The sequence below is a fragment of the Henckelia pumila genome, chromosome 3 (genome assembly GCF_033568475.1).
Source record: "Henckelia pumila isolate YLH828 chromosome 3, ASM3356847v2, whole genome shotgun sequence".
NCBI lineage: Eukaryota > Viridiplantae > Streptophyta > Magnoliopsida > Lamiales > Gesneriaceae > Henckelia > Henckelia pumila.
The window spans coordinates 172,120,159-172,181,106 of NC_133122.1; the positions used below are offsets into that span (position 1 = coordinate 172,120,159).

Below are 60,948 nucleotides of genomic sequence, written 5' to 3' on the forward strand. Positions count from 1 at the left end.
TAGATACTGGCGAATCTCTTGCCTTCTTATTGAAGAATCTGTATATGTTTAACGTGCCTCTTTTAAATTGTTGAATCGTTCGAATTGGTGAATACTCCAGTAGTGTTGTTAACTTCTGTTAACCGGATCTTTTAGAAGAATTAGTTGAGACTAGGAATTTTTATCGTTGATTTCTTATCTTTTTGGAATGAGAATTGTACTGATCTTTCGAAGCTTTTGAGAATCGTATAGCAGATGTTTGTGCCGAGCAGTTGTTTTTTTTTCTTCGATGTCTGAATTCTTTTGGATCGAATGGTCTTCTTCGATTGTATGATTTGATGATGGAATTTATGCTGATCAGCGATCTTTTCTTATCGAGATTTTGGAGATGTATTCTTATTAAGTGGAATTGCGCTATAGTCTAGACATCGAGACAGTTGAAGACGCTCGAGACTCAATGTCTGAATCTGGACTTTGAGCTCGTAGCGATCTTATTGATTTGAAGACCTGTTCTTCTATTTGTCTTATGCGGAAATTCTCGTGATCTGTTCTAATTTTAAGAGTTGGAGTAATTATTTTAGCAGACGGAACTGATTTGAAAGCAGATAAGAGGATTAGATTGTATGAGATTTCTTACTGCGAATTTTATCTGAGGAATTGTATGCAGCAACCGATGTTTTGAGCTGTTCTTATTTTATCTACTATCTGATTTGATTGACCAATTGTTGGAATCTGCTACCGTTTTCCGTACAGAATGACTTTCATTCAAGATTAGAGGATTGAAATCTTGTCAGAGGTCGTCAGATGTCATGTTTGGCCGAAGTCGGTTAGTTTAGACAGAGATCCTTGATGCGCTCATTCTTTCGGCAAGGACTTCGATGAGATTTTGTTGCCTGATTTCAACTTTTTCAGTTCGATATCCTCAGAACGACGGACAGCCAGATTAAACGAGTCGAACTTTGGATGTTATTCCTTGAGTTGAAACCGGAGATCATTCGATTGTGACTGAGCTTAGGAGGATTTTCTGTAGAGAAGGAGTCGACTTTTGATTGACAGACTTGAAGGAGTAGTTTGGAAAACAGAGTTCGTGTTGGAACCGTGTCGATTTCGAGGACGAAATCTTTTCTTAGTGGGGGAGAATTGTAACGCCCCGATTTTATCTTAATCGACTTTATTTGAGATAATCGGAGATTTCAGAGTTCAAGAGCCGACATGATTTTGATCAGGGTCCTTTTTGCAAATTTCGGATTTTTCAGGGACTAAAGTGCAAATATTGAGATTGTTAGATATTTAAGCTTGAGTTGACTTACCTTTTCACTTCATCCCCTTCCCCAACATGCCTCCCCCCTCTCTAGACGCCATGGACGTCTCCTTGAGCTCCCAGATTTCACCCCGAGCACGATCCGTCCGTTAGAATTTATTTCTGAAGGCAGATTAGCGATCACGGCTGCGAGAGCTTCGTTCTATCGTAAGTATTTCTCCGATCGGATATGTTTTGTTTTTCGGAGGTTGTTAGAATAGATTTAGATTCTAGTATGTTGTTCTTGGCGGAGTTCTGATCGTTTATTATCTGTCAGTTTTGAATTAGAGCGACGTTCGGATTTGTTATGATTTTTGGAAGCCATTTTCGAAAACTTGGATTTTGAGATTGATGGGTTGCCTTGTTATTGTTGTTTTGGGCATTGATATGAGGTTATATCGTTATTGAACTGCTGTCTGCATTTCCGGTTTGATCAGATTATAGCCGTTATGCCGTCGGTTTGAGTTTTGGATTGTTTATCGGTTCGAATTGTTGAGCCAAGCCTTTGTTTGAGTTGTATGTTAATCTCGAGCCTTTATTACTTCTTGCACAGATTGATTTGAGGCCAGTGGAGTTGCGAGATTTCAGCTTTGTTCGACTTGGAGATTGTAGCCGGTATAGTATCGATTTCTTATTATCGATTGAAGTAGTTTGATTGAATCTTGATTGAGGAATCGTTGTTGTTTCCAGGTTTGGAGCATCGAAGTTGTTGAAAAGAGGTATAAGATGACTTAGATTGGAATGGAACGTGTGACTCGAATCCGACTCGATTCGAGTGTTCCGAAGAATCACATACTTGCATGTTATTTGATTATTTGAATTATTTGAGTTATGTTTTGAATTTCATTCATCTTGAACATGAATCCTTGATTTGAGTAGCGGGCAGGACGGCCCTTTTGATGATAGACGTTTTGGGGATTATATTGTGAGTGGCCTGGGTGTAGCCGTTTCACCTAGTGCTAGCATACTCCTTATAGTCGCACCAAAGTCTAGAGGATGGAGATACGTAGCACCACCTCGATCGGGAGAGTCGGTGAGTCGTTTATGTGATCTCGTCCTCGGGATTCCAAAAGCAAAAGCAGAAATGTTTTGATTATCCGACTTGATAATCCCAGATTTTAAAGACATGCATTGCATTTATGCATATGAATTGAGTTTTAGACATTCTTGTGGAATTTCATGGTTGTTTTATGAATATCTAGAAGATGATGCATTTCGTTTGAGATGTTTTTATGATATTGCATGTTTGTCTCTTTTACTGGGAATATTATTCTCACCGGATTATCCGGCTGTTGTCTTGTCTTTGTATGTGTGCTTGGCAACAGGTGGGGCAGGACCGAGTCAGAGATCGCATGGCTAGGTGGATGAGTTGATAGAGTGAGGCCTTGTTATTGTAGAAGTCGAATTTGAAATCGAACTTAGATTGTATTCGAACTCGATTTGTATTTTGGATTTTGGAACTTAGAATTGATGCATGTTCTACTCTTTCTTGTAATTGAATACTTCGTTGTTGGAAAAGTGTTAGTTGGATCATGTCGGAGCCTTTCCGGGTGTTAGATTGCACTTTTGGAGCCTTATTTTGAGCTAAAACAGCAGGCCATGCGCGCCCGCGCCTGGTGAGGAGCGCCCGCGCATTCTGATCCCTTTCTCGGAGGCCCGGGCAGGGCTGTATGCGCGCCCGCGCCTCGGGTGGCGCGCCCGCGCGTCACCCTGTGTAAAAAAAAAAAAAAAAAAACTTTGCTTTTAATCTTAGATCTTGTATGCGTAATTATTGTTTATTCTGAGATTAGATGATTAGAATCGAGGTCTCACAAAACTGATAACTGATAGACTGTTTGTTTATAAGATCATAATCGGATAATTTCACTAAGATTAGATTTCTGAAATGATTCAGATAAGCTCATAGAATTGGAGATAATATAAACATTGAAAATCTTCTATCTTTGACTTATGTGAAAGCTTTGTCCTTTTTCTTTATGGCTCTGGTTGTTCTGACCATGAATGCTCTTTTCCCTTGTTAATATCTACTCACTTTTCCCCTTTTTGTCAACACCGGGGACTCTTAGTTCTTATTTTCTTAAAATATGCAATACATATTCCAATTCCGCAGAAACATTATCTATTTTGACAGTTAAGTTCGCCTGAACTGAGTTTATTTTGGCAAAGAGGTCTTTAAGGACTGAACTTACTTTCTGGAAAAGAGTATCATGAAAGCTGGCCAGTTGTGAAGTGGAGGCAACATTCTTTCATAAACTTATCATTGAGATCTCAACTACAGCAACATTGAGACCTTGAGTTGTTTTGATGGATATTAATGTGGATGAGATAGTAGTTAATCTAGCTTTTATATTATCCATGAAGAAGTTTTCTGAAGCCTTGAGCACAACTAAGGAATTACTTGGGCCTGATTCTATAGTTTGAAATTTTGTTGGAGAATAGGCGGTGTGTAGACCCATCTCGGAATCACTAATTAAACAGAGCTTAAGAATAAAATTAACTTAAACACAAAAATAATAATAACAACGGAAACTTAAATTTTAAAACATAAAAATGCTACCGGCAGAACAACCGGTTTCCAAAATCTCATTTTAGTTACAACCCAATCAAAAATAATAGTACTGATAAATCCAATATTGAAAACCTGGCCAATCCTATCCACCCTGCTTCTCACTGTCTGCTAACGCTCAATCCATCCAACCTAAGTCCTGCCTCATCGAATGGGGTGTCCGGAACCAAAATAACCATGGACGTGAGCATAAAAGTCCCAGTATGAAAGCACAAGTATACAGGTACTATGAATGCATATGCAAGTGTAGGGTACCGGAAACCTATCCAAAAACTGCTCAGTCAAGGCTCCATGGTATGTAGCACGCTAGGCCGTCGCATCAGGAGGTGGCTCCCATACCATAAATCTTATGGGCTTATCACCGGATCCAAAACCATGGAATCCACCCACAAAAATATTGGGGCTGAGCAATCCCTCTACCGGTAATATCAATAAATTAACAAGATCGAAATGATAATACATGCAATATAATAATCAGGCATGAATGCACATAAACATGCAAACACAAAACATGTATACTCTACCAATATATCTCGGATAGTACGTTCTTACCTCTCATTAGTCAACTCCTATCAGTCCAAGTCCACTGGCCAAGACTATAATCATAATTCACTGCATCACTATTTATCCTCTAAAAGCCTTAACTAGACTAATAGCTAATCACTTAAAACTATTTTGAGTCTAGTGTTGTACCTGCGTCCGTCGTTAGCCTAATGATGACGAAAGTTCCAAAACTTGGACACTCCTCTGCTACTACTCCAGTAGCATCATGTCGCCCATTGGCTATAACACTAAAAAAGGCCTTAGAATCGAGCTAGAAGAGGAGAGGGAAAGTATTTGGTGCGGTTGGAAATGAGGCCCTCTAGCCTCTATTTATTGGCGGAGATCGGATGATCCGATACCCGAGTTTGGATCGTCCGATCGTCCTAACGATTCCCCTCCAAACAAGTGTCCTTTTGATTCCGAACTCAATCGGAGCCTCCTAACAGATCGGATCGTCCAATCTCGTGATTGGATAGTTCGTGTAGTATTCCAATTTCACAAGATTAAGTGGATAATCATGATTAAGGAATTGATTAAGGATTTATTTGTGATTAAAATAAGAAATTTAGAAAGTTCTACTCGGTGAGTTCGGAAGGTTTGAAACCACAATCGGAAGGTCCGAACTTAGGGAGTTCGGATGCTTGGATTTCACTTCGGATGGGGTGAGATCGGATCATCCGATCACAAGATTGGAGCGTCCAATCTCCATCAGTTAGGTGTCCGATGTTTTGTCAACTTGAGATTGAAACGTGGTTGAGATCGGAGCATCCAAAGATGTGTCTCAATGCATGCCATGGATTTTGACATCGAGGTTTGCATGCAGATATCGGATCGTCCGAAGAGGAGTTCGGATCGTCCGATCAGAGCTTCCGGGCACGTGTCCATGCATGCAGGATCGGATCGTCCGATCTCCGCTTATAAATAGGGCATCCGAGGCTCATTTCTAACTTGCCAATTCACACATCTATCTCTTGTTTCTTATTAGTTCTTAGGGTTTCCAGCCTTCCTTGGTGTGGGGTGGAGTTTTGGCGAGGTGTCCAGGAGTCGTAGCGGAGTTGCGCCCAAGTTCCGGGGCATTCGACAGCAAAGGGCTGACAACGGACGAAGGTATAACCCTAGATCCTATAAATATTTTTGGAATATCTATTAGCTTTGTTATGGATTTTTGATATTGTTTAGTGATATAATAATCTTGTGATTATAGGCTTGGACAGTAGAGCTGGTGTAGCTTTCCTGTTAGTTTTGATGTACGAAAGTACTGTTCGAGATACCCTGACTGAGTATGCATGTATTATGTGTTGCATTATTTATATGGCATGATTTTATTTGCATATATATTATGTCATGTTATTATGCTTCATGCATGATCATCTTGAGCTTGTATCCTTGTGATATCCTGTAGTAGAGTGCTCACCCTATCTTGTTAGTGGATGGTTGGAAACGTAGTCACGTGATCAGGTCACCTATATCCACAGTTGGGCATGTGAGCCACCTCCTGGTGCTACGGTGCAGAGTGCTACATACATAGGGTCCGAGTCTGTTAATCAGTTTTCTTGATCCTGAGTCTTGGTAACCCATACACTTGCATACATGCACATTTAATACTTGTATACACATACTTTAGTATTGAGCGTAGTTTTTTCACGTACATATTTTATGTGTTTATTGGACACCCCATTCGACGGGGCAGACCTTAGGTTGGATGGTGCAGGAGATGCTGGGAGATCTTTGGCGCTGTGATGTTGGACTATGGAGTTCTATCCTTGCAGGGTTGTTTGCTGTTCAGGTTTGTTAGTGCTTATAGAAAATAGTTCGATTTGGTTGTAATAAATTAAGTTTGCATATTTTTTCTCTTGAGATTGTATGACTTTATCAGTTTCCATAGTTTAACTCTGATTATGTTTTTATTAAGATTATTGCATGCTTAGTTCTGATTAGTAGGTGATTCCTAGAGCGGGTCACTACATTTATGGTATTAGAGCATGCTTAAGATAATTCTGGGATTTAGTTTTGGTTCTTTGGATTTTGATATGCATTGTATTTTTAGATGGCCGATAAAGACGAGGAGAGTCAGGGTATTGGGGTTGATGCTCCTAGACGTACCATTCACATCACCATCATCGAGAGGGTAGGCATCGTTTTGATCTCCATAGATTCGTGCAGATAGGACCGAAGCCTTTAGTGGGAGGCGAGACACCCGAGGCAGCAGAGGACTGGTGTAAGGCCCGTGATTATTTAATTTTAATCCAAAAATATTTAATTTGGAAATATTTAGAGTTTGGAATTAAATTCTACTATTCTTAAATGAATAAGGATTGAAATTGAATTAAATCACTTTTTCGGGGACTGAATTGCAATTATCCAAAAATTTAGGGACTAAAGTGCAAATAAGCTATATTTATCATCAAACACACTTGCTTTCTTACCATTTTAACATGTAATCAGCATAAGAAAATAGGGAAACGAACAGCAGCAAGCAAGACGCCATTTTTGTTCCGTTCAAGCTTCGATATCTTTTGATCCGACCGTCAGAATTTCGAAAGAAATATATATCTGCGATCTCCGCTCCGAGAGCTTCGTTTTGGTACAAATTTTATTGAGCTTTCTCATATTTTATTTTTATGTTGAAGATGGATTGTTATTATTCTTGGATATATGCATCTATGAGCTAGTATCGATTATGTATTCGAAGACGGATCGGTAAAAGACTGTCGTTCGGATTTGATATGATTTATTGAAGCAAATCCAAAAACCTTCCAACTCTGATTATGTTTTGGACGTGTATATATATGCTTGAAATGGTGGGAATTATGGTAGAACTGAATATTGGTTTGATGTTGATCTAGTTTGGATTGCCAGTTTTCAGCCGTTAGGCCGTCGGTTTCAGAATTGATTTCCTTTTGAACTTTTTTAACTAGCTATGTTGAGATTGATGTGGAATCTGATGTTTATGATTCCAAACACTTCATTTTATCTTTGTTATTGATGTATTCGAATTCGAAAATCCGAAATTAAATCGGCAAAGAGTTCAAGAAGGTTTGAAGCCCTTTTGCATTTGAAGTTTGAGTTGAAAGTTGAGCATCCTTTTGATATGAATTCATTGATGTATTTTCAGATTTGAAGTACTTTCAGACTTGACATTGAAAGGTATAGATGACAACATATCTAGATGGGATAGAACACTCAAGATATATATGATTCTCGAGTATTCCCTTGTCAATCACATACTTGTTTGATTATGTGCCTTATGTGATTAGATGATTTTGTTGCTTTTCTTGCTTATTTGATTAGATGTTCAAGATGTTTTACAGTCTTTAATGCATACAGTTTATGTTGCATTCATCTTGAACTCTAGCCTGAAAAGCACAGAGGGCTGAAAGGCCTAGAGTGCATATGACGTTTGGAGGGCTATAGTTGAGTGGCACGGAATCTAGATTTACTTCCAGAGCTGGATGACTCACTAAAGTTGCACCAAATTCATGGAAAATGAGATACTTTACGTCACCTCGATTGGCGAGTTGGTGATTGGTTAATATTTTATTCCCTGGGATCCCAAGAACTGAAATTCTATTGTTATCAGACTTGAAAGCCTACCTTTGAAACATGCATTGCATTCATGTTTACTATCTCGCAGGTTATGTTATTTATACTGGGAATTGTATTTCTCACCGGAGTTATCCGGCTATTGCTGTGTTTCGTATGTGTGCATGGAAATAGGTGGGGCAGGAGCTGGACAGAGAGGTCGTGAATAGATCGAGATAGCAAGATTAGCATGTGGTGATTTCGGGTTTGTGAAGTAGAGTTGATGTCAATCTTTGTATCTAGATCTTGTATATGTTTTGTACTATGAACACTTAAACATAAAGACTTGTATGTTTATCAAGAATAAGAATAATGTAAGATCTTGTGGGTTGTATATCAAGTTCCATGTTTAGTTGCTTGGTTAGCTCATGGATGTGCATGCTTTTTCTTAGATTTTTAAGCATGTATCATGTTTTAAAAGTTAGATGATGTTTGAGATTCAAAACAGGGGCAAAACCTTCATTTTTCAGATGTGTAGGAGTGGAATCCGAGGCCTAGGTGCGCCTGCTCAGCCCAAAAGGCGCGGCCATGCCTAACCAAGGCACCATGGGTGCCTTGGCCTGAGCCATGGCGCGCCCGCGCGCCCATGTAAAAAAAAAAATTTGGTTTGCTTCTTACCTTGTTGCCCGACCAAGATTAACATAGATTATATGTTAAGAATTGAGATTAGCACCCGAGGTCCTCAAAACAGATGGTATCAGTGCATAAGTTTTGGATTAAGATAGAAGTTGATGAGCGGGGTAGATTGAATCTGTCTGATTGCTTGATACTACATGAGATTGTCTGTTATCTATGATTAAGTGCCTTACATGCAAGCATGCTTTATGTTTACAAGAATTCTTTGATTGCATGATTATGTGCTTTCAATATAAATGCATGTTTTGCATGAGCTATTATTCCAGATTATCCTCGATCAGAACCTGAATTCTCATGAGAATGCATGAGAATTCTTATCAGAGAAAGATGAAATAAACTGAACAATATGATATTGTTTATGCACTAATCTATTTGACAATCAGATATGCCTCCCCGTAAAGCACCGGTGACTAGACAGACAGTGGCTATTCCTCAGCCAGAACAGCCAAATGTACCACAGCTAGTGGTTGACCCTCAGAATGCAAAGGGTAGTACATCTGTTGATCCTATGGATGCTACTGCAACTCTGATGGATACATTGTTAAAAAGGTTTCAGTTGTTCAAACCGCCACCGTTGAAAGGAACGGAGAATTCAGTTTATTTTGAGAACTGGCTTGAAGATATTGAACACTTGTTTGACTCTCTTGATTATTCAGATGATCATCATATCAGACTGGTAATACATCAACTCCATGAAGTGGCAAAAAGTTGGTGGATTACTACAAAGAATGCTCTAGAACATTGAGGTACGACTATCACCTGGATTTTCTTTAAAACTGAGTTCTAACAATGTTTCTTTCCAGTCTCCTACGGAAAATATAAGGGTGCTGAATTTGCAAATATAAGGCAAGGCAATTTGAACATTGAAGAATATGTGGCCAAATTTTCAAGTCTTTTGAAGTTTTCCCCACATATAGCAGCGACTGATGAAGCTATGGCGGATTAGTTTATTAATGGCCTCAATCCAGATGTGTTTACCTTGGTGAACAGTGGAAGACCCAGTAACTTTGCTGAAGCATTGAATAAAGCTAAGGGAGCAGAAGCAGGTTTATTGAGACAACACTAGTAGAAAATCTGGAATATACTTCGCCAGTTTTTACTTCGGCACTTAATATTACCGAAGTAATATATATCTATTTACTTCAAAAATAAAATTAATGAAGTAAAATTTATATTAGACTTCGTCAAATAAAAAACACGGGCTTCACTTAAAATTTTAAGTTACATTTTACTTCGAATTATGTATTTTATGAAGTAGAAAATGGCCAAATTAAATTTATAATATATAATTGGTGAAGTTGTAGGTAGAACCGATTCTTTTTTCCTCTGTTTATGTCTCCAAACCCATTCTCTCCTTCTCTTCCTTTAGGGTTCCTCTCTCAATCTCCATTCTCAATCTCCACTTTGAGGCCAGATCCAACCAGTCCAGCGCAGCTTCGGAGAGGTCGACCGTGTCAGGAAAGGTTTATGGTCCTCTTGCAAAGGATTGTATTGGTTTTTGTTGGAAATCTGTGGAGTATACCTCAGCATCGATTTCCAGATTTTGAAACAAAATGGTATTGAAGACACCGGTTATGGATACCATCACGTTGCTGCAATTTCTCATTCCACAGGAACAAGATGGTGGCACGGGGTCAGGCAATAGAAACTAGCCTCTTTTAGAAATGGGTACACCTGATGGTGCTCTTCGAAGGAGCAGTTTCATAATGGGGAAGAGTTTTCTCCCTAGGTAATATATCATAAAAATTTTGGTGCTAATATCCAACTTTTCTTGCATTTTGACAACTTATTTTGTTTTTGCCGTTATGTTCAAATATGTTAGGAAGCAGTATATAATCACGAAACAAAGGGAACAATGGACGGAAGAGGAGCATAAAAAGTTTCTTGAGGCACTGAAACTCTATGGTCAAGCGTGGAGGAGAATTGAAGGTGCTTTTCTGTTTGAAATGGTTCTATGTAAATGCATATTTTGGTGCTTCTCTTGTATTGGTGAATTTTGAAATTGTGTTTCATCATCTTTACAGAGCACGTGAGTACGAAAACTACGGTGCAGATTTGGAGCCATGCGCAAAAAATCTTCTGAAAGGTTTTACTGCACTTATACCAGTAGTAATATCTATGCACTTATATCTGTTTGCAGCCCTTGTTGGCAAGAATTAGCGTAATGTTGGGCTCAAAATTTCTTATATTTAAGCTTTATTCTATTCATTTTGTGTTGATATTAAATGCCTATGTGGTGTGATCCGGTCGCAAACGAAATTTTGAGCAAAGTTGATGATCTTTTTATTCAGTTTTTGTCGATTTTACGCAGGCATGTAGTGAGGCAAATGAGAACTGGATGGGCAGATGAACCAGAATTTGTGGCTCAATGCCCTATTAGGCCAGGAGGGAATTATACATACCAATTTACAATCCAAAGACAAGAAGGAACACTTTGGTGGCATGCACACAGTTCTTGGCATAGAGCTACAGTTTATGGAGCTTTGATAATTCGGCCCAAAGAAGGGGATTTGTATCCGTTCCCCAAGCCGACTAGAGAAACTCCCCTTCTTCTTGGCAAGAACATTTCTAGACTTTTTTTTTCTTTAATACAATATAAAAAACATGCATCCATTTGATAAAAAAGAGTTACCATTTATATGATATTGAGAGTGCATAGATACGTGAAATACATATACTAGGATTGTTGCTTGAAATCCAAATATTTTGTTCCAAATTTGATGCAGATACAACCATAGTTCCAATAAATACTGGGGAGACTAATCTTCTCAGGGCCATCAACTCTGCACTCAATCAGGAACTTTTCTTCCAAGTTGCATTAAAACCTTCATTATTGCTCCTTAGTGTAAAATTTTTTTATTGATTAAGAAGTTACCATTTAAGTTAGTAAAGTGTTGCACTTGGTGAGTGTAACGCCTCAATTTTATCTTAATCGACTTTATTTGAGATAATCGGAGATTCCAGAGTTCAAGAGCCAACTTGATTTTGATCAGGGTCCTTTTTGCAAATTTCGGATTTTTCAGGGACTAAAATGTAAATTTGGGATTTGTTAGATATTTATAAGCTTGTTGACTATTCTTTCTCCTTCCTCTTCACCCTCTCCACCGATTCCTCCATTGAAGATGATTCCCAAACTCCCAAGCTTTCCAGATTTCCTCCCGAGCTTGATCCGTCCGTTGGAATTTATTTCTGAAGGCAGATTAGCGATCACAGATGCGAGAGCTTCGTTCTATCGTAAGTTTTTCTATGATCAGGTTCATTCTAGTTTTTGGATGTTGTTAGAATCGTTCGAGATTCGAGTATGGTATCTCGGCAGAGTTCTGATCGTTTATTATCTGTCGGTTTTGAAATAGAGCGTCATTCGGATTTGTTGTGAATTTTGGAAGATTATTCGAAAAGTGAGTTTTGTGATTTGTTAGAATTGGTTGTTTTGATGGATTTTTGGTTGAATGGAGTCTATTGGATAGATATTATGCTGTCTGCGTTTCCGGTTTTATCAGATTATAGCCGTTATGCCGCCGGTTTGAATTTTGGGCTATAGTTTGGTTTGAATTGAATCAAACCGTTTTTAGTCAAGTTGGATTTTCGATATTGATCTCGAGCCTTTATTACTTCTTTTACAGATTCGTTTGCAGTCCGTTGAGTTTCGAGATTTCAAGAGTGTATCGCTTTGAAGATTGTAGCCGGTATAGTATCGACTTGCTTATTATCGTTGAATGTTAGAATGAATCTTGAATTAAGGAATCGTTGTTGTTTCCAGGTTTTGGAGCATCGACGTTGTTGAAAGAGGTATAAGATGACTTATACTGGAATGGAACGTGTGACTCGAATCCGACTTGATTCGAGTGTTCCGGAAAAATCACGTACTTGCATGTTATTTGATTATTTGAGTTATGTTTTGCATTGCATTCATATTGAGCTAAGAATCCTTGATTTGAGCAGCGGGCAGGACGGCTCTTTTATGATAGAAGTTTTGGGGATTATATTGTGAGTGTCCTGGGTGTAGCCGTTTCACCTAATGCTAGCATACTCCTTATAGTCGCACCAAAGTCTAGAGGATGGAGATATGTAGCACCACCTCGATTGGGAGAGTCGGTGAGTTGTTTGCGTGATCTCATCCTCGGGATCCCAAAAGCAAAAGCAGCAACTCTTTTGATTATCCGACTTGATAATCCCAGATTTAAAGACATGCATTGCATTTATGCATCTGAATTGAGTTTATATATGTTTTTGAACATGCATGGTTGTTAATTGAATATCTGGAAGTTGATGCATTTTGTTTGAGATGTTTTTATGATATGCATGTTTGTCTCTTTTACTGGGAATTATATTCTCACCGGATTATCCGGCTGTTGTCTTTGTTTGTATGTGTACTTGGAAACAGGTGTGGCAGGACCGAGTCAGAGATCGCATGGCTAGGTGGAAGAGTTGATAGAGTAAGGCCTTGTTGTTGTAGAAGTCGAATTGTAATCGAAAGTAGATTTTATTCGAATTCGTTTTGCATCAGTTATGGAACTTAGATTGATGCATGTTCTATTAGTTTGAGATTGTATAACTCTAGAACTACCTTTGTATGTTGGTTACATGTTGTTGGATTCGGATTTTAGCATGTTAGATTGAGTTGGATTGAGTTTGTAAGGAAAGGCATAACCTGTTCTGTATTTTTCTGGGCAGGGGGGGGGGGTGCGCTGGATCCTATGAAATGCTGGGATCGAGCGCAACCCCTGAAAATATTGAGGCAGAGACTTGCAGAAAATGGTGCGCTCGATTTTGGATTTTTTCCGGATCGAGCGCGGCACATGAATCTTTCTCGGCAGTGAGTTCAGGATTATGGTGCGCTCGATCCTGGAATTTTCTAGGATCGAGCGCAGCACTATTCATAAAAAAAAATAAATTTTTTTGTTATTTATTTAATGTCTTATCTTTTGGCCTTTGATTGATTTTCGATAGGACTAACTCTTGATTAGATGATTAGAATCAGAATCGAGGTTTCACATTAAGTGGTATCAGAGCGATAAGATTCTTGGACTGAATTTAGAAGTGAGCGGGGTAGATCGAGTCCGCATGAATTGATTCTCGCATGTGATTGAGTTATTTAAATTTATTTATTTAAATACCATGCGAGCATGCTTTATTGTTGAGAATTATTTGAGTTACATGATTTTGTGATTTGAATTATAAAGCATGAATTATTTGAGATATGAACTGTATTTCACCTGTATCCGGAATTCTGAGAGGTTGCAAGGGAACCGATTGCAGCAATTGAGATATCCTGTGTCATAACCTTTGATTATCAGATGGGTCCTCGATGAGTTATTAATAGGAACCCACCGCTAGTTACTCTTGCGACTGAGCAAGCTAGTACCGAGGTTGATCAGTTGGATGCTACAGCGACGCCGATGGAAACCTTGCTGAAGAGGTTTCAGTCGTTTAATCCTCCCTTGTTGTTGGGTACAGAAAATCCAGTTGATTGTGAGAGTTGGTTGGACGACATAGATCAGTTGTTCGATTCCCTTGACTATTCTGATGACCGCAGAACCAGGTTGGTCATTCATCAGCTACGTGGTGTGGCTAAGAACTGGTGGATCATGACGAAGAGATCCATTGAGAACCGAGGTACAGCTATTAACTGGAATCTGTTTAAGTCTGAATTCTATAAGAGGTTTTTCCCGGTGTCGTACCGAAAGGACAAGGGAGCAGATTTTGCCAATTTGAAGCAGGGGAATTTGAATATTGAGGAGTACGTAGCCAAGTTTGATAGTCTGTTGCGTTTTGCACCACTTATTGCCGGTGATGAGGAAGCTAAAGCCGACCATTTCATTAATGGCTTGAACCCTGACATCTTCACGCTGTAAACACTGCTAGGCCAGATAATTTTGCGGATGCCATGAATCACGCAAAAGGAGCTGAAGCAGGTTTGTGGAGACAGAGTGGAGGTCAGTTTGTGCCGCAGCAACAACAAGGACAGTTTCAGGCACAACCTTACCAATATCAGAACCAACCATCATATTACTAGAACCAGTCCTTTCAATTTCAGAATCAACCACCGAGTTCTGAAGGTGGTAGCAGTGGAGGTAATAAGAGGGATTACTATCATCCGAAAGGAAAGCAGTTTAAGAAGCACGGAACCAATTCTTCGAGCTCTAGTGGAGGCAGTATGGATCGGGACAGAGTTCGGGACAGTCAGGCATGTCTTGTGCCAACTGCGGAGGTCGTCACTCCAGTGATCAGTGTAGAGGTATTTTTGGAAGCTGTCATATTTGTAACCAGGCGGGGCATTTTGCGAGAACGTGTCCTCAGCGTGTTCCTCAGCAAGCTCAGAGTGGAATTTTCCCGAGACAGACAGCTCAGCCTCAGTAGCAAGCACCTACTGTCCACTCTTTCCAACCTCAGTAACAGAATGTGCAAGAAGGTAATCAGTATGCAAGCCAGCCTCCCAGACAGAAGGCACGAGTTTTTGCTTTGTCTGAGGATCCGCAGACTCAGGCTGCACCCGATAATGACAGATTAGGTAACGTTCGATATTGAGTTTCCTATTCTTATTGGACTGTTAGATACTGGCGAATCTCTTGCCTTCTTATTGAAGAATCTGTATATGTTTAACGTGCCTCTTTTAAATTGTTGAATCGTTCGAATTAATGAATACTCTAGTAGTGTTGTTAACTTCTGTTAACCGGATCTTTTAGAAGAATTAGTTGAGACTAGGAATTCTTATCGTTGATTTCTTATCTTTTTGGAATGAGAATTGTACTGATCTTTCAGAGCTTTTGAGAATTGTATAGCAGATGTTTGTGCCGAGCAGTTGTATGTTTTTGTTCGATGTCTGAATTCTTTTGGATCAAATGGTCTTCTTCGATTGTATGATTTGATGATGGAATTTATGCCGATCAGCGATATTTTCTTATCGAAATTTTGGGGATGTATTCTTATTAAGTGTAATTGCGCTATAGTCTAGACGTCGAGACAGTTGAAGACGCTCGAGACTCAATGTCTGAATCTGGACTTTGAGCTCGCAGCGATCTTATTGATTAGAAGATCTGTTTTCTATTGTCTTATGAGGAAATTCGCGTGATCTGTTCTAATCTTAAGAGTTGGAGTAATTATTTTAACATACGGAACTAATTTGAAAGCAGAGAAGAGGATTAGATTGTATTTGATTTCTTACTGCGAATTTTTATCTGAGGAATTATTTGCAGCAACCGATGTTTTGAGCTGTTCTTATTTTATCTACTATCTGATTTGATTGACCGATTGTTGGAATCTGCTACCGTATTCCGTACAGAATGACTTTCATTCAAGATTAGAGGATTGAGATCTTGTCAGAGGTCGTCAGATGTCATGTTTTGCCGAAGTCTGTCAGTTTAGACAGAGATCCTTGATGCACTCATGCTTTCGGCAAGGACTTCGATGAAATTTTGTTGTCTGATTTTAACTTTTTTAGTTCGATATCCTCTGAACGACGAATAGCCAGATTAGACGAGTTGAACTTTTGACGTTATGCCATGAGTTGTAGTGCTCAACTTAGCACTAGTTGGCAGAACTCCGGATTCTTGTGGAGACTTCGTACAACGACAGCTTTTTGGTGAATTCTTGAATGCACTTTTCAAGAGTTGTACGAGAAGAGAAGAAGATCCCCGTTGTTTGGAAGTGATTTTCTGTGTCACCTGTTTTGGAACCAGAGATGAAACGAATTGTGACTAAGCAGAGGAAGATTATTCTGACGAGAATGAGTCGACTTTGGAATGACGTACTTGAAGGAGTAAGTTGAGAGACACAGTTCGTGTTGGAATCGTGTTGATTTCGAGGATGAAATCTTTTCTTAGAGGGGGAGAATTGTAACGCCCCGATTTTATCTTAATCGACTTTATTTGAGATAATCGAAGATTCCAGAGTTCAAGAGCCGACTTGATTTTGATCAGGGTCCTTTTTGCAAATTTTGGATTTTTCAGGGACTAAAATGCAAATTTGGTATTTGTTAGATATTTATAAGCTTGTTGACTATTCTTTCTCCTTCCTCTTCACCCTCTCCACGATTCCTCCATTGAAGATGATTCTCAAACTCCCAAGCTTTCCAGATTTCCTCCCGAGCTCGATCCGTCCGTTGGAATTTATTTCTGAAGGCAGATTAGCGATCACAGCTGCGAGAGCTTCGTTCTATCGTAAGTTTTTCTACGATCAGGTTCATTCTAGTTTTTGGATGTTGTTAGAATCGTTCGAAATTCAAGTATGTTGATCTCGGCAGAGTTCTGATCGTTTATTATCTGTCGGTTTTGAAATAGAGCGTCGTTCGGATTTGTTGTGAATTTTGGAAGATTATTCGAAAAGTGAGTTTTGTGATTTGTTAGAATTGGTTGTTTTGATGGATTGTTGGTTGAATGGAGTCTATTGGATTGATATTATGCTGTCTGCATTTCCGGTTTTATCAGATTATAGCCGTTATGCCGCCGGTTTGAATTTTGGGCTATAGTTTGGTTTGAATTGAATCGAACCATTTTCAGTCGAGTTGGATTGTCGATATTGATCTCGAGCCTTTATTACTTCTTTTACAGATTCGTTTGCAGTCCGTTGAGTTTCGAGATTTCAAGAGTGTATCGCTTTGAAGATTGTAGCCGGTATAGTATCGACTTGCTTATTATCGTTGAATGTTAGAATGAATCTTGAATTAAGGAATCGTTGTTGTTTCCAGGTTTTGGAGCATCAACGTTGTTGAAAGAGGTATAAGATGACTTAGACTGGAATGGAACGTGTGACTCGAATCCGACTTGATTTGAGTGTTCCAAAAAAATCACGTACTTGCATGTTATTTGATTATTTGAGTTATTTGAGTTATGTTTTGCATTGCATTCATATTGAGCTAAGAATCCTTGATTTGAGCAGCGGGCAGGACGGCCCTTTTTATGATAGACGTTTTGGGGATTATATTGTGAGTGGCCTGGGTGTAGCCGTTTTACCTAGTGCTAGCATACTCCTTATAGTCGCACCAAAGTCTAGAGGATGGAGATACGTAGCACCACCTTGATCGGGAGAGTCGGTGAGTTGTTTACGTGATCTCGTCCTCGGGATCCCAAAAGCAAAAGCAGCAACTTTTTTGATTATCCGACTTGATAATCCCAGATTTAAAGACATGCATTGCATTTATGCATCTGAATTGAGTTTATATATGCTTTTGGAATTGCATGGTTGTTAATTGAATATCTGGAAGTTGATGCATTTCGTTTGAGATGTTTTTATGATATGCATGTTTGTCTCTTTTACTGGGAATTATATTCTCATCGGATTATCCGGCTGTTTTCTTTGTTTGTATGTGTACTTGGCAACAGGTGGGGCAGGACCGAGTCAGGGATCGCATGGCTAGGTGGAAGAGTTGATAGAGTGAAGCCTTGTTGTTGTAGAAGTCGAATTGTAATCGAAAGTAGATTTTATTCGAATTCATTTTGTATCGGTTATGGAACTTAGATTGATGCATGTTCTATTAGTTTGAGATTGTATAACTCTAGAACTACCTTTGTATGTTGATTACATGTTGTTGGATTCGGATTTGAGCATGTTAGATTGAGTTGGATTGAGTTTGTAAGGAAAGGCATACCCTGTTCTGTATTTTTTTGGGCCGGGGGGGGGGGGGGGGAGGGGGGTACGCTCGATCCTATGAAATGCTGGGATCGAGCGCAACCCTGAAAATATTGAGGCAGAGACTTGCAGAAAATGGTGCGCTCGATCCTGGATTTTTGCCGGATCGAGCGCGGCACATGAATCTTTCTTGGCAGTGAGTTCAGGATTATGGTGAGCTCGATCCTGGAATTTTCTAGGATCTAGCACAGCACTATTCATCAAAAAAAAAATTTGTTATTTATTTAATGTCCTATCTTTTGGCCTTTGATTGATTTTCGATAGGACTAACTCTTGATTAGATGATTAGAATCAGAATCGAGGTCTCACAGTAAGAATATTCTAGGATATTGACCAATACGTGATTTCTTTCTCTCAAATTGTTTGTAACTTGCTGCACAGGTATTGGCAAAAGCACTTGAAGGTCTTTCTTTTGAATCTGGTTCTGATTTGCATAAGGTTTTGAGAATATATACATGTACTTCACAGTTGAGTGCATTTCAAAAACTTGAAGCAATGTTTCCTATTTTGTTGAAGTTGTATGGGAGCATTGCTCTTTTTAATAGAGCTGACTTGCGCTCCAGGGGACTGTTATGCTATTTTTTCTCATTTTATATCACGCTTTTTCACAAAAACTTTGACAGATAAATAGTGGTGCCTCATTGACAAGTAATATGAATTTGACCTTAAAGATAAATAATGTGCTGAAAGTATTCTCAACTAATGAACAATGATTGGATGCTAGCTGAACCCATATCTCAAGGATGTAACTATTATTTTTAATCGTATATTAGAAGCAAATTGTGTGTTTGTCCAAAATCATAACATTTGAATTTTACATTGTCTAGATCTTTGATTTGCAGTTTTTAGTTGCAGAAAGTTTGACAAAAATATTGGAATGGATTGTATTTCATTTTCAAACCTTGGATTAAGGTAATAAGGGCAAATTTGAGTGAGTTTTTCTAATTTAAACTTGACCTAGAAATTAGGGAGGATTTCGTTTTGTTACATGTTCTATATTAGTATAATCTCAGATGCTATTGTTGAAACCTTATACTCTAAAGGTTACCAAGATAATTTACACTTAGTATTCATACAAACAACCAGAGTTAATGAAAAATATTGAGGTTTTCACATCATACATCAGTCTCTGATTACCAAATGGCTAGGATGTTGATTTGTTATTCCTTCCTTCCAACCTCTTTGACTAGCCCTCAGTACCCACTTAGTAGTCAATGGTTTCTGTGATAATAAAGCTGCTTCAGCCTTTTCTCTTGCCTCTTCATATGTTTCCATTCCATAAGTGAACTTGTCTGCCTCTTTCTTGTTTTGAGATGTCATTTTCTTAGCGTTGAGTAGTGCCATATCCGCATGCTGATGTTTTTTAAAGTTTCAGCTTTTCGCAGCTTCAATTCCTCAGACAGTAGCTCCACGATGTTCTTCTATGTGTCCTTACTTCTGGATCGCGTTTTGAGAAATTAAAGTGAAAAATAAAGTAAGGTGCTTAAGATAAAAATCTTCTGCATATTTTTTATTCGTACTGTTTCGACCATTTTGTATTAGCTTTGAGTTGAGGCGATTTTTTATTCGTACTGTTCTGGTTGTACCTCCTTTTTACAATGTTGGTATGTTCCTAATCTTAATTTCACAGAGCTATTCAATTTATCTTGTAAGAGGTTAATATGTCTGAGAAGTTTACTTTTTTTCCCAATTTAGCGAGGTCTGTCAACTGAAATATGTTTTGGATCCATGAAAAATTTCTAGGATGTCAGTTTTGTTCAAAATTTACTCTTTGGATTGAGCATCTAAGCCATAATTTATTCTTCAAGCTCGGGTGGTATTATGAAACATTTTCAAGCCAGCCTGTAGCTAAAGCAAACCGTTTTCTTTCTTATTGGTTTACAAAGTTCAACTTGGTCTTAATTCATTAGTGCACTAGTAAAGAGTTACCTAGCTTCAAATGTCAATCTATGAATTGTTAGACACATATTTCATATCTCATTTGGTAAAGATCAGAAGTCTCCCTATGATTGACACTATCGAGATAAATTTTAAAGATCAAAACAGTTAGTTGATGTGAGAATTTAGTAGTGTTAGAAGGGAATATTGTAGTGACCCTGCATGGTATCACCTACTAACTGAAAACTAATAGCATGCATTAAACTTATTACAGCAAAATAACTTTACAGAGTAAAACATGCGAAAACATAATCCAGAAATTACATCTCAGCTTAGTAAAATATATCCAAGCTTAATACTGTAGTGATACAACCATATCGAAAAATTTAAAAGTAAACATTATACAGCTATATCAAATCCTGCTGTATAATAAACTCCTCAAGGCTCCTGCTCCCTAGTCCTGCCTTGAACTACCAGCTCCGTCCATCCAGCGACCATAACCTCAAATATAGAAAGCGATAAATCATATATCATGCCATATAATAATGCCAAATAAATGCAACATATAAACATGTATACTCGGTGGCAATCTCAGTCAATGTGTACGTACCTCTAGGCTAATTAAAGTATAGTAGGATCCTAGATTCCAAGCCTATATTCAAAAGTTCACCGTATCACTACATAAATTCTATAAGCCTTAACTAAGCTAATAAGTACTCCCAAAAATTAAATAGATTCCCGGACCATACCTTCGTCCGTAGATAGCCCTTTGGAGTCGCTAGTCCCGGATGACTATAACCACTCCTTGGTTATTCCAGAACCTTTATTATAACCGATATGGCTCTCAAGTGTATATCTCACACTATATAACTGAAGAAGGAACCTCGGGAATTCGTATTTCAAAATGAAATCGAATGAGCCCTATTTAAAGGAAAAGTTTCGGACGAGTTCGGGCCCTCCGAACCTGAGTTCGGATAGTCCGATCCAACTCACTGTCTGCATGCGAGACATGTCGAGTTCGGATCGTCCGATCTCTACTTCGGGTCGTCCGAAGTGTTCTAAGTCCGACACTTGTCAAAATTCATTGCTGAGTAATCCTGCCTACTTGGCACAAACAAGTTCGGGCCGTCCGAACTTGAGTTCGGATCGTCCGAACCAGCCTTAACTCCGAAGTCAACAAGCTCACCTTTGGAGCTCCCGGTGGTCAAGTTCGGGCCGTCCGAAGTCATCTTCGGATCGTTCGAGCTGACTCAGACAATGAAATTTCATTTCTTGCTTCTGAAGTCCGATTAAATCCCGGAATTGGTTAATTACCAACCCTTAATCATGTTTAACATATTATTATCTTAAAATGAGTTCTGGGTTACTACAAATATTGCTAATTTAGTAGTATTTTCTTGCTTTGGTTCTTTAATTTGTAGTATGCTATTGTTTGTGTACTATTTCTCATAGTGTTTTGTTTAAGGAGAAAGGGGAAGAATACCTCTGTTTTTGTTTATTAACTGTCATGCTCTTCTTCTTGTTTTCACTGGATGGAGCAAAGCATATTGTAAACTTGAAATTATGTCCCATTTTATTTTCAAGCAGGTCATGGATCTTGCCAATTCCCAAGCGTTTTGCTCAGAGGCTGGATCATGGATCATGAAAGTAAGTTTCAAAACTTTCTTTAGAAATTAAGTATCTGAAAAAATTAATAATTCTTTTCACCATAGGCTGGATTTTATTGATTATGGGGAAATGCTATCACACTGTTTTGAGGCTTTAGGAGATCTTTGAGCATGACATGTTTATAGGATTGGCGTCCTCTGTGATTGTAGCATGTGTTAGTGAAATTACCATCAAGACTAAAATAGGGAGTGAGGTGGAAGTAGAGTCTTTATGTTATAGTGAATTGAGGAATGGGTTTTAGTTTTGTTGAAATATTTTATTTATGTCTAGGTCCATCGGAGAAGAAAGTTTTGGTTTTGAGTCAGACTCATGGGAGTCGAGCCAGTTTTGGTTCACTTCCTAATTTTGTAAGAAACATTTTGGGTGTTGCTTATGCTGCAAATCGTATAATTGTTGACGGAATTTTCTTAGTTTCGTCAATGACGAAAGGCTTTATTTAATGATTATATTTTAGGTACAAAGATTTTGATTTTCAATCTCCTTCATGTGAATGTTTTTTTCAAAGAGTGCTTTCTTGCATTTGACTTGTCATTGATTATAATAGTATAGTTGGTTTTATGTGTTTTTATGGAACATAATCTGCAACTCTGCTTGTCCAATTCTTTGTTTGCTAAATAGCTTGTATCAATCCTGTAGTATCATAGATGTTTTTACATTCAAGTGAGACTTCACCAAGAAAACAAGAGACGTGTACTTCTTTCCTGTGATGATGGCATTCCTATTGACATTGAGCTATCCATTTTTACATTTCAGCTTGCAGGATCCATCAAGAACCAATGTTACAGCCAAGATCAATTTGATAAAGTTAGAAGTGAATCACTGAATTCGTCTACTCCTATGCAGGTGCCTAAATGTGTAATGCACGTTGGGATAATACTTTGTTTTGTCTCTGTGGATACAATTTTAGTTTTGTGGAATTACTTGTGGATACATGCATATTTTCAAGTTATATTGGTGGATATACTTGTGGATTTATGGATGTTCGTCCTTTTTAGATGAATAATTTATGAATAATTTATAGTTTATTTTAAGTTTCAAAAATATATTTATTGTGGCATTATTGTATGAATTTTAATATAGTGAAACATATGTTTTACTTCACTAAATTTCAATGGTGAAGTTAAATAAATAATTTATTTTCCCATAATTCCTAGCAATGAAGTCGTTCGAATAAATTACTTCCCCACAATACATAACCTGTGAAGTTAAATAGAATATTTACTTCATCAATCAATGTAAATGATGCAGTCATATGTCTTCTATTACTTCGGTAATTTTACTAATTGACGAAGCAAACAAATGTCTTTTACTTAGTCAATTGGTGAAATTGCCTAAATACAAGACATTTTTTTGCTTTGTTGATTAGTGCTATTGCATAGCTTTTACTTCGCCAATTTCATTAATCGACGAAGTACAATCATACCTTTTACTTCGAGAATTTATGAAATTGACAAAGTAAACGCCTTTCTTTTAATTCGTTAATTAACTAAATTGCCGAAGTAAAAGATATGATTTTACTTCGGCATCGGCCCAATCATGAACCGGTATTGGCTCCATGAATCGGCCAAAGACTTCGGTAATTTCAGGGCTAAGACTTCGGTTATAACGCAAAGTAAAAAAAATACCCTATTACTTCACATGACACTACTTCGGTAGTTATCTACCTATGACGTCAGTTAATAACCGAAGTCTTTTGCGACTTTTCTACTAGTGCAAAGAGGAGCACCATTCATTCCACATCCACCTCAATAGCCAGTTTAAGCATTAGTGCCACAGAATCTGCCACAGTTTCAGCAACCATCTCCCAGATTTGAGGGAGGAAGTAGTGGAAAAAAGGATTCTAGAATCAGGACTAAAGGGAAGCAATTCAAGAAGTCTGGCAGTAGTTCATCTAGTTCTAGTGGCCAGAGACAGTATGGTGCAGGACAGAGGTCCAGCGATTTGGGAGTGTTTTGTGGTAAGTGTGGTGGACGACATGCTACGGATAAGTGCAGAGGAGTATCAGGTAGTTGTAATATTTGTCACCAACCAGGTCACTATGCCAAGGTATATATGTCCCCAAAGAACAACAGAATGAGCAACTGGTGCAAGTTCTTCTCGACCAGTACCCCAAGCAGAAAGACAATCAGTGCATTCATTCCAGCCACAACAACAAACCAGACCAGGAGGAAGCCAGGCTGTGACTCAACCTCCTAGGCAACAGGCTCGAGTATTTGCACTTACTAAGAATCAGGCTGAGGCAGCACGTGACGATGTCATAGCAGGTAACTGCTCTATTTATGGTTATCCTGCCTATGTTTTGATAGATACATGTGCATCACATACATTTATATCTGAAAAATTTGTTATGATGCATTCTTTATCGTCTGAGCCAATGCCTACTGTTGTGTCTATTTCTTTACCTTTGGGTGAAGATATTGTATCTGTTAGAATGATTCGGAATTGTGCACTACAATATGACGGGAATGTGATTATTTTGGATTGTATAGTACTTGGATTATCAGATTTCGATTGCATTATCGGCATAGACATGTTAACCAAGTATAGGGCGAATGTAGATTGTTTCCAGAAAGTGGTCAGATTTAGACCAAAAATGGCAGCTGAGTGGAAATTCTATGGTAAGGGTTCTCGAGCCAAGATCCATTTGATATTTGTGTTATCTATGACCCATTTATTGCAGAGAGGAGTAGAAGGATTTCTGATTTATGCAGTCGATGTATTGAAATCCAGCCCAGCAGTGATAGATATCCCAGTGGTGCATGAATTTGCTGATATATTTCCTGATGAAATTCCTGGTTTGCCTCCAGTTCGAGAAATAGACTTTAGCATTGAGTTAATTCCAGGTACGCAACCCATATCCAAAGCTCCTTACAGAATGGCACCTATTGAATTGAAGGATTTGAAGGATCAGTTGGAAGATTTGCTGGCCAAAGGGTACATTAGGCCGAGCATTTCACCTTGGGGTGCTCCGGTACTTTTTGTACGAAAGAAAGATGGTTATATGCTGTTGTGTATCAGTTATCGTCAACTGAACAAGGCAACAGTTAAGAATAAGTATCCATTTCCAAGAATTGATGACTTGTTTGATAAACTATAGGGTTCAACTATTTATTCTAAAATTAATTTGCGATCCGGATATCATCAGCTAAGGGTACGAGATGTAGATATCCCTAAAAATTCTTTCAGAACAAGGTATGGTCATTATGAATTCATTGTCATACCTTTTGGTTTAACCAATGCTCCTGCAGTATTTATGGAATTGATGAATAGAGTGTTTCAGAAATATTTGGATGACTTTGTCATTATCTTCATCGATGATATTTTGATCTATTCCAAGAATGTGCATGATCATGTTGAACATCTCAGAATCATATTACAGACTTTGAGAACTGAGAAATTATATGCCAAGTTATCAAAATGTGAGTTTTGGTTGCAAAAAGTTATGTTTCTTGGGCATATCATTTCAGGTGATGACATTTCAGTGGATCCAAGAAATGTAGAGGCTGTACTGAATTGGCGTAGACATACATCAGTACCAGAAGTACGGAGTTTTATGGGCTTAGCAGGATACTACCGCATATTTATCAGAGATTTTTCCTGTATTTCCAATGCTATCACGCAATTGACTCATAAAAATAAGCCGTATGTCTGGACTGAAGCTTGTGAAGCTAGTTTCTTAGAGTTGAAGAAGAGGCTTACAAGTGCACCTGTCTTGACGATTCCATCAGGTACGAGTGATTTTGTTGTATATTGTGATGCTTCTCACAGGGGTCTGGGTTGTGTGTGATGCAGCAAGGTCAGTTTATCGCTTATGCTTCAAGACAGTTAAAGCCACACAAGACTCGGTATCCTATCCATGATTTGGAGCTTGCCGCTATTGTCTTTGCATTGAAGATATGTCGACATTATCTTTATGGTGAGAAGTTTGAAATCTATTTTGATCACAAAAGTTTAAAATATCTGTTTTTGCAGTCAAAATTGAATATGAGATAGCGTAGATGGCTCGATTTACTAAATGATTTTGATTGTGAGATTAAATACTATCCAGGAAAATTGAATGCAGCTGTAGATGACTTAAGTAGAAAGATATGTTCTTTGTCCTTGTCTACAATAGGTGTATTTCGCATGGTAAAAGACTGTTGTATTTCTGGATTAGTATTGGAGACAGATATGCAGCCTATCAGAGTTTGTGCTATTAAAGATGAGCCAGAGCTGTTGATATGAATCAAAGAAGCACAGAAAGTGGATCAGAATATTTAGAAATCGATTGATATGGTCAGATCTGGGCATCAATCTGAATATCAGGTCAGTGCTGATGATTTTTTATATGTGAATAACAAACTTGTTGTTCCAGATGTTTCAGACATGAAACAGCAGCTATTGAAAGAGGCTCACAGCAGTAGATTCAGTATTCATCCTGGTGGCAGGAAAATGTATAATGATTTGAAGATGCAGTATTGGTGGAAACAATGAAGTCAGATGTGACTGAATTTGTATCCAGATGTCTGAATTGTCAATAGGTGAAAGCTTAAAGAAAGAAGCTAGGTGGTCTATTGCATATTTTATCCATTCCAGAGTGGAAATGAGATCACATTTCTATGGATTTCGTTACACAGCTACCACGTTCATCCAGAGGGTGTGATGCCATTTGGGTGATTATTGACAGGTTGACGAAATCAGCATACTTTATTCCATACAGAATGGCGTATAGACATGATCAGATGGCAGAAATCTACGTCAGAGAAGTGGTAAGATTACATGGTGTGCCTAAATCTATCGTTTCAGATCGAGACCCTAGATTTACATCACATTTTTGGCATAGCTTACAACAAACTCTTGGTACTCACTTGCATCTGAGTACATCATATCATCCTCAAACAGATGGACAGTCAGAGCGAACTATCCAGACATTTGAGGATATGCTGAGAGCTGTAGTACTAGACTTTGGTACTACGTGGCAAGATTCATTACAACTTGCAGAATTTATTATAATAATAGCTATCAGACCAGCATTGAAATGACTCCATTCGAAGCACTGTATGGAAAGAAATGCAGATCACCATTGTACTGGGATGATATCTCAGAAGTACCTGACGTTGGGCCTGATATGATTCGTGAAATGACTGAAAAGGTGAAGCTGATTCAGAAAAGAATTAAAACAGCTCAGGACAGGAAAAAAAGTATGCGAATATCAAACGACGACCTCTATCATTTGATCAGGGAGACAGAGTTTTCTTGAAGATTTATCCGTTTAAAGGTACAGTCAGATTTGGTAAGAGAGGAAAATTATCTCCACGTTTTATCGGTCCTTATGAGATTATCGAGAAGATAGGAGATCTTTCTTATAGACTCGCTCTTCATCCATCTTTGTCTGGTATTCATGATGTATTTTATGTGTCTATGCTTCGGAAGTATCAGCCTGATCCTTCCCATATTATTCAGCCTGATGAAGCTGAACTTAACGAGACTCTTAGTTACTTTGAGCAGCCTATTCAGATTGTTGATCACAAAGATAAATAGCTCAGAAACAAAATGATTCAGCTAGTCAAAGTTCAGTGGAATCGACATGAAACTGAAGAAGCCAATTGGGAGACTGAGTCAGATATGAGACAGAGATTTTCAGAGTTGTTTCATTGATGTGAGTTCTTATTCTTTTTTCTGTCATTTCATCTTATGCGTATACATGATTGCATATACATCTATTTTATGATTTCGAGGATGAACTCATGTCTTAGAGGGGCAGAAATGTAAGGCCGGGATTATTTAATTTTAATACAAGAATATTTAATTTTGGAATATTTAGAGTTTAGAATTAAATTCTAATATTCTTAAATGAATAAGGATTGAAATTGAATTAAATCGCTTCTTCGGGGACTGAATTGCAATTAGCCAAAATTTCAGGGACTAATGTGAAAATAAGCTATATTTATCATCAAACCCACTTGATTTCTTACCATTTTAATGTGTAATCAGCTGAAGAAAAGGGGGAAACGAACAACAGCAAGCAAGACACCATTTTTGTTCCGTTCAAGCTCCGATATCTTTTGATCCGGCCGTAAGAATTTCGAAAGAAATATATATCTTCGATCACCGCTCCGAGAGATTCGTTTTGGTACAAATTTTATTGAGCTTTCTCATATTTTATTTTTATGTTGAAGATGAGTTGTTATTATTCTTGAATATATGCATCTATGAGCTAGTACCTATTATGTATTCGAAGAAGGATCGGTAAAAGACTGTCGTTCGGATTTGATATGATTTATTGAAAGAAATTCGAAAACCTTCCAACTCTGATTATGTTTTGGACGTGTATATATATGATTGAAATTGTGGGAATTATGGTAGAACTGAATATTGGTTTGATGTTGATCTAGTTTGAATTGCCAGTTTTCAGCCGTTACACCGTTGGTTTCAGAATTGATTTCCTTTTGAACTTGTTTAACTAGCTATGCTGAGATTGATGTGGAAGATGATGTTTATGATTCCAAACACTTCATTTCAGCTTTGATATTGACGTATTCGAATTCGAGAATCCGGAATTGAATCGGCAAAGAGTTCAAGAAGGTTTGAAGCCCTTTTGCATTTGAAGTTTGAGTTGAAAGTTAAGCATCCTTTTGATAGGAATTCATTGATGTATTTTCAGATTTGAAGTACTTTCAGACTCGACATTGAAAGGTATAGATGACTGCATATCTAGATGGGATAGAACACTCGAGATAGATATGATTCTCGAGGATTCCCTTATCAATCACATATTTGTTTGATTATGCGCCTTTTGTGATTAGATGATTTTGTTGCTTTGCTTGCTTATTTGATTAGATGTTCAAGATGTTTTATAATCTTTAATTCATACAGCTTATGTTGCATTCATCTTGAACTCTAGCCTGAAAACACAGAGGGCTGAAAGGCCTAGAGTGCATATGATGTTTGGGGGGCTATAGTTGAGTGGCACGGAATCTAGATTTACTTACAGAGCTAGATGACTCACTATAGTTGCACCAAAGTAAGGGGAAATGAGATACTTGATGTCGCCTCGATTGGTGAGTTGGTGATTGGTTAAGATTTTATTCCCCGGGATCCCAAGAACTGAAATTCTATTGTTATCAGACTTGATAGCCAACCTTTGAAACATTCATTGCATTCATGTTTACTATCACGCAGGTTATGTTATTTATACTGGGAATTGTATTTCTCACCAGAGTTATCCAGCTATTGCTGTGTTTTGTATGTGTGCATGGCAATAGGTGGGGCAGGAGCTGGACAGAGAGGTCGTGAATAGCTCAAGATAGCATGATTAGCATGTGGTGATTTCGGTTTTATGAAGTAGAGTTGATGTCAACCTTTGTATCTAGATCTTGTATATGTTTTGTACTATGAACACTTAAACATAAAGACTTGTGTGTTTATCAAGAATAAAAATAATGTAAGATCTTGTGGGTTGTATATCAAGTTTCATGTTTAGTTGCTTGGTTAGCTCATGGATGTGCATGCTTTTTTTAAATTTTGAAGCATGTATCATGTTTTAAAAGTTAGATGATGTTTGACAGGGGGAAAACCTTCATTTTTTAGCTTTTTAGGAGTGGAATCCAAGGCCTAGGCACGCCCGCTCAGCCCAGAAGGCGCAGCCGCGCGTAATCAAGGCACCATGGGTGCCTTGGCCTGAGACATGGGCGCGCCCAGGTAAAATTTTTTTTTTGGTTTGCTTCTTACCTTGTTGCCCGACTGAGATTAACATAGATTATATGTTAAGAATTGAGATTAGCACCCGAGGTACCTACAACTGACTTGAGCATACGGAGAATTGTTTCCATGCTTTTGAATGCTCTGAAGATCAAAATATGGAGGCAATTACTTTTCTTTTGGAGGGACGTGCTCGTAAGTGGTGGAAATCCGCGTATGAAACATTGCTTTAGAAGCAGGGACATGTTGGGTGGCCTGATTTCTGCAGACTATTCCGTCAGCTATATTTTCCTCAAGCTCTTTGTCAAGCGAAGGCCATTGAGTTGCTTAATCTGAAGCAGGGATCTTTGTCTATTGATGAGTACCAGCAGCAGTTTATTGATCTTCTTCCGTGTTGTCCCCATATTGGCGCTAGTTCTGAGATGAAGTACGATCATTTCCTATAGGGGTTAAACCAAGAGATTTTTGACAGAGTCACGGTGTGTGATTCTCCCACTTCCTATGAGAGTTTGGTAAACCGATGTCGGCAAGCAGAGATCGGTGTGAATTGTGCTAGAGCAGTTTAGTATTCTCAACCCGCGAGTTCTTTGGTTCCCCGTACTCAGTCCTTTAAGAAGTTTGATTCTTTTACTTCTTCTTGTGGATCTAGTGGTGTAAGACCCTGAAATTAATTATTTTGTGATTAGCATAGTTGATTATTATTTATTTTGGAATTGTTAAAAGATTAATTGAGCCGGGATTGAATTAATTGAGTTTGGAGTTTCAGGGACCGATTTGCTAATAAGCCGGTTGACTAGTCAATGGGGAGTATATTATTTGACAACACTTATTATTATTATCTATCATCAACATCACCCTCTCTCCTTCATTCCTCCCTTCCTCTTCATGCTAGCTGAGAGAGAGAAGCCATGACTGTTGCTTTTTCGAGCTTCTTCTTCTTTCGATTCGCACGATCCGACCGTCTGATTTTCCTTTCGAGTTGAGATTCACGATCACCGCAATGAGGGCGTCGTTTTGCCGTAAGTTTTGCTACGATCTATGAACTTTGATTTTTGTTGGTTTGTCAAAATTTGATAATTTTTGAGTATGTTGTTCTTGATCTAGCATAGACCATGTATTTGAAGTCGATTCGGAAAAAGAACGAAGTTTGGATTTTATATGATTTTTGGAGAATATTTTCGAAAATGGGTTTTGGAATTATGGTGGATTTGGTTGTTTGTTGGATTTGGAAGATGGGTTTGAGTTGTACTGATGATGATAATTGGTTTGAGATTTTTGGTTTGACAGTTTATAGCCGTTATGCCGTCGAAATCGAGTTTTGGATTATTGGTTATATTATTCGGTTTGATTTCCGGGTTTTTTTGAGTTAATAGATTGATATCGAATCCGTATTTCATATTTTCAGAGTTTGGTTGAAAGATTCGGGTTTCGGAACGAACTTGGGAGTTTGAACCGATTCGATAGTTGAAGACAGTATAGTATTGAACTTCTTGTAATGGTTTGTTGTGATTTGATTCGATATTGATTGAGTTCATTGTCATTTTCAGATTTGAATCCCCGACGAACTTGAAAAGGTAAAAGATGACATTGAATTGAATGGGGTTGAATACTCGAGTTCGATTGATTCTCGAGTCTAAAAAATCACATACTGCATGTAAATTTGTTGGTGTGAACTTGATTGATTTATTTTGTTTACACTTGCATTCATATTGAGCCGAATATTCGATTCGTTTTGAAATTAGACGATTTAGGGAGCTATATTGAAGTGTCCTTGGATTTTGAGTTTTTCCAAGTGCTAGAATACTTCTTATAGTTGCTCTGAATTCTAGGGGATTGAGTTGAGCGACATCCACCCCAAATGGGAGAGTCGGTGGGTTGTTCGTGATGACTTGACCCTGGGATCCCAACCGAGTACCGATTGATATTTCGATTATCTGACTTGATAATCCCGAGTTTTGAAGTCATGCATACATCCACTCTCATTTGGATTTATTGATGATTGATATATTTCAATATGAGTTGTTTAATTGATATTGTATGACTGTCTATTTTACTTGGAAATTATATTTCTAACCGGGTTATCCGACTGTTGTTTTTGTTTTTATGTGTACTTGACAACAGGAGGATCAGGAGCTGGACCGAGTCATTTGGGTTAGCTCGGGTGAGAATGATAGAAGTGAGACACCGTGTCGTAGGGTTGTGTCTTTTAAACTTGTATTATTTTGATTAGTCGATCGAACCATATCGTCGAACTTGATATGTTGTATTTTGGGCAGAACATAGAGTATTGTATGTTTAAATGTTGGTTTGTATCTGTGTATGGATTTTAATTGATTGGAGTTTCTTTTGGAGTGGCTTTTTCCGGAATCCTGCACTTTTCTGCCCATTTGGCCTGCGCGCGAGCGAGGCTTGACCTCTTGCTCGCGCGAGCATGCCTTGAGGGCTCGGGTTATCTTGCCTGCGCGCGCGCAAGCACATCACCTCGCGCTGGCGCGAGCCTCCCGCAAGGCCTCTGGCCGCTTTGCCTGCGCGCCCGCGAGGCTTTTTATAAAAAAAAATATTTTTTTTTGGCATGCTCTTTCTTTTGCTTTAATTGTTCAAAACCCGAGTATAGAAGATTAGAAACGGGGTATCACATTAAATGGTATCAGAGCCATAAGATTCTTGGAATTGAACTAGAGTGAGCGGGATAGATCGAGTCCGCATGAATTGAATTCTCGCATGTGATTGATTTATTTAAATGATTATTTTAAATACGTGCGAGCATGATTTATTGATTCTTGAATTAATTGAATTACATAATTTGTGATTTAATTTATAAAGCATGAATTACGTGATATATATCTGTATTTGTGCTATAATCTGTTCTCGAATATCCTTGAGATTCATGAGTACTCAGAGCAGAGTTTTTGACACTGAAGTTATGAGATTGAGATTGTGATTGAGATATTGTGTCCTAACCCTTTGATATCAGATGGCACCTCGACGAAGAGATTTTGATCGTTCCGACTGCCTACCTTGACAGGTACCGAGAACTCCATTGATTATGAAAGTTTGCTAGATGACATTGATCAGCTCTTTAATTCCATCGACTATAACGATGACCGCATAATTAGGTTAGTCATTCACCAGCTACAGGGTGTTGCTAAGAATTGGTGGAACACAACCAAGAGAGCGAATGATAATCGAGGCACCGCTGTCACTTGGAGTTTGTTCAAGACTAAGTTCTATAAGCGATTCTTCACTGTGTCGTACCGAAAGGAAAAGGGTGCCGAATTTGCGAATTTGAAGCAAGGGAATTTGAGCATCTAGGATTATGTGAGCAAGTTTGACAGTCTCTTGAAGTTCGCACCCCAAGTTGCAGACAATGAAGAAGACAAAGCCGATCATTTCATCAACGACTTGAATCCTGAGATTTTCACTTTGTTCAATACCGGGAGGCCCAATAACTTCGCAGATGCTATGGATCAGGAAAAGGGAGCCGAAGCTGAACTTTTGATGCAGCGAGGAAATCAGATAGCTCCTCAATAGCAGCAGAGATCTTTTCAGAATCAGCATGATCAGTTTCAGCCTCAGCAGTCCCAGTATCAGTACCAACCTTCTTAGCAGTCAAATCAGTCTCAGAGGGTTGAGGGATGCAACAGTGGCAGAAACAGGCGAGATCAGTATAGACTGAAAGGGAAGCATTTTAAGAAGCCTGGGAGCAGTTCATCGAGTTCCAGTGGCTCTAGACAGTTCAATTCTGGGCAGAGTTCAGGGTTTTCAGGAGAATCGTGCAGTAAGTGTGGAGGCCGTCACCCAAGCGACCAGTGTCGAGGCGTGTTTGGTAGTTGTAATATCACTACAAGAAAATTGCAAAACGACAACGGATAATATCCGTTGTCGTAGGGGGGGATAAAACCGTTGTAACTGGGGGCGTTGTAAAAAGCGTGCCCAATTACAACGGTTTTTATCCGTTGTCGTAGCTATCCTACCACAACGGTGTTGCAACAGTTTTTAACCGTTGTATTAAGTCACCTAAGACAACGGTTATGCAACAGTGTAAATTCGTTGTTATTGACTATTTAAGACAACGGTTTTTATACAGTTTATATCCGTTGTTGTTTATGACTTAAGACAACGGGTTTGGAACAGTTTAAATCCGTTGTTATAGGCAATTTAAGACGACGGTTCTTATACAGTTTATATCCGTTGTTGTTTATGGCCTAGGACAACGTATTTTGCAACGGTGTATATCCGTTGTTGTTTATGGCATAGGACAACGTATTTTGCAAAGGTGTATATCCGTTGTCGTTTGTGGTATACGACAACGGTTTTTGCTATTAATTCAGTTTTATTTTGAATCATTAAAACCGTTGTCTAATTAATCTTCATACGAACTATAAATATTAATAAAAAAATCAATATAAAATAAAATATTTACTACATTGAATCGATGAAAATATTCAAGTTCCAAAATAGTCACACATCTAATTTGGAAGATAATACTACGTAGTCGAAACTCCAAATATCCCATCTAATATAATATAAATGTAACAAAAGTAGTTCCAAAATATGGTTGTATCAAAACATAAATCATCATGTGTTTGTCCTTGATAACGATGTTTAGTACGAGATGACTTCTACGTATTACTCAATCCCTGCATCAAAACCCGAGTTACCTACAAGAAAACACATTCTCAGTCCAAAATTATCAACAAAATCTTTAACCAATTTAAACATGGAATCCAATGTCAACTATCAAACTAATATCTCACTTGTCATGTTGACCAAAAGAAAACAAAACACAGCACTCCCCCATTGAAGAGGCACAAGTATAAGTATCAAGCCCCCACACGTTTGTACTGTGAACATGCAATAATATCCCACAATCCACTACCAAATACAGCAGCAGCAAAAGAAAAAAAAAATAATAATCAAACATTATTTTCTTCAATCCATCATCAATATTTCCTTTGAAGTCCAAAATTATCAACAAAATCTTTAACCAATTTAAACATGGAATCCAATGTCAACTATCAAACTAATATCTCACTTGTCATGGAAAAAAATAAAAGAAAAAAACTCAGCAACTCCAAAAGGGAAGGCAGTGCAGATTCTAAGTCAAACCACACACCAATAAGCTAGCCTCCCAACTTTAATTCATACTAGCATGGATGCAGACCTTCTTGTTTGATATCATAAGCAAATTAACATTAAAAATTTTAGGTACATGTAAAATACAAATATTGATTCCAAGAAATTAATCAGTATAGAGTTAATATGGAGAAAATACCATCATATTCAAGTATCGATGATAGCTACATGGAACCTATGGAGATTGACACTGTTTTTGCAAAGAAAACTGCTCGTTGAATTTTTTTTTTTACTAAAAAACATAAAGCCTAGATCATCGACCAAAAAGAATCAAACCATACTACACGATCGACCAATAAAACAATCAAATGGTCCTTAATCAGTAGCCGTATATCTCAGGCTCGAAAACACACACTAAAAGATCATGCGCAGCTAGTTAGGCCTTGTTCGTACCTTAGAGAATCCAAGCTCATAGAGCCCAAAAACAACAAGAGCCACCAAAGGAACAACAGAAATTGGAGTCAGAAACCTGTAGTTATACACAAGCCGCCTTCCATGCTTACAACTGCATGATTAATGTGGAAGAAACAGTGCTCAAAAGCAACAATTCCCACAAGATTTCCATTATCCAGTACTTTCCCACCTCTCTATATCTTTTTAATCATAAAGAAACTAATTATTACACGAAACATAATTCCAAAAACAATGAAAACAGAACCGAAATCACCCCCTTCACCTTTTTCTGCACTATAAATACTACATCAAGGTAGATGCTACAGCACAAAACAAAGTGTCTTACAGACCTAAACATTGACACTACCAAAAAGCATCCAAAATTCGAAATCATGATGCATTATCTAAGAAAGCCCCTGGTCAAAGAACATGTGAACTACAGGTTGGAAACTCTAAAACAAGAGTCGATTATCACAGCTCTAAATAAAAACTCATTAAGCAAAAGTGAACAATAAGAATATAAAACATTATTAATTAAGATACCTATTCATAATTAATATAGTCTAGTACGCATTCCGCCCATTCGGATCGCACTTCATCAATTTCTTCATTAGAGTAAACTGTTTTCATGAACTGTGAACAAACTCAAATCATATTAGTTAAAAAAACAATAATGAAGAAGAAACATGATATAAACACACTTATTTGAGAAGATTGAGAATATGTCAAATATACCATTGAGGAAAGTGAATCCTTATCACTTGTAGCATTTCCTTCAACAATTTCTTTCATAAACCTCATCAAATAATACCCACACTGTTTTGCATCTGGTTGGCGAGGACCCTATATTATCAAAAAATTGTCAATTGACTAATACTATCTCACACACCCAAAGCATATTTTTATTTCATATTACATTTTCCTTTCCTGCATGTATAAATATTTGTCAATTTATCGCAGATAAACATATATAAGAAATACCTTTATCACTTCCCATGTAGGCTTTTTTTTCCCTTTCCTCTCCTTGTTCGAATTAAACAATCTCAAGCTCCTTCATATAGCAACAAGATTCGACATAAGTGTTCCATTGGCTAAATTAAATGCTTAATTAAGAAAAGAATATATACTCACATATCCACTACATATTTCCAGTCCTCATAGCGATTGCGATGACCAAGTGAATCCAACAAATAAACCACCTCCACATAAGGATCGATGACAGTGAGAATCCAATGACAACTATAGGCACAAAACAGTTAGTCAATTAACACGTTTCGCAAAATTGCTGAAAAAAATCAATTATAAGTGATATTGTATTTCTGATTTACCCAACATTGTATGGCACCAAAACTAATTGATTTCTTGCTGCACCACTTAGCCTATCTGCCAAAACACTTGCCCAGCTATTCAAGTGTTCAATTTTTTCATTTTTATCAAGTTTGGATACATATGGCATGACTGGGATGGCCTGTGGATTCATAAATCTAAATTTTTCGACCTTGTTATCTTTTTTCATCTTTTTGAAGAGAAACCTGCCATTTGAACAGAAAAATGTTACCAGATTATTGAATTTTATTCAAAATATATGCTAAACAATTCAAAGAAAAAAGTTAAATTTATTCGAAAACTTACCACATGTAAACAACTATACAATTGGCAGATATCGGCTCCAACAGAAAAAAAGGTGTGATGTCTTCAAGGTCCACAAGTAGTTCGTGCTCATCGTCAAATAAATCATGATCAAGAAACATTGATATATGTTTTCCAATTATATCCAGCCCACGCTTAGCATAACAGTACAAAATATGCAATGATCTCGGCACATTGGATGGCAAAACATGATTACTTTTTTTCTCAACAATTTTCTTCCTTTGAGGCTTCTGAAAATCGCACATTTAAGTGATGTTAGTGGTGAAATAAGGATGGATACGCCCTGAAACTGAACATATTACAACTCTGAAAAAATCTTATATATTAACTAACCCGAACCAAAATTTTTACCTCATCTTTCATCACTACCAAGTGTGCAGGCCAAGCCACATGGGTTCCTATAGCATCACCAACAGTATCACATTCGTTAGGTATCGGAAATGGCAACAGTGCTGATTTCTCCACAGCCTCATCCACTGAGACGCGCATGCAATTCATGGGTAATGGAGCACCATGAAGTAACTTGCCAGCCCCATTGACATCAACAATTGTACCATAGGCAACAACATTGGTCTTAGAAACCAATGTCAAAGCAACCGGCTTACCCTAGAAGACAATCAATCATGTTACAAATTGATGCAACTTATTCTTGCAATAATATCAAGTAATGTAACCACAATTAAACAAACATATACCTGAAGATACTCATCCTTGCTCAAAACTTTCATGTCATCATCAATCAAAGTTTCATAATTTGGGACACTCTTTTCTGTTTTGATCTTATCTTCACTCATGGGAGGTAACCTCACTGAGCAACTTCCTTTTTCATCCACCTCAATGTCGCATGCACCTTTTCTGAACATTTCTTCAAGTTTTTGTATGCGTGCATCTTGCTCTGCCATGCGTGCATTTTGTTCTACCATGCGTGCATCTTGCTCTACCATGCGTGCTTTTTGTTCAGAAATTAGCATCTTTGCCTCTTGCAATTCCTTTTGATGACGAACGACTAATTGACCATCCTCAAGAGGTCTATTCCATTTTCTACCAACATTAAAGTAGATTGTTGGAGTGATATGACCTCCAACAGCCCTCACACGCCCAGCATGTTCTTCTGATTCGAGTGCATTTGTAAGGATATCTTTCTTTGCCCCTTCAAAGTGCAACTTCCCCTCTCGTTTTTTTTGCACATAATCATCCTGTAATCACCAAACATACAAAATAATTACTAAATCAGTTTTAATAAATAACATATTGATTATCATGTATTGATTGCATACAATCTTGTCTACTGCCATTCTCAGATCATCCCCTTCAAATTCACCCTCCTTGTTGACCCGTCCTCTCTTCCAAATAAGAGCTCGATTTATCTCATCGTCATCACATAATTCAGATGCCTATAAACAAGGAGCAATCTTAGATACAGATTTTGGAACATAAATACCAGCACATAAATAAATGGACAACGCAGGAGACACTTCCTCAGCGTGTTGGACAGCTTTATTAATGTGATATTCATAACAAGAATGTACATAACACCTTCAATTTTCAACTATGAATGGTCATTCCAGTAAATAAAATTAAGATAAAACAGATGCATTAGCTAACTCGTTGCTGTCGATGATTAAACCAGCAGGTTTAATATACTTACATTTCATCAGCAAAAAGTGGATATCATTACATACCATAATATAACCAATCATTTTAGGTTGAAAATAGAATGGGTGTTGAATTATTGGACAACAATATGTGACTAAAATCATGCTCAACATGCCATCCATAAGGAAATCTGATTTCCAAATATTAAACTAGCAGTTTAAAATATATATTAATGTGCTATAGTAACCAGCAGCTTCAATATATTAAACTAGCAGTTTAAAATATATATTAATGTGCTATAGTAACCAGCAGCTTCAATATACTTACAATTTCATCAGCAAAACGTGCATATCCTTTACGGGAAAGTCGATGAGGGTATACGTTCTGCCTTCTTCTCTTCTTTTGCTCATCACTTTCTTTCTAGTTAATTGAACATTTCACATACGTATCAGATTTCAATAGAACTAATGATATTGTAATTGACTTATTTGTAAAAGACAAATTATGAATCTTACCATGAAGTCGTCAGTCATGCGGCTGATTACGAAAGAACTCCAGTCATCTCGTGTAATACCATAGCCAATCGGTGGATCTTTCAACTCATCTGGTTTATCCTTCTTGCTGAAAATGAATTTTTGAGTGAGAAAAGCTTTATATTGACGCCATTTATTATTTGCTGAACTTAGACATCCCTTCTTCCAGCTTTGGTCAATATTGTACGTCAGCTGTAGAAAATTATTAAAAAAAATAGAACAGCACATTCAATGTATCGTAACCATTTGAGAGATAATTGAAATTGTGTAAGAATTATAACTTACATTCACCGATTCCCATATTAACTCTTTAACATCATTTGGAACCTGCTTCCAGGTCTTGTAGCTTATCTTAATCTTCTCTCGAACGAGCACGCCGATATAACTTTGCATTTCACCCGCAAATTCTCCAATTGGCTGTCCAATCTTGTTGAGCTTTACATCCTTCCTAATTCCATGCACCCTTTGCCTAACAAGCTTATCCAAACGTGTACGACCTCTACATGTCCTTGTTGATTCGGTATCTGTAGATTCAATCACTGTTTGACCCTCACAACTAATGTTAGTCGCAGAATATGCAGTACTGTTTCCTTTAGCCTTATCAATCCTCCGTAATATATTGCTCTTCTCAACCGTTTCATCAACTTGATACCCTATAGGAAGCTTTCCACGAGCTGCCATAGTGTCATCAAAGAAATGACGAGATTATTGACAGCCGAAACCTTATCAAGCTCCTCAATGACCCAATACCTGAAAAAAAAAAAAATAGACAACTTGTTAGGCATGAATATTGGTGACGCTGCTGATAATCATTTATTCACATATGAAATTATAAGACAATGGTGAATTGGGTTATTCAAATCTCTACGCATTTTATGTCCTAAGCAATTAACAATAAGATAAAGATTTATGAAGGGGACCATAGATACGCAATATAATAAAATTTCGATTTGGGACATTAAATATTAAACATAAAGGCAGAGTAGTGTATATATATATATATATATAGCAACATCTAAAAGACAAAAAAAACATTGGTATTATAAACAAAATATTACATTTAATTATTTTCAACCCAAGTCCCATCACAATCTTCACGGATGCACGGTGGTTCATTCTCATCTGTTCCGTCATCATCCAATGATTTCATTGATACAAACCCTCTTGTAGAACACTGGTAGTGGATTGACTCATTTTCCAACTCATCACAATTCATGTATTCAATGTAATCCTTAGTAGGAGTGGAAAGAACAACATGCCATGTAGGATCTTTAGGATCTTCAATGTAAAATGCCTGCTTTGCTTGACTGCCCAAGATAAAAGAGTCGGACTTGAATCCAATTCTGTTGAGGTTTACCAACGTGAAACCAAGATCATCAACTTTAATACCGTTATTATTCTCAACCCAATTGCATTTAAACATTGGAACTTGAAATTTGTGATAATCGAGTTCCCATATTTCTTGAATAACTCCATAAAAAATCATGTCTGACACAATTGGATTTTTGTCCTTCGCACTAGCAACTTGCATTGTCTTTGCGACTAAACTTACCCCAGAATTTTGAACTGTTCGTGTATTATCACGCTCTTTTGTATGATAAGTAACTCCGTTAATCAAATAACTAGAGTACTTTAACACTTGATTGTTAGGTCCACGCGCTATCCACTTCAATCTTTCGGATATTTGACAGGTGGAATTGCCAACTGCACTCACACGATCACGTAACCAGTGAATAAAAGTCCGGTTATGCTCATCTTGTAACCACTTTTTGGACTTAGCTTTATGAGGAAACGTTTCCTTCAAAAATTCCATGTGTTTCCTAATGGAACAATTACTGATAAGTTATCCAATAGAATGTAAGTAAAGTGAAAAAAATATTAATAGTTAAGAGAAATTACTCGATATAAGGATCGACGTCAACATCATTTTCCAATACATAACGATGTGCTTGATTCAACTCATCATGACAAGTGGAGTGCAATACTGAACCAGACAGAGGCTTAGTAAGTTGTATTTGCCGATGTCTTGACGGGATCCCAATTGTATGCACATTAGACATGTAATCCGAGCAAAATTCCACAGCCTCTTCAGCAATATAACATTCGGCTATACACCCTTCAGGACGATTGCGATTTCGCACATAGTCTTTCAAGGTCTTCATGAATCTTTCAAATGGGTACATCTGCCTATACCAAACCGGTCCACACAATTTGACCTCCCGAACAAGATGAACAGTTAAATGAATCATTATATCAAAAAAGGATGGGGGAAAATATTTTTCAAGCAAACACAATACTGTCACAATCTCTCTTTGCAGAGCATCCAACTCTGAGACATTTATCACTTTATTACATAACACATTGAAGAAGCCACAAAACCGAGTGATAGCATCTCTAACATGTTTAGGCAAGACACCACGGATGGCGACTGGAAGCAATTGTTGCATCAAAGTGTGATAGTCGTGTGATTTAAGGCCAACAAGTTTCAAGTCTTTCATCGACACAAGATTTTTAACATTGGATGAATAACCTGTAGGGACCTTTGTTTCAGACAAAGAATTGCAAAGTTTTCTTTTCTCAGCCTTACTTAGATTATAACATGCTGCTGGTAAAAAAGTTCTCTTCTCCCCCATCTTTGGTGCCAAATCAGCCCTCAAATTCATCTCCACAAGATCTAGTCTTGCTGCTACCCCGTCCTTTGATTTTCCAGGAATGTCAAGTAACGTACCGACCAAACTTTCACAAACATTTTTTTCAATGTGCATCACATCAAGAACATGCCGAACATGTAGATGTTTCCAATACTCAAGCTCAAAGAATATAGATTTCTTTTTCCAGCAAGATTTTTTATCACCATGCTGCATCTGACACTTCCCACTCACTTTTCCCGGGCGATAATTAATTCTTTCAACTCTATCTAAAATTTCATGCCCAGTTAATGGTTTCGGTGCGGGGTTTAACTCTTGGTTCCCATTAAATGCTTTTTTCTGCCTTCGATAAGGATGACTTGGAGGAAGAAATCTTCTGTGGCCTGTGTATGACATTTTTCTACTATGCTTCAACCTTGTAGAACATGTTTCTTCCCCACAAACAGGACATGCATGATATCCTTTCACAACACAACCTGACAAGTTCCCATATGCAGGAAAATCATTGATTGTCCATAGTAAGACAGCTCTAAGTGAGAAACTTTCTTCTCGACATGCATCATATGCCTCAACACCTATATCCCATAATTTTTTTAAGTCATCAATCAAAGGTGCTAGGTAAACGTCAATATCATTTCCCGGCTGTTTAGGACCAGAAATCAACAAAGTGAGCATCATAAACTTTCTCTTCATACACAACCATGGAGGAAGATTGTAAGTTATCATCACAACTGGCCAACAACTATATGCAGAACTCATTAAACGATGAGGATTGATCCCATCTGCTGATAAGGCCAATCTAAGATTTCTAGGTTCAGCAGCAAAATCTGGCCACTTGTGATCAACTACTTTCCAAGCGGGCGCATCGGCCGGATGACGCAAGTGTCCATCACGAATTCTTTTATCAGCATGCCAAGTTAACTCCTTGCATATCTCCTTGTTCCGAAACAATCTTTGAAATCTTGGAATAGGTGGGAAGTACCAAAGGACCTTTGCAGGAACTCCTTCATTTATCGTAGAATTTTTACCCAACTTCCACCTTGACATCCTACAAATAGGGCAATTGGAAAAACCCTCGTACTCCTTCCGGTATAAGATACAATCATTCGGACAAGCATGAATTTTCACATAATTCATCCCTAATGCACACAAGCTTTTCTTTGCATCATACAAAGATGAAGGCAATTCATTGTCATCTGGAAGCATTTCTCCGAACAAACTAAGTAAGTCTGTGAAACTTTTATCACTCCAACTATATTTTGCCTTCAAGTTATACAATTTCACAAGTGCTGATAACTTTGTAAATTTTGTACATCCAGGAAACAAAGGTTTCTCGGCATCTTCATGTAGCTTATGGAATTGGTTTGGATTTTCAGCATAACTGTCGTATGCTGCATGTACCATATCAAAAGGGTCCTCAGCAAAAGTTTTTTGTTCATCTCGCCCTACTTGATCACTGTAATTCATTGAGTTGTCGATCGTAGATCTTTCCCCATGCCAAATCCATTTATGATATGTTAAATCTATACCATTACAACACAAATGTGCTCTTATAGTGTCAACATCTTTCAGCTTCAGATTACCACATCTTGAACATGGGCAAGCTATTTCATTCGGATCGGTAGCGTTTCGCATTGCAAACTTCAAGAAAGACTCTACCCCAACCTCATATTCATGTGATAACCTATTTTTTGACATCCACTCTTTGTCCATCTTTTTAATAGCTAATGAGTCAAAGAACTGATTAAAAAATGATGCAAAGAACTCTAAAAGCATGGTAAGGTTAAAGAAGGTATAAATGATAAAAATCACCCAAAAAAAATGAATTTTACAAGTAAGCAACAAATTTGATGGTCATACTTCCAAAAATCAGAAATAAGAAATGAAGAAAATTATTGTTTTTTTAATGTCCAGAAATGGTATCTTTCAAACTTTTTTCCCTAGCAAACTCTTTTTTCTTTTTCCTATTTTTTAATGTCAAGAAATGGTATTTTAAATGGTAACTTCACAAACTCTTGAAGTTAGACTTTGCAAGAGATTTTAATCTTAAAATTTTAAAAAAAAAATAACAAAAATAGAAGGTTCAGAAAACCCACCACAAGTCTGAAAAAAATTGCAGAAAAATACTTGAACAAAGTGGGGTACCAACCTTTTTTAATGTTAGGCAAACTTCTGAAAAATCTCCGGGAGCAATCAGTTTTGTGGATGCAAGTTTGGTCAATTCAGTAACAGCCTCTTTTCTCTCCGACCATTTAGCAGCTTTCTGAAAAATAAATAGCAACCATTACACTTAAATAACAAACATTAAAAACTGAAACAACGACAAGATATACGGAAAAAACTAATTAATGAACAAGGCACAAGACAAAAAAGAGGAACACAAGATAATTTACGAGATAAAACTTGCCTAGACAGAGAATCCAAAATGAAGATATCCATGTAGACCAAAGGAGAAGGAAGGCCACACTTTGAAATGAAGGCTCGACAGATTAATTGGATGTTTAAAAGAACATCGATATATTAGAGATTTAGATTGCATTACCTATTTGCTGCTCACAACATTCATGCATAATATCAGTATATCACAAACTTACGTTTGGCATATGTTGCAAATCCTTTCATCCAACTTTAATTTTTTTTATTTTTTTTATAGATAATTTATAGTCTATTATGTAAAATTTCTTAAGAGATCAGTATGACGAGTTAAGTAGCAAACTACACTAGTAAGTATTTGAAAATCAAATGAATTTTGATATGCGTAATGCAATGCTACACTTTATGGTTCGGTTATATGAAATATGCATATGTTTGTGCAATGTCTTTCCATTACACCATTTTGTTTTTTCATCAACAACGTGTCTCTTGCTAGTTGCTATATTACGGAATGTTGTTACCTTTTTGAATCATGAACTTGCAAATTGTTCTCATTGATGGAGTTTCTCAAGTCACAGTTTAATTATTTTAAATCATACTTTCAATGTCATTGAACTGCTTGCTTGAAGTCTCCTACGTATTTGTCCATTTTTGGTGCTACAGCAAGATAATAATCATTCGGTTTATGTTGATGCCGAAGTGTAATGAATTCCAATTTACTGTTGAATGTGGCTGTGCAACCCTACACGAACTTGTGACAAATTATAAGAGCCTGATTTTATCATCAATTGAAAATCAACATATGACCTAGAGAATAAATTTGAAATGTGATTGGTTGAGTTCATGATATTCCAGATTTGAGAGAGGACAAGCAGTTCAAAAATGACTATCCCGGAGCATTCACTATTTCCACCCAACAGGTGCATATGAGAACTCTACCTCAAGCTAAGTTGTCATTATAAAATTTATACCAACATTGTTGATTATTCAGAGGATTGGATAGATTTTGCACTCGTGGTAGCGACAACTTAACCTTAAATTAAACAAGCTAGATCTAATGAGACATGCCAATGTTTAGATTAATTACTCCCAAAATTTGATATGAACTATAACTTACTGCAGCAAGGTTGATTATCTTGGCTTTTAAATTCGGAATTTGAGGTTCTTGTTTACAGGGCGAAGAACTAAAGAAGCAAATAGGAGCAGTAGCATATATCGAGTGCAGTGCCAAAACCACATATCATATTAACCATGAAGGTATTAAAACCACATATCATATTAACCATGAAGGTATTAAAACCTGAAAGCATCAATCTCAGAGGAATCTTTAGGAAGTTGTTCCGCTAATAGTTGTCGAGCATTATCATCAGAACTTGAATGATGCGTGCCACTGCTACTAGTTAGCTTAGAAGATTGGACTTCCCCCTACAGGGGAAAAAAGAGATTTAATGGAACAAAATCTAAATTCAGCATCACAATAATGAACAAAAACAAATTTAAAAGGATTAAATAAAACAATAACAAAAAAGTACAAGATATAACCATATGCTAAGAATAAATAGAGCAGAGCCCCAATGGGAACCTTTGTATTTTCCAAATTTGGGTGTTATGTACGAGATCTTGCATTTTAAAAACATACACCTCTGCCACTCTATTTTTTCTTGGAAAGCACAATCCACCTCAAAACATTGAGGCCCACTGAAGCAAACATCCCACTGAAAATTTTCAACCCATTCACCAAAAGCACAAAAAACAGTAAACCTAGACTTAGCATCTACTAAAAAACCACGAAACATGAGAACGAAGCTAGAGAACAAAGAAACAAAACTTACACGGTGATGTCTGCCTTTATCAGTTTCAGTCATTATTAAATTGAAGTAATGGAACATATAAAACAATAGTTTCTTTCTCGATTTGAGTCTATTTTCATCAAAATATTATTAAGACAAACCTATGTGTCCTTGGAAGCTACCAGCTGATTTCAGTCCCTGGAACAAGCCCTGAAGCAATCTATCAAAAGCAAGATAGGGACTGTTACATAGCAGAATAATGGGCCTCTCTGTAACAGAGATGTAGGGGGGGAAAATATGGGGATGAATTAAGCACTGGACCCATATATTGTATAATTCACATTAGCACTTTACAAGAAAATAAAGGGTGGAGTGCAAATTGCAATAATGAAGGGTGAAATGGGGCCGAGTGGCAGGGCGTGGGAGAATAAATTATAAAAGAAAGAAACGTTTGAATTTCTTGCAGATTATCATAAAAAGGAGTCGAGAGTAATCAAATCCAGATGCTACGTCCATTAAAAAAAGAAACAAAAGGTTTGCCCAACTTATCAAATTTTGATATCACTGAAAATTATTTCGAGGAACTGTTGAGCAGAAGCATGGTGATGGTTCAAAATGAGGAACAATGGGCCACCCAAGGGCCTAAATCATACCGTATTCCCATCATCTTTCAGCAACTTTCCATTTTTGGAAACATTGGAATTCCCAGAATCCAGAATAATGCAAACCGTGCACAAGAACATGAACTACTCTAAAAACATACAAGAAATCATAATAGTAACAATTTAAATTGGCAATAAAAAAACACATAAACAAAGGCATACCGGGTGGGAGGGATTGCTTCAACTTTTCCGCCTTCTCAGCATCAAACACAGAGAGTGTATAAAGTTACTTGGAGCACCGAACTTTGAACTTCACCGTACCCTTGCTTTTCTTAATTTTAACAGCACGTGCGTCCTTCCTTCTTGCGGTGAGAAGGAAATCCTTGATCTCGTGGATTTGCTTAGGCTGCAAATCACAAATCGGCACACAAAAGCCCAAAACACAGTAAACATAAACTTAGCATCTACTAAAAGACCACGAAACAAGAGAACGAAGCTAGAGAACAAAGAAACAAAACTTACAAAGTGAGGGTCGCGACTGTAGTGAAATTCTAAGCTGTAAAATTGAGATTGAAGTCGCGATTTGAGTTGCTAAGGCTTGGGCTAGCTGAAAGGAGGCCAGGCGACTAGATTCCGGCGATCGATCGGCGTCTTGGGCACCGGAGAAGAGCCGGGTTGAAGGGGCGACGGGTTAGGGTTAGGGCTAGGGATTGGGTTTCTTTCTTTCCATCGCTACTGTGCCGCTTCTGCGTGTGGTTATTATTTTTGTTGAGTGTACGTGTAGTGTAGGTTATTATTATAATGTATATATATGTGTAATTTTTTTTAAAAAAAATAATAATAACAACGACAACGGTTTTAAATTGCGTTGTCGTAGAACCCAAAACAACGCAGATTAGACAACGGTTTTTTAAAACCGTTGTCGTAAGTCAAAAAAACACGCTCATAGACAACGGTTTAAAAACCGTTGTCTTTGACATATATACGACAACGGTTTTTAACAAACCGTTATCGTTATTAATTTAAAAAAGATCTACGACAACGGTTTTTCTAAAAACCGTTGTCGTATACTAAAAGACAACGGTTTACATATAAAACCGTTGTCGTTTTAGTGTGGTTAATTACTAAATTTGTTGTAGTGTATCTGCCAGCAGCCGGGTCACTTTGCTAGAGCTTGTCCTTAGCGAGGATCCGATAGAGCTCAGAGTGACAGTTCTTCTCGACCGCCAGCTCAGCCCAAGAGATCAGATTCTGCAGTCCATTATTTTTAGCCCCAGCAGCAGTCTCGTCAGGGAGGTAATCAGAATAAGAACCAACCTCCTCGACAGTAGGCGAGGGTGTTTTCTTTGATATAGGATCAGTCCAATTCAGCTCCGAATGATGTAATAGCAGGTAACTGTTCAATTTTTGGTTATCCTGCGTATGTTTTGATTGATACGGGTGCTTCTCACTGTTTTATTTCCGAGATATTTGTCTTGATGCATGATTTATTTGCCGAGCCTTTATCTGATGTTGTTTGTATTACTTCACCTTTGGGTGGGGAAACTGTTTCGGTGAGATTGGTCCGAAATTGTGTGTTAGAATCTGAGGGGAATTCGATTGAGATAAACTGCATTGTACTTGGACTATCTGATTTTGACTGTATTATCGAGATTGATGATCTAACCAAGTATAGGGCGACAATAGATTGCTTTCAAAAAGTGGTTCGATTCAAACCTGAGATGACAGATGATTGGAAGTTTTTTGGTAAGGGTTTTAGATCTAGAATTCCTTTGATTTCTGTGTTGTCCATGTCTCGTTTGCTACAGAGAAGAGCAGAAGGATTTCTTATTTATGCAGTGGATGTTCAGAAGTCGAGCCCTGATTTGACAGAGATACCAGTGGTTAGCGAGTTTCCTGATGTATTTCCAGACGAGATTCCTGGTTTGCCGCCTATTCGAGAGATCGAATTTAGCATTGAGCTTGCATCAGGTACTCAGCCTATTTCGAAAGCGCCTTACCGAATGGCTCTGTTAGAATTGAAAGAGTTGAAAGAGCAGTTAGAAGATTTGATTGCCAAGGGATACATCCGACCTAGCGTATCGCCTTGGGGTGCTCCAGTGCTTTTCGTGAGGAGAAAGACGGTTCTATGCGACTCTGCATTGACTACCGCCAGTTGAATCAAGAGACGGTCAAGAACAAGTATCCTCTACCTAGAATTGATGACCTTTTTGATCAACTGCAGGGTTCTTCAGTGTATTCGAAGATAGATCTAAGATCAGGGTATCATCAGTTGAGAGTTCGCGATGAGGATGTGCCTAATACAGCCTTCAGAACTAGATATGGGCATTTCGAGTTTATAGTCATGCCGTTCGGTTGGACCAATGCTTCAACAGTTTTTATGGATCTGATGAATCGGATCTTTCAGCAATATTTAGATGAGTTTGTCATTATCTTCATTTACGATATTCTAATCTATTCGAAGAACCGTTTTGACCATGCCGAACATTTGAGGATTGTATTGCAGACTTTGCGAGCCGAACAGTTGTTTGCTAAGCTATCAAAGTGCGAGTTCTGGTTGGACCGAGTTGTTTTTCTAGGCCACATTATATCGGGAGATAGAATTGCTATGGACCCCAGTAAGATTGAGGCAGTCATGAATTGGCCGAGACCAACATCAGTGCCTGAAATTTGAGTCGTAGTGCTTGATTTTGGCTCAGGATGGCAGGATTCTTTTCCTCTATTGGAGTTTTCATAGAATAACAGCTTCCAAGCGAGTATTGGAATGGCACCTTTCGAAGAGTTGTACGGGAAGAAGTGCAGATCTCCGTTATTTTGGGATGATATTTTAGAATCACCTGAGTTGGGTCCAGATATAATTCGCGATATGGCAGAGCAGGTGAAGTTGATTCGAATCAGAATGAAGACAGCCCAAGACAGACAGGACAAGTACGCTAATATCAGACGCAGAACACTGTGTTTTGATCAGGGAGACCGAGTTTTTCTGAAGATTTCTCCGTTCAGAGGCACTGTCAGATTCGGGAAGAGAGGAAAGTTGTCGCCGAGATTCATTGGTCCGTACGAAATTTTGGAGAAGATAGGCAATCTTGCCTATAGGATTGCTCTTCCTCCGTCTCTTTCAGGCATCCACGATGTGTTTCACGTTTTGATGTTGCGGAAATATCATCCGGATCCATCCCATGTTCTTCAACCAGATGAGGCCGAAATCAATGAGACTATGAGTTACTTTGAGAGACCGATTCAAATTCTTGACATAAAAGAGAAGCAGCTCAAAAACAAGTCGATTCTGTTAGTGAAGATTCAGTGGAGTCATCACGGAGTTGAGGAAACAACTTGGGAGACCGAATCTGATATGAGGCAGCGATTTCCAAAGTTATTCGATTGATGTGAGTTCTTTCTGTTCTGATGATTTCTTTATCTTAGCTTTTGTGATTCGTGATTTTGAGGACGAAATCGATTCTTAGAGGGGGAGAATTTTAAGACCCTGAAATTAATTATTTCGTGATTAGCGGAGTTGATTATTATTTATTTTGGAATTGTTGGAAGATTAATTGAGCCGGGATGGAATTAATTGAGTTTGGAGTTTCAGGGACCGGTTTGCTAATAAGCCGGTTGACTAGTCAATGGGGAGTATATTATTTGACAACACTTATTATTATTATCTATCATCAACATCACCCTCTCTCCTTCATTCCTCCCTTCCTCTTCATGCTAGCCGAGATAGAGAAGCCATGGATGTTGCTTTTTCGAGCTTCTTCTTCTTTTGATTTGCACGATCCGACCGTCAGATTTTCGTTTCGAGTTGAGATTCACAATCACCGCAACGAGGGCATCGTTTTGCCGTAAATTTTGCTACGATCTATAAACTTTGATTTTTTTTGGGTTGTCAGAATTTGATAATTTTCGAGTATGTTGTTCTTGAGCTAGCATAGACCGTGTATTCGAAGTCGGTTCGGAAAAAGAACAAAGTTTGGTTTTTATATGATTTTTGGAGCATATTTTCGAAAATGGGTTTTGGAATTATGGTGGATTTGGTTGTTTGTTGGATTTGGAAGATGGGTTTGAGTTGTATTGATAATGATAATTGGTTTGAGATTTTTGGTTTGACCGTTTATAGCCATTATGCCGTCGAAATTGAGTTTTGGATTATCGGTTATATTATTCGGTTTGATTTCCGGGTTTGTTTGAGTTAATAGATTGATATCGAATCCGTATTTCATATTTTCAGAGTTTGGTTGAAAGATTCGGGTTTTGGAACGAACTTGGGAGTTTGAACCGATTCGAGAGTTGAAGACGATATAGTATTGAACTTTTTGTAATGGTTTGTTTTGATTTGATTCGATATTGAATGAGTTCGTTGTCATTTTCAGATTTGAATCCCCGACGAACTTGAAAAGGTAAAAGACGACATTGAATTGAATGAGGTTGAATACTCGAGTTCGATTGATTCTCGAGTCCCAAAAATTACATACTGCATGTAAATTTGTTGGTGTGAACTTTATTGATTTATTTTGTTTACACTTGCAATCATATTTAGCTGAATATTCGATTCGTTTTGAAATTAGACAATTTAGGGAGCTATATTGAAGTGGCCTTGGATTTCTAGTTTTTCCAATTGCTAGAATACTTCTTATAGTTGTTTTGAAGTATAGGGGATTGAGTTGAGCGACATCCAACCCGAATGGGAGAGTCGGTGGGTTGTTCGTGATGACTTGACCCCGGGATCCCAACCGAGTACCGATTGATATTTCGATTATCTGGCTTGATAATCCCAAGTTTTGAAGTCATGCATACATCCACTCTCATTTGGATTTATTGATGATTGATATATTTCAATATGAGTTTTTTAATTGATATTGTATGTCTGTCTCTTTTACTTGGAAATTATATTTTTAACCGGGTTATCCGGCTGTTGTTTTTGTTTGTATGTGTACTTGAAAATAGGAGGATCAGGAGCTGGACCGAGTCGCTTGGGTTAGCTCGGGGTGAGAATGATAGAAGTGAGACACCGTGTTGTAGGGTTGTGTCTTTCGAACTTGTACTATTTTGATTAGTCGATCGAACCCTCTCGTCGAACTTGAGATGTTGTATTTTGGGCAGAACTTAGAGTATTGTATGTTTAAATGTTGGTTTGTATGTGTGTATGGATTTTAATTGATTGGAGTTGCTTCTGGAGTGGCTTTTTTCCGGAATCCTGCACTTTTCTGCCTGTTTGGCTTGCGCGCGAGCGAGGCTTGATCTCATGCACGCGCGAGCATGCCTGGAGGGCTCGGGTTATCTTGCCCGCGCGCGAGCACATCACCTCGTGCGGGCGCGAGTTTTTAAATAAAAAATAAAAAAAAATTTGGCATGCCTTTTCTTTTGCTTTGATTGTTCAAAGCCCGAGTATAGAAGATTAGAAACGGGGTCTGACAAGTGGTATGATGCATTTTGTGAAGAAAGGCATGTGTGACCACTGTGGTAAGAACCATCCGACGAACAGGTGCCATAAAGCCTCAAGAGATTGTTTTTGTTGCGGAGATATTGGTCATCTTAAGAAGGATTGTCCATAGGCAGGGGGAGCGGGAGGCTCAGGCTCTGGTTCACAGACTACTATTCAGTAGAGGCCATCAGGTCAATCAGTGAGAGGTTTTAATATGCGACCGCGCGCTGGTAGTCAGATGTTTGCACTAAGTCATGATCAGGCAGTGGAGGAGAATGAGAGGGTTATTTTGGGTACGTTTCTTTTTTGCGGTATACCTTCTTTTGTACTTATTGTTACTGGTGCATCTCATTCTTTCATATCCGCACGTTTTTTCAAGCTCCATAATTTTCCTTACATTGCTCTAGCCAACTGGTCAGTCAGCGTTGGCCAAAAGCTTAGTTTTTGGTTGTCCCTTAGAGTTTGATGGTAATGTTCTGATAGCGAATCTCATGGTATTAGCAAAGGATGATTTCGATTGCATTTTTGGAATTGATATGTGGACGTACCGTGATTCAGTGGATTGTTACCAGAGACTTGTATAGTTTCATCTGGTCGGTGGGGACAGTTGGTTTTTCTACGATGAGAGAGCGCGAACTCCTATGCCTTTTGTGACGTCCCGTATTTCTTAAATATTTACAAGAGATATGATGCGGAAAATACGTGGGGAAAATTTTCAAATGAAACTTGCAGGGAATGCATCGAACTAGAAAGTTCAACAACTCACGATTGAAATTAAAATCTAAGAAATAAAATTTTAAAAAAATATAATGATTCTAACATGCATAAAATATTTGAAGTAAGGATGCAACCCTACAGAAAATTATCGGTTCTTATACGGGTACACCAAAACTTACTACGTACAAGGAAAACTGGAACCGAAATTTAAAATCTTAAGAAAGCAGATGAACTATGAGTTTTAATAAATTAACGCAGGGCAAAAATAAGTTTTAAAACATTCGTAGTACCAAGAAAAAAACTATCGTACCGAACTAAACAACATAAAAGTTAAAAATTTAAAAGCATTAAACTCATCGTCCCGAGACCGTAATTTAAAATACTTAAATATAAACTTCACTCAAAACTGCTTTTTAAAGGTCGTGCATAAAAATAATATAATAATAAAATGTGTGTAAACATAATCAAAACTTCTCGTTTAAAAAATTCAGAACTTCGAAACCGTCGTGCCATGCAATGTCTTCGCCTCTTGGACTCTTCAGCCTTTCCACCGAGCCTTTTAAATATCTCAAATTTAACTCCACTAATCAAGTATAGTGAGTCTAAAGACTCAGCAAGAAACATATGATACATAGATACTACATATTTAAAATAAATCATCATGCTTGAATGTACACCATTCGAACATAAACATCATGTAGTAATTGACATAAAATTAAACTTAACTGAACATAACATAAAACTGTCATATAGTTGTGATGAAATATGTGCATTTGTGGTAACCGTCGTTTGAGCACATATTTTGGAAAGGACATCCCCGGAGCTCATCCCAGAGAGCCAGTTCCACATTGTCTTGAGCACGTATTTTGGAATGGTCATCCCCGGAGCTCATCCTAAGGGAGCCAGTTCCACATTCTTTTGAGCCCATATTTTGGGAAGGTACTTCTGGAGCTCATCTCGAAAATCCAAAACCCTTCATTTCCATCTCATTTTGCCACCACAAAGTCACATACAACGTCAAAATATTTTCATGCATCATAACATTCATCGTATCATATCATATCATTGTCATTCTTTTTCATCATAACATCGTCGTAACATTTTCTTCATAAACTTTCTTGAACTTTCATAAAACATACTTAAAAATATCTTAAAATCATCATGAACCTTGAACATAGCTTCAAAATTATCATGTCACCATGAACTTTGAAAATAACTTGAAACCTAAGGCTAACATGTCATGATCTTAAAAATCCTTTCATGCTTGAAAATCATGCGTGTTAATTAAATAAAAATAAACACATCAATAAATCTTTCATAAAATTTCATGCTTTCATAGAGAACATAGCTTTCATGAAGAACTATAACATATAGATGCATTACATAACTAAACCGATACACGTAAATCGTTCTTTTTGTTCTTGACATCAAAACTCGAAAGTTTTTGCATAAGACATCTTAAAAATACATAAAATATCTTAAAAGGTCATAAAAGTGTCTTTTTTACTTCAAAATAGAAAAATAAATATGTTGGGGTCGAACCCCATGTGCTCGAATGCCATTGAGCCTCACCCTAATTGGATATTTCAATGAAAAGTTATGCTTGTTCTATTAAAATGTGTCAGTGAAGAAAATTACAAACCAACCTACACACTTCGGGGTGATTTTGGTCATTCTTCCAAAATGATTTTGACAAAACTCAAAACACGAAAGTTTTAGATAAATGAATTAGCTTTCTAATAAAATTGGCGTCATATCAATTGGATTATTACATCATTCTTGATCCTCAAAATCGTAACTGATATCGCTAACCCGGTGTAACCCAACACATTCCAAATGTTTAAAAGCTCTAAACTGAAAATAAATACATCATACTCACACAAAAAATCTGATATTTAAACATCTTTGAATCATTTTCTTATCAAAATCTTTCTCATAAATATCAAGAAAGATTCACGTTTCACAGTTCTACATCATGCTTATCAAAAACTCATAGAATCAATGCAATATACATAACTTGCACATCAACATACATCTTTTCATATCAAAATAGTTATATTCTCGATTGGTGGTTTCAAAAGCATTTAAAACTTGCCTAATCATTGTAGTTTGGAGGCAACCAGAACCTTGGTAGCGATCCTAGCCTTGCATGAACGATATCGGAGAGTCTTTCTTCTTTCTTGGTACAGGGTTTGAAAGAGAGAAAGGGGAGAGGGAGAAGGAGAGGCGGTAGCTAGGGTGGGGAGAGAAGAAAGTTTTGAGGAAATAATTACTCGCTCAAGTTATTTGTAACTAATGAGCTTGAAAGTCGGCCCATCAGTGACAAATATTGTCTTTTAAAATATTTCACTTCTAATTATAAAAATTACACTGCACCAAGTTGAAAATTAAAATAAAAATAAAATTATTTGCTTAAACATCGTTCGTAGGCCAGTCTCGTTTTCCTCGGTCTAGAGCTAATCCCAACTTAAAACATCAAAACTAACTTGAAACTAATTAAACATTAGACAAATTATTTAGCACAATATTTAAACATACATTTTAACTCCTAAAATCTCAACTTTGAAACATAAAATCTCATGCAAAATAAATAGCATGAAATCATTTAAACATAACTTTTAAATCATGTATAAATAAAATGAAATCATTTAATTTAAAATAATTCTTTAAATTACCATTAAATGAAATAAATCCATTTAATTAAATATAACCTTTAAATCATAAATAAATAACTTAAAATTCATTTAAAATTTATTTAACATTCGTGAGTGGATATATGGATTTTTCGGGTATTACACCTTGGGTATCCGCTTTGAGAGCCTGTCAAGCTACGGACTCTAGCGGGGAAGGCTACCTCATCTATGCAGTTGATTTTTCCACTGAGAGTGTTGGTATAGCGAGTTTGCCTGTTTTTAATGAATTCCGTAATCTTTTTCCTGATGAGATTCCGGGTCCCTCCTGTTCGGGAAGTTGAGTTTGGCATTAAGTTAATGCTTGGGACGTCACCTATTTCGCGAGCACCATATCGTTTGGATCCATCAAAGATGCGTGAGTTGAAGAATCAGTTGCAGGATCTCTTGGATAAGGGATACATTCGGCCTATTATATCTCCGTGGGGAGCTCCTGTTCTCTTTGTGAAGATGAAGGATGGGTCTATGCGACTGTGTATTGTCTATCGTCAGTTGAACCACGTGAACATAAAAAATAAGTATCCTTTACCTCGTATTGATGATTTATTTGATCAGCTACAGGGTACTTCAACATACTCCAAGATTGATTTGAGATCTGGTTATCATCAATGCGAGTGAGAGATCAGGATATAGCCAAGACTGCGTTCTGGATGAGATAAGGACATTATGAGTTCTTGGTGATGCCGTTTGGATTGACTAACATGCCGACTGTATTCATGGATCTGATGAACTATGTTTTCAGAAAGTATTTAGACAAGTTCGTGATTGTGTTTATCGATGATATTCTGGTGTACTCGCATAGTTTGGATGAGCATGCATATCATCTGTGGCTTGTCTTGCAGACTCTTTTATGAGAAGCAAATATACGCCACATTGAGTAAGTGTGAGTTCTGGATTGATCGTGTGGTGTCTCTTGGCCATGTCATATCTAGTCAAGGAGTTTCAGTTGATCCGAGCAAGATTGAGGCTATGTTAACTTGTCCTCGTCTGACGTCAGTTGCCAAGATTTGTAGTTTCCTGGGTCTGGCAGGTTATTATCGTCACTTCATTGCGAATTTATCGTACTAGCTTGACCCCTGACACAGCTTAATCGGAAGGGTGTGACTTTTGACTGTTCTTCTAAGTGTGAAGAAAATTTCTGTGAACTTCGTCGACGGTTGACTTCTGCATTGGTACTATCATTATCGTCTGGTTCTGGAGGGTAGTCGTGTATACCGATGCTTCTTTGTAGGTTTTGGGTTGCGTTCTGACTCAGAATGGACACGTGGTTGCGTACACTTCTAGATAGCTGAAGGTTCATGAGGGTAATTATCTAGTGCATGATCTTTAACTGGAAGCTATTATCTTTGCACTGAAGATTTGGCGCCACTATATGTATGGTGAGAAATTTGAAATCTTCACTGATCACAAGAGTCTCAAGTATTTGCTCACTCAAGCAGAGTTGAACATGAGGCAGAGACGTTGGATGGATTTGCTGAAGGATTATTATTGTGAAATCAAATATCATCCAGGTGCTGCTAATCTGACCGTTGATGCTCTGAGTCGCAAGGTACGAGTGTCTGCACTTTAGAATTGTCTTATCTCCAGTGTGATTCAGGATTGTTGTTCTTTGGGATATAAATTTAAGCACAAGAGGGGTATGGAGAGCATTCAGATGTTTGCAATCCTATCTAAGCCAGCCTTGTATTCTCAGATCCGAGATGTTCAGATGACTGATCCGAAGACTCAGCGATTGGATCGGTTAGCCAACACTGATAGTACATCTGGATACCACTACCAATCTGATGGTTTTCTGTGTTTTTCAAGTCGTATTGTGATACGATGAGGATGATACTCCGAGGGAGGAACTTCTATATCAAGCGCATCTTACCAAGTTGAGTGTTAATCCAGGAAGCAACAAGATGTACAAGGATTTGGGGACTCGGTTTTGTGGAAAGGAATGAAGAGGATTTTGTATCAGTATGTGTCCAAGTGCATGGTGTGTTAGCAGGTTAAGGCTGAACATCGATAACCTGGAGGATTATTGCATATTCTACCGATTTCGGAGTGGAAATGAGAGTTTATTACGATAGATTTTGTGATTCATTTGCCAATGTCTTCGCGGAACTGTGATGCTATCTAGGTTTTGGTAGATCAACTCACCAAGTCAGCACATTTCCTTCCTTATAATCGAGATTACACTATTGATCGGGTGGCTCTCTTTTACATTCAGGAGAGTGTACGATTCCATGGTGTACCAGTGAGCATTGTCAGTGACAGAGACCCTAGATTCACTTCTAGATTTGAGGGGAGTTTTCAGCGTGCTCAGGGCACTACTCTCATTCTGGGTACCACATAACACTCAGAGACAGACGGGCAGATAGAACGTACTATTCGTACTCTTGAGGATATGTTGTGAGCTTGTACTATAGATTTTGTTCCAACGTGGCAAGATCATTTGCCCTGGATTGAATTCGCGTACAACAACAGCTACCACCGCATTATTGGGATGACACCTTTTGTGGCGTTTTACGAGCAACGTTGTCGCACTCCACTGTTCTGGGAGAAAGTTGTGGAACAGCAAGTAGAAGGACTAGAGTTAGTACAGTAGTCTACGGATATAGTTGATCAGATTAAGAAGCGTATCAAAACTGCACAGGATCTTCAGGCCAGTTGTGCAAATACAAAGCCTAGATGTCAAGCCCCATAACTGGGCCTAATTGACATCGGCATTGTTTAACAAAAACAATAAGCCTCGTAGCCAAAACCAGTATTTTTAATAAATAAATAATTGTCTTTACATAACAATAGAAATATGACATAGTTGCGGAAGCATATTACAACGGAAATCAAATATAATAAAACTAAGCACAAGCTTGAATCTTCAGAATTTGAACTTCATTACCAGCCCTAAAATGTATCTTGTTCGTCATCGTTCACTTGTTCCTCAGTCTTATCTGGATAAGAAGTCAGGGGTGAGTGTTTTGGGAAACACTCAATAAGTGAGGGCCGATCATTACACCAATAACAAAGTTTACACACAAACATATGATCAAAAGTGATTTACAAATATACTTATATACATAATTTCACAAGTGACTTTCATATACTAGTAGAAACAAAATTTCAAAAGTGACTCGTTATGGAATTTGTCACAATAGGGTACAATACATAATATAGACATATTTCAAAGCATAGCACATCATATCATATCGTATATAAAGAACTGAATTTCATCTTTTCTTTCAAGATTCATTGATCTGTCCTCAATATGTTACTCCTCTCTCTATGGGGAGAGGCCATTTAATGGTTTGATCTGTCCCCAATATGTTACTTCTCTATGGGATGAGGCCATATAACGGTTTTATACCTACAGTGTAGGGGTCATATAATGGTTTTATACCCACCATGTAGGGGCCATATAACAATTTTATACCCACTGTGTAGGGGCCATATAACAGTTTTATAGCCACCGTGTAGGGGCCATATCACAATTTATTAAATTCAGAAACTTGAAATCAAATCTTGACAGTGCTTACTTTCATATTTTCATCATAACAATTATCGGATCATATGAACTAAATATACACATATCAAGGGCACGAAGCATCATGTGTACGATCGAAATTTAAAACATAAACATACTCATTTTAAAGCATATATATAATTATATATAAGCCCACTTACCGTTTATTTAAATATGAAAACGAGAGAGAATGTTTTAGATGGTCAAAATTTCCTTGTTTCACGTGCGCTCCTTGTTGAAGAACGGTAGCTCGATCTTAGGACAGTACTTTGGATACCAATCTTGCTTGAAAATGGACAACCCTAGTTAAAAAATTCAAGGAAATTATGCAGCGTTTTTCCTACTTGATATGTCATAAGTAACTAGAAAGATTATCTGAAAGAAGGAGAGTAGAGGAAATTCTTGGATTTGCATTGGACCAAAATTCAGTTACCTTGCAGAAGAGTCACCGATTGTTTGAACCGTTGGATCAATATAAAATTTGGTCAGCACTTTCAAAAGAGAGTAAAATCAATTGTGAACGGTGGAGATCAGTTTTTGTAGGCAGAAAAACAAAGACAAACAGAACCTACTGGTGTTCTCGTATAGAGTCTGTATAGTCGGCTTGTGAAGGTGTTTTGAGACAATCTAACTGTTGGATTGAGCTGAAAGTTTCACTGTATGTTCATAACACATTGCGATATTTTGGGCGGTGGAGATTGAATTATGTGGCCAAAAAAAGTGTCGAACACAAGTTCTTTTTGTGGAGTTTTGGTTACGAAGTTTGAATGGAACGTGCTTCGAATGACTCGAACGTGGCTTGATCGTGACTCGACTTTCTTAGTCTGATCTTGTACCACACTATGTTCAAAATTTGGGAATTATTTGAACCCAATAACCCTAATTTTATGTTGCTTAAAATCAAATAGAATAACCCATCCCGGATGCTCTTTGGTGCTCGGTTTTTGGGAGTGTTTTTGGAGCTTTTTGAAAACCATTTTTCCCTTACTTCATGAGCTATTCATAGGCTGGAAAAACATTTGAATGGGAAGATGGAACACAGTTACTTGGTGCCCAAACCAGCCTTCAATGTGGTCAAAAATTGGTGCCCAAATCAGCCTTCAATGTGGTCAAAAATTAATCTAAAACTTAATGATCACTAGGTGAGTTCAAGGGTCATTTCTTGAACCATAAATACCTACCTCCCTTAGCTCAATTCCCAGATTATATACACGAGCCTAAGGACAGAATTTATAGGTTTTAATGAGCTGGAATTATGAGTTATGAGCTAAAGGTTTTTCAGTTCAAAAGTTGCCATAGTTTCGAGCATCGGGTGTTGTAAAGTACCTAACTTTGTGAGTTGAATTTAATCGAGCTAACAATAAATATTAGAATAGATTAAAGATTTGATTGTCTTATAGTTAGAATAATGAGTTTCGTTTCTTACATCACTTTCTTTGAAAATTCGGTTCGTCACATCCCACCCACCTTATTGGAATTTTCGTCCTCGGAACTTGGTTTGTCTTTTAAATTCAACTAGTTGTCGTTCAACCATTGATCCAAAAATGCAAGGTCATCAAGTTATTATAAAAGAAAACCTATACCACTTTGACATTCATCCCAAAGATAAAATTTAAAATACTTACTGACATCCTTTCTAAAATCAAGATATAAATTCCCAATGTCAATCGTTGCTCCCAAAGTCTCAGTTAATTGCCTAGATCTAAAAAAGAAGGTGAAACCACAATTAATTAATACATAAGCGAGTAATTGGATTATTGATATGGTACTTGCCACTAATTCATTTTCCTTTAGTCTCTTCTCGAGTGATCGCAAATACCCAAGTATTGGGTATATTTTTTTTTGTCTTGTTTGGAGTAGCACTAACTTTTGACTATGTCCCCACGTTCCTAGGTTCAGGACATTTAAATCATTTAGTGTACCATCTTGCCACAGTTGAAAGATGCACTATTCTTCTTACGACATTCACCAAGGCATTGAAAGTTTCAAGGGGGTCATGGATTTATGTCTGGAGGGCTCATGGTTAGTTTCTTTGATTGATTCGGTCACTTGTACATTTGTTTTCTTTAGGAGGACTGGCCAGCGAGGGTTGTTGTTCTTGTTTTCTTCCGCACATTTCTTGATGTCCATTTCGGCTCTAATGTTTGTTCCTATAAATTATGTAAATATTGAGGGCTATAAATGCCAACGCTGATTGGATTCGACTTCTTAGTCCTCTCTTGAAGCAATGCATCTTCAATGTATCATACGTCATGATGGTCGAGACTTAAGTTCCAACGGAATTGAACTTAGAAGTCTGTTCCATCATGAAAATTTCTTGAGTTTGAACAAATTACTCAAAATCTGTGAGACCCCATTTCTAATCGTCTAATCTCGAATAATTAACTACAATCGAACACTGAGAGCCGAGGACTCAAATCACGAATTTTTTTTA

The 60,948-nt window shown here is 37.6% G+C and overlaps 1 protein-coding gene and 2 long non-coding RNA genes across 3 annotated transcripts; 2 read left to right on the plus strand and 1 right to left on the minus strand.

The window, feature by feature from the left end:
- The first annotated feature begins 10,420 nt into the window (after positions 1-10,420).
- Positions 10,421-11,457, plus strand: LOC140893581 (uncharacterized). The gene is made up of 3 exons (XR_012153208.1): positions 10,421-10,535; positions 10,631-10,692; positions 10,918-11,457. It is a non-coding gene; the product is annotated as an uncharacterized lncRNA (long non-coding RNA).
- A 7,086-nt stretch (positions 11,458-18,543) lies between these two features.
- LOC140886159 (uncharacterized) lies at positions 18,544-19,707 on the plus strand. The gene is made up of 3 exons (XR_012151449.1): positions 18,544-18,636; positions 19,076-19,145; positions 19,609-19,707. It is a non-coding gene; the product is annotated as an uncharacterized lncRNA (long non-coding RNA).
- A 21,571-nt stretch (positions 19,708-41,278) lies between these two features.
- On the minus strand, positions 41,279-46,321 carry LOC140889957 (uncharacterized). Its single transcript, XM_073297704.1, has 6 exons — positions 46,232-46,321; positions 45,089-45,213; positions 44,906-44,972; positions 43,565-43,678; positions 41,355-43,155; positions 41,279-41,307 (listed from the first exon to the last, which is right to left on the minus strand). The coding sequence occupies exons 1-6, from the start codon at positions 46,319-46,321 to the stop codon at positions 41,279-41,281; spliced, it is 2,226 nt and encodes a 741-aa protein (XP_073153805.1).
- Positions 46,322-60,948: the final 14,627 nt, after the last annotated feature.

What these genes read in the sequence shown, in the direction of transcription:
- LOC140889957 (XM_073297704.1), bottom strand. Translation starts at nt 46,321, where the DNA reads ATGTTCTTGTGCACGGTTTGCATTATTCTGGATTCTGGGAATTCCAAT. An exon ending in AGATAATCAACCTTGCTGCA is followed by an intron (nt 43,679 to 44,905) that starts GTAAGTTATAGT and finishes TTTATTTTTCAG; the next exon opens with AAAGCTGCTAAATGGTCGGA. An exon ending in AGCAGCATGTTATAATCTAA is followed by an intron (nt 41,308 to 41,354) that starts GTAAGGCTGAGA and finishes TCTGAAACAAAG; the next exon opens with GTCCCTACAGGTTATTCATC.